The 72089-nt window shown below is 42.4% G+C and overlaps 1 protein-coding gene and 1 pseudogene across 1 annotated transcript; both read right to left on the minus strand.

Annotated features, from left to right (window-relative positions):
• Nucleotides 1-1610: 1610 nt before the first annotated feature.
• On the minus strand, nt 1611-50849 carry LOC135227245 (patr class I histocompatibility antigen, B-2 alpha chain-like; annotated as a pseudogene).
• LOC135230798 (ribonuclease P protein subunit p21-like) lies at nt 30406-32398 on the minus strand. The gene is made up of 5 exons (XM_064282552.1): nt 32342-32398; nt 32167-32267; nt 31994-32076; nt 31060-31185; nt 30406-30942 (listed from the first exon to the last, which is right to left on the minus strand). Exons 1-5 carry the CDS (start codon nt 32396-32398, stop codon nt 30818-30820), a joined length of 492 nt encoding a protein of 163 aa, XP_064138622.1. The 3' UTR covers nt 30406-30817.
• Nucleotides 50850-72089: the final 21240 nt, after the last annotated feature.

Consider the following 72089-nt stretch of genomic DNA (forward strand, 5'->3'; position numbering starts at 1 on the left):
TGAAGTATTAGCAAAAGGACAGAAAATATATGTAATAGAATATAAAGTACAGAAAGTCACATGTATGCATGACATATGGAAAAGATGGCACTTCAAAGCTGTGAGAAATATGAGAAAATATATGACTTGACACCTAATTTGCAAATACACAAAGTAAAATCAATTGCAGATATAATTATGAGAGTTAAAATCAAGCTTCTAGAAGTAACATGGGACAATGTCTTCACAATAAGGATGCTTTCTTAATATAAAAACATACTAACCATAAAAAATATGGATAAAGTTAGACTACATTAACATGAATAGATTCTTTTTATGAAACCACAGAGTGGGAAAAGGTATTTACTACACTTATGATAAAAAGGGGTTTATGTGGAGAATATATAAAGAATTCTTACAAATGAATATAAGAAAAGCCACTCAGTTGAAAAATGGGTAATGGACTCAAACAGGCTCTTTACCAAAAGGGGTATCTAAAAGAACAATAAACCAGAAAAAAAATGTTCAACCTCATTAGCTATTAGAGAAATAAACTTTAAAATCATTATGAGATCCATTACACAGCCACCAGAGTATCTAAAAAAAAAAAAAGCCTAATAATAGGAAATGTTATCAAGTATACAAGACAATGCTTGTGGAACAATGGGTACTCTCCTACACTGGAGGTGTGAAAATAAATTGATACAAGCATTTGAATAATCAAATTCATTACCAGATTCTCATTTTCAACAGAGAAGTGAGAAATTGCAGCTCAGAGCAACAGGAAGTTACATCAGAGAGTCCAGTCTCACTACTGCTGGAACGGGGAGGGACACAGGTCAGTGTGGGGAGGGGTGTCCTAGTGGGCAGGGGTAGATGTCTTAGTTATCTATGCTGCTATAACAGAAATACCACAGGTGGATGGTTTTAACAAAGAGAAATTTATTCTCTCACAGTTTAGGAGGCTACAAGCCCAAATTCAGGGTGCCAGCTCTAGTGGAAGACTTTCTCTCTCTCTTGGTTTTTGGGGAAGGCCTAGGAGCTTCTCAGGGCAAGGAAGCACACTCTTGGCTCTTCTTGCTTGGTGGTAATGAGCCCCCCGCTCAGTCTCTCTGCTCACTTCTCTCTTTTATATCTCAAAAGAGATTGACTCAAGATCAAGCTAATCTTGTAGATTGAGTCTTGCCTCATTAACATAACTGCCTCTAATCCTGCCTCATTAACATTAACATCATAGAGGTAGAATTTACAACACATAGGAAAATCACATCAGATGACAAAATGGTGGATAATCACACAATACTGGGAATCATGGCCTAGCTAAATTGACACAAATCTGGGGCAGATACAATTTAGTCCATAACAGGTGGATTAGTTCCACCACATCCTCACATTATGCTGATAGGAATGCAGACACATCAGACATCAGTTGCAGAAAGAGACGTTAGGGGTTCTTGAATCACAAAGTAGGTTGTGAACAAATCTCGTACCATAGCAGTCTCAGGCTACAGAAGAAAAGAATCATGAACAAGTTAAAGTCAGTCACTATAAGTGTTGACACTCTGAACAGCCCACCACAATTTCAAAATGCCCAAATCCAAAGAGTCCCCATAACCCAGTCTTGTCCCCTCTGCTCCAACCCCTCCAGAGTCTCACCTTTAGAAGCCCTGAGAGACACATTGGAGAGCTTGGCACTGTCCATGCCTGGAGAAGAACAAAAACAACACCTTGTCAGAACCCAGGGAAGATAAGACTAGGAGAATGGGAATTATAGGGTGAGGGGGCTCCCACATAGCCTCCCATCTACACTATCCCAAGAGTCTCAGGATCAGCCTCTCTTCCTTCATACTTACTTGCAGCTTGAGTGTAGCTCCCTCCTTTCCCACCTGTGGGAACAAAGCACTCTGCAAGAGATTGGGGAGTAGACAGGACCATGAGGTCCTAGAAGAGCTCTCTAGTCCTGAATCCCAGAGAAGGTTCCAGAACTGTGACTGGACTAACAACACTCCTGGAAATCTGTCCTCAGCAGAACCTTCCTCTGTGACCTTTGATTATTGTGAATAAAGTCTCCGTCATCAAAGCCTTAAGGCAGAAGATCTGCCATTCATTTCCACATGTGCTTTACAAAAGAGTAATTGTTAGCATACAGGGCCCCAGACTGGGTTAGCACCTGTGTGGATGGTGCCACCCAAAATGAGGTGGCAAATCTACCTGGGACTTGAAACCACCCAGTGGGACAAGAAAACTCACACAACTACCCCTATCCTTCCTGATCTCTTCTTTCTCCAGACCACAGCTCCAGTCACCGCAGCTCTGATGACCACAACTCCAAGGAGAACCAGGCCAGCAATGATTCCCATGATGGAGGTGATGGACTTGGAACAGTTCTGGAAAGAGAAGGGAGGTGAGGAGCTCTGAATCCTTGGAGGTTTCCAGAAGGCCTCCTGCCCTTCTTGCCCCATCTCAAGGTGAGGGGCTGATACACGTGTATCTCTGTTCATCTCCAGAGGGCACCACCATGATTGCCCACTTCTGGAAGGTTCTGTCCCCTGCAGGACTGGTCTCCACAAACTCTGTGTCCTGGTCCTGTTTCACTGCCAGGTCAGGGTGACCTCTACCAGGTAGAAGCCCAGAGCCTACCACCTCACTGTGACCTTATGGTCAGAGAGGTGGTGGTTGGTCACGTGTATCTTTGGAGACACTGAGGGGAAAGTTCAGAAAATTCAAGAACTCTGCATTACCTCCCATGGGTCATATCTTAGTTGTCTAGTGCTGCTATAACAGAGAAAACACAAGTAGATGGCTTTAACAAATGGAAATTAATTTATTTTCTCACAGTTTAGGAGGCCAGAAGTCTGAATTCAGACCGTTGGATCTAGGGGAAGGCGTTCTTTCTCTGTCAGTTCCAGGGGAATGTCCTTGTCTCTTCAGTTTGTTTCCTGGTTCCTTGGAGATCTCTATATGGCTTGGCATCAATCTTCCCCCATCTCTACTGTTCTACTTGCTTGTTTAATCTCTTTATATCTTAAAAGAAATAAAGTCAAGATACATCTTACATTAATTCTGCCTCATTAACATAACAAAGACAACAATTAACATAACAAAGAGGTTAGAATTTTGGGGGGACATAATTCAATTCATAACATTTAGCCACCCAAAATTCAAGCCCTTGTCACATGCAAAACACACTCACCTATCACATCATCCCCAAAATCTTAAATCAACTCCAGGCTCAAAATCTCAAATATAGGTGAGACTTAAGGCGTATTCTATCCTAGGGCATAATTCCTCTTCATCTGTGAACCTGTGAAATCTAGAATACAAGTCATCTGCTTCTATAGTACAATGAAAGAAGAGGCACAAGGTAGACACTTCCATTACAAATGGGAGGAACTGGAGGGAATGAAGGGATAACAGGTACAAGCAAATCCAAAACCCAGCAGAAAAAATTACATTAGATCTCAACGCTTGAAAAAAATCACCTCTTCTGTAAGACCATCTGGGCAATAGCCCTGCTGTCCAGACTCTGGGTGTTGGCCATACCCTCTGAATTCCGGGTGGACATTCCTTGGCCCTATGCTTGTGTCCCATCTTCCAGGCCCACTGGGAAGGCAACTGTGCTCCCTCAGCTTTATGTGGCCTCATTCTCCTCATCCATCTGCATGCCAACCCCACCCCTCAACTCCAGCAGACCCCTTTTTCTGCCCGTTGGGCATGGAAGCCCCACACCCTCAGCTTGGGCAATGGCCCATCCACCTGGCACATCTTAATGACAGCCCCACACTCTGGAAGCAAGTTGGTGAAGATCCAACTCTTTGAAACCCAGGAGGGTGTGGTCCCACACTTTGTGATCCAGGAGACGATTGCCCCACTCTTTGAAACTGAGAAGACACTGCTTCCTGTGTTCCTTCCAATAGTTCTGCTGATCTGCAAGCTGCTCCAGGGATGGTAATTTTCTTTTCTTGGAGAACAACAGATGTAGCTCCTTTGGTCTGTTTCCTACCTGTAGAATTCCAAGAAGCACACAGCGTTCTTTCCTTTCATTCTTTCTCTGACCCCTTAAGTCTAAGTTGATGGGTTCTCTGCTGTTGTAGTTCATTAGATCCTTCAGTCACAGGCATAATCTGCTATCTTTTTCCATAGAGATTACAGCCTTGGAAACCCTATGGAGGAGCTCTACCCTGTCCTATAGGGTCACTGTGAGTTGGAATCAGCACACAAGAACAACAACAGTAAACAATGAACACTGAGCTAACCAAAAGTATAACATAGCTATGTTGGGAGGACGGGGGTATGTGAAGGAGAGATAATCCATTATAGATGATACATAAAACTGGAAAACAACGAATGAGCAGTATAAATACGTTATGTAGAGGCATAGAAATAACACCAAAGAGAATCAACTGAAAGAATTTAAAGCGGTTCCTTCTGGGGCCCTGATGGCACAGCAGTTAAGAACTCAGGCTGTTAACCAAAAGGTCACCAACTCGAGTCCACCAGCCCTTCCTTGGAAACCCTATGGAGTAGTTCTACTCTGTCCTATAGGGTTGTTATGAATCAGAATCAACTCAATAGAAACAGATTTGGTTTTGGTTATTTTCTGGAGTTCAGGAAATGGGGTACATGGAAGATTGAGGATGGCTTCTTCAAAATAAGGCTCATAAAGTTTTTGAACTTTTAAACTGTGGGCCTATATTCATTTGATAAAAATAAAAGCTCAACATTTTTAGAATATCATGGGTGAACGAATAGACTCAGAATTGTTCTATAAGGAGTGCCACGGAAATGAGGCAGTAACTGGAGTGAGACATGGATCAGGTGATGAGGTTTTATAGGATTTTACTTTGACAAAATTTTACATTTTGTCTGTTTAAATGGGAGATTTTACAACATGTGTGCATGCAAGAATGAATGAGCCAGTAGAGTGGGAAACTGATGATGAAGAGGAAGGATATGAGCCCAGCACAGGAACACAGGTCTGTGTGACTCCAAGAATCAGGCCATTTAATGCCGGAGTGTTTTGTCTTTAGAACGAAAGGGAACAGTCAATGTACATCCACCATATTTGAAAACCTGCACTAGGTTCTTCACACTCATGATCTCATATCACCATTACACAGCCCAGCCCAAATCCACAGTGGATGGACAGACATACAACATTAGTGCCTTCCCATTTTGAAGCATGCAGGTGACATAAATGTGGGCTGCAAATCTTTGCAAGAGTCAGTTTTCATCAGGTTCATTCATACCCAGAGAATGTATGTTGGGGCAGGAATAGCTTAAAGTAGGGAAGATCTCCGATTAGATTTCCCATTTAGAGCCGGGGACTCTTGCCGGTCAGGAATGCACTCACATTCCAGAGGATGGTTTAGACATCCCTGTGCTGTTCCCTGCCTTTACTATCAGGAGTGCTTGATGTACCTACCATGGGCACCAAGGACAGAGGTCTCCCCGCCTTTTTCCTCATCTACTCCTAAACCCAAATTTTCATCCCATCTGCTTGGATCTTCATGTTCCTTAGAGTCATTCCCTTCAGGACAAAGTATCCTCTCAGGGTCTGATATGGATCATTAGTCACAGAACAACACTGATTGATTTTGTACAGAAAACCCCATCACCACTGGGTGAGAGGAGCAATAGGAGTTAAAGGGGTAACGAACACCATCTTGTTACAACCTAACAACCTTGTAAATTGGAGGATTATTACCCTCAGTTTATAGATCAAAAAACCAAGTCTTGTTGTTAGGTGCCAGCAAGTTGACTCCAACTCAGAGCGACCTTACATACAACAGAACAAAATGTTGCCCGGTCCTGAGCCATTCTCATGTTCCTTGCTATGTTTGAGCCCATTGTTGCAGACCCCATGTCAATTCATCTCATCGAGAGTCTCCCTCTTTTTCACTGACCCTCTACTTTACCAAGCATTTACCAAGTCTTTGGTCAACGATTGGTTCCTCCTGACAATGTGTCCAAAGTAAGTGAAATGAAGTTTCACCACCCTCACTTCTAAGGAGCATTCTGGCTATACTTCCCCCAAGACTGATTTGTTTGTTCTGGAAGCTCACGGTATATTCAATATTTTTTGCCAATGTCACAATTCAAATGTGTCAGTTCTTTGGTCTTCCTTTTTCATTGTCCAGCTTTGCTACGCATAGGAGGCGATTCAAAATACCATGGCATGAGTCAGGTGCACCTTACACATTGAAGTGGCATCTTTGCTTTTTAAGATATTAAAACATAATTTATTTTCTTTTTGTTGTTGAGAATTTTAAAGAGGTTTTTTTGCCACAAATTTTCTCAGTGCAATATGGTGTTTGATTTCTTGACTGCTGCTTCCACGGGCATTGATTGTTGATTCAAATAGAATGAACTCCTTGATAAATTCAATTTCTTCACTGTTTATCATGACATTGTTTATGGGCCCAGTCATGAATATTTTCATTTCCTTCACATTCAGTTATAATCCATGTTGAAGGCTGTAGTCTTTTGCCTTCATCAGTAAGTGATTCGAATTGTCTTAATTTTCAGCCAGCAAAATTGTTGCATCTGCATATCACAGGTGGTTAATGAGTCTTCCTCCAATTCTGGTGCTGCTTTCTTCTACGTATAGTCTAGCTTCTCAGATTATTTGTTGTGGATACAGATTGAATAAGGTGAAAGGATACAACTCTGCTGTACAACTTCTCCAATTTTAAACCACGTGGTATCCCTTGTTCTGTTTGAACACTGCCTCTTGATCCATGTACACCTTTAAAAAAAAATTTGGTTGCAATATACACGATCATACATCCATTCACAATTTCTCCATGTACAGTTCAATGACATTGGTTAAATACTGCACAATTTGTCACCATTCTTACTATCTCTGCCTATACTGTTACATCACCATTAATTTAGACTCTCTGTGTGCCTTAAAGTTCTCATCTGCACTTTAGATTAACTGTTGTCAGTTTTAATTCATATAGATAATTCTTTATAAGATCATAATGCTCAAAACAAACATTCTTTATTAATTGAGCTAAATGTTGCCCAATGTTAGTTAAACTGTCATGGCTAAGGGGCACCTAAGAGGACATAACAGAGACTAAATGAAATATAATATCCTGGGTGGGCACAGAGAAAGTTGGAACAGAGAAAGAACATTAGGGAAAAACTAATAAAATCCAAATAAGGTATGGAGTTCAGTTAATAATAAGGTATCAATATTGCTTCATTAGCTGGGGTAAGTGTGCTGTGCAATGCTGACAGCAGGGAATACTGAGTTTTGGGTTATATGGGAATTGACCTGAACAGGGGACAGCTTTAAATTAAGCACAGATAAGTGGAATCATTTCCAGCTGATCCAGGTGGTAGTCAAGCATATCAGTCATTTGGCCCTAAGACTTACTGAGATATTTGTGTGTGTGTGTGTGTGAAACAGTTATAGGAGACTTACTCCCCTGTCTCCAGGGTTTTGGAAAAAAGTTATACTCCATAGTCATCCTGTCAGAAATATCTCCCGGCTTTGTAGTGGGTCCTAGTAGATTTTGGAAGTCAAGGTCATGGTACAGCAATGACCAAGTAAGTGATTTGAGATGCCCATCATGATCAGGATTTTATAGGATCCACATTGCTCCCTGGTATTCAATCCTCAAGGGGAAGTAGCATATGTAGCATCAGACTTGAGCAGGTACTGAAAGCACAGGTAAGTTGCATAGACAACACTCCTAGTGTTCTTATTGTTGCTGCAGAGTCCACTCTTCCTTGTCTCATTCTTGTGGTCTATGAGTTCTCCATGGTCAGTCAACTGTAGAGGAAGAAATCTGATCCTAGGTTACATATGGTTTTGAACTTACTTTTAATAGTTGGAAGTGGACTGCTGCAACGTTACAGTTTCATCCGAGGACATTCATAAGGAACAGGGAAAGAATTCTTTGTAGTAAGCAGATTTCAAACAGACCATCTAGAAAAGTCTACTTTTCCAAAAGGAGAAGTATCTTGTGGTTAGATCTTCATCAATGCATAAACCAACCAACCAAACAAAACCAACCCATTGCTGTTGAGTCAATTCCAACTCATGGCAACCCTACAGGACAGAGTAAAACTGGCCCATAGGGTTTTCAAGGAGCAGCTAATGGATCAGAACTGCTGACCTTTTGGTTAGCTGCCAAACTCTTAACCACTCATCAGTGCATAGGCAGTCGCTAACAGTTTGCTCAGATATTCAATGGCTTAGAGGGAATGAGATGGCAAGATTTGTTATAAGAAAATTTGGGGAAGAAATGTGAATCACTAATATGGCACAGTAGGTATTCACACCAACCCTCATATTAACAAAAATAGATTAATAAAATAATTTAAAAACATTGAAGAGCTTGTACTTTAATGGTAATTGACTAGCCAAAATTCAGGAAGCTCTGAATTTACTTTCATCCTGATGTTATTTACTGAGTGTAGAAAACTAAAGCTTTCATTTTCATAGCCTTGTGGATATTTGGAAGAAAACGCAACTCTCAGGGAACACTGAGAGTGGGAAACCTAACAGGATGATCTCTTCCATTAAACTTCAAACCCAAATGGCCAGGTTTTCAGTGTTAGGGAATGTCCACTTCTCAAGGGACTACAGGGATAGTCACCTTGGTGCTGGTAGCATGGGAGAAAAAAAAAATTCTTCCTGAGTTTTCATTACATGTGACCTCTCGGATGAATCTGCAACCCATGTTCACACTAAATGTATGGTCTGAAAATCCTCAGGCCATGAATTTTATTTAAAATTGACCAGACTGTAAGACACCTGGCAAAAGCAAACAGAAATCCTCTCTGGAGGAATGTATTAGCATCTAGGCTTTGAAAATTCCAACAAATCGTTTTAGAAGTAATATGAGCACCTGATAGTAAAAACAAAATGAAAACATTCATTCACAAGAAAACAATACACCATGAAAGAATAAGCAGAAGTAACAGACAGTAGCATCATATAACTCAGATATTAGAATAATAATAAAAGGCTATAATGTAGCTAGCTATGTTTACTATTGTAAAAATGGTGTGGGGGCGGTCTGACCTCTTCTAACTTCACAAGGGGGTGGGAGAATCAAGGCTGATTCCTATGAGGTGAAAGTCATGCCTTCTCTCTTCTCCATCTTTACCAATTCTGATATCAACCATCACCCCCACAGCATTCTCTACTTCTCTGCTGGGTTCAGTAATTGATTACAATGACCACACAGAACTCACAGTTCTCATATTTATGGGGTTTATTAGGGAAATAACAGGTTACAACCCAGCTCAGGAATGCTCAGCATACAGTTCTTCCTTCAGGACAGCCTCTTCCCCACCATGCTAGCGGCACACCTCTCTCTGGTCCCTCAGCCTCTGCCCTGCTCAGGAAAGTGTCACAAAGCTCTCTTAGCTCCTGCCAACAAGTTATAAGAGGCACCCGACTTTGCCAGTAAGCCTAGACCCAAAGGCACTCGGCTTTGTCACTCCATGGGCCAGGAAGCCCACTTTGTGGTCTCCTGCCCTTCTCTTCTGCTGGTCTCTCCTGCTGCCGTTTCTCTGCCACCATTTCTCACCATCTTCAGTGCCACAGCTCTCTCTCTTGGTCTTCTGGCTCTAGGAGCTTCTCAGTGCAGGGATCCTGGGTCCAAAGGACACACTCAGCTCATGGGTGTTCTTTACTGATGGCTGGGGGACCCTCCCTTTCCCACCTCTGGGGTGGCTCATCAAGCCCAGCGGGATGGCAAAACTGATCAATTCCCTTGGTGGGCTACAATTACCTTACTTGCACAGTCTCACCCAATCGCTTGGGTGAGAGCCACAAGACCATGGCAAGAAAGGCCACACGAAAGCGATACATTGCACAACAGGCCACCCCTTGGCTTTTCTTGCCATGGTTTTTTCATACCTGGAGGATAATTTCCCCTTCCCAATCATTTTACTAATCCAAAACACTCATTAACAATTCATCCTACATTAGGGCAAAGAGTCCTAAGGATGAGATTACTCAGGTACTAGCCACTCAGGTCTGTTCCAGGAGTCCATCTGATCTGGTCAGGTTCTCCAAAAGTCATCTCAGCTTCACCTTTCCTGGTATCTGATAAAATTTAAGTTGAGAGAAGACTATTCCTTTGCTCTGAGCCTCACGAGGTATCAGCATAGCAAATTTTTAAGGGATTTTAGGTTTGGACACTGTAATCCAGTCCAGCAATGCCTCCCCCTTAGTCCACACTTACACACATAGCTTCTACAATTATAGTTTTTACAATCACATTTAACGCTGTTAACAGTCAATACTCATGAATGAATCATATAATCCTATCTTCCCTCACCCTCTCTTCCCCAGACCCAACAGGAAAAGAGGAATCTATTCAGTGGGGATCCTCACTTGCCCCCCTCACTTTGAGTGAAAGTGCACCCACAAAAGTATGTAAGCCAGGAACTTCATGCCTTTATCTTCCTCCATTTTAGATAGCCAATTTCTAAAATGCCCATCCCTATCAAACCAGCACTCTGAGGAGACAAGCACATTCCTTGGTCTTTAAGAATCTTCTGTTCAGTTTGGAACTTTGAGCGTCTGCATCCATAAGCAAAGCCAGTCCAGAGCAAGCCATCAAATTGCAGCAATCTACACCAACTGACGGTATCAAACATCTTTCCCTTCATTCATTTGGGTTCTGGTCAGCTCATTCCTAGCCATCTAAACTAGGTCACAATGGGTAGCAGCCTTAGGTTCAAGAGTTCACACACACCTCCCAGCACTTCACACTCTCTCATCCCTAGTACTCTTGTGCTAGGTCAAGTTCTAATGGAACATGTCCAAATTCAGCCTGTCTCTTCATTGCTGCATTTCCCCACTTCCACTCATGAGTGGAACCAGACGGTCTTCACAAGCTAGCATACCAAGGTGTGTACTCGCCAGCTCCCTTTAACTTCTAGTCCTGGAACCAAAAAACCAAACCCACTGTCTTTGAGTCGATTCCGACTTATAGCAACCCTATCGGACAGAACAGAACTGCACCATAGAGTTTCCAAGAAGTGCCTGGTGGATTCAAACTGTTGACCTCTTGGTTAGTAGCTGTAGCACTTAACCACTGCGCCACCAGGGTTTGGGGGTTCCTATTGATGGGAACCTGATTTTTCCTGCCTGGATGCATCAAAAAGCAAAATGATCATTATTTTTTTCTTCAGCTCCTGCCTCCAAATGCAAGTCTCCTATTCTCTCAGCAGTTTTAGGTGGCTCTGCTCGTCTTTGCAAATGCAAATTCTGGGTGGGGCTCAGGTTTTTGACCTAAGCCCCCACTCTAAACACAGGGCTACTGCATTCAAACAGCCTGTGTTTCCCTGGAACAAATCTTAGTTCCCCTTTTAGCATAACCAATATAGTATTGGCTGAAGGTAGAGTTACACGCTCCCTATAATCTCTAATACCCAATGTTCATTTCTATCATACATATAAGTCTGTTTTACAATGCTAGGTAGTAAGAAACATTCAATATCCATAGTACATTCAATTAAATACATAATCCTTAACATATAATTCTTTTTTAAAACATTCTAGTTTCATCTTCTTTTCTCGATATCCTAACCATCTTCCGATTCATATGCGTATAGCCCCGGGCCTCTGGTGAGTGGAACCAGTAGACCCTGGCCTTCCATCCATCCTCCTGCTTATCTGGCCGTCCCAGGCCACTCCAGACGCAGCATAACATTTCTTCCAGCCATTACAAGTAACAACAACCAAAGTAACCATTTAAGAATCAATGAGTGATGGAAAACTGGACTATTAAGGGGATACTTGTGTGGGGCATGGACCTATGGAAAGCACTCTGGGAATTTAGAGGGCACACGGGAGTAGGACACGTTGTTAGCCATCAGAAAAACCCCCTTCCTGGATCGGAAGGTGATTGGAATCAGCAAGTGGACCTGTTGGTACTATTGTAGAGAAAAACTTGAATGCTGTTTTAAGCTAAAACGGAGAGGCTTATTAAGGGTTTAAAACAACTGCAATTGGGGAACTATGTAGCCCACTGAAAATGGAGCCAGGTAGTCCAGGAGCAGTGTCATTATACAAGTATTTTTATGGTTTAAAAGATGAACTGAATCACAGGGAGGACAATTACAAGAAAATCAATGAATATTGTAATAATCACACTCTGGTTACTAATTATTAATAGTATAGTTAGTGATTACAGATAGTTCCACAGGATGATAGATCTTGGTCACAAGATTCTTACTTTTTTTTTTGTCTATCTTGCAAAAATACCCTGTTGGCAACAGCACCTAGATAGCACTCTTCCTGAGTACATGTATTTTGAGGGGTGCACATGGTCACTTGGTCATATGGTTTCACATCCTGGTTTTGACCACCTAGGAAAAATAGTTTTCTCAAAAAACATAGCCGTTAGTCCAGAAATCAGATTAAATTTAGATAACATGGTCAGCATATCATGCCTTTGTCTCACTGACTGCACTGAAATTTGTCTTTTCTTGAGAGAGTACAATCACTTGAGGTGGCCAATTGGGTCCATGAAATGAGCAGGCATGGGGGTACTGTACCAATGCAGAGATGGACTGAATCTAGGCACAGCCCCCTTGCACTCTCTGAGCTCTGAGGCACAAAATGCCAATAAGGATTGCTCTATCCACCAGCAAGAAAGACAGAGGTTGCAGATAGCTATGGAGCAGATCCCCAGTGGGCAGGGGGCAGGAGGAAGGCCATACACATAACTGGCAAGTTGATTATATTGAACCAATGATAGCAGTGGCACCAGGTGGCTATAAATGGGTCCTTGCAGAAATACTTACTTTGGACTGGGCTTTGCATACCCTGTGACATATGCAAATGCCAAAAACACCATTAAGGGATTGGGACAAAAGATACTGTACCAGTTTGGGCCAGTGAGTTATATTTCATCAGACAAAGGAACATACTTTACAGCTTACAGGGTGCAGCAATGGGCCAAGAAACATCATGTTAAATGGACGTCCATGTTGCACACTACCCTCTGAGTAATGGCTTGATAGAGAGTTGGAATGGGCAATTGAAATATTTGTTATCTAAAATGAGAGAAGATAAAGGCATGAAGGGCTGACTCACATGCCTTCACAAATGTGACTCAGAGCCAGGGAATAATCTTCTCTCAGTTAAATTTTATCAGAGGACAGAAAGGGTGAAGATGAGATGAACTATTGGAGAACAAGGCTGTCTTAGTCATCTAGTGCTGCTATAACAGAAATACCACAAGCGGATGGCTTCAACAAAGAGAAATTTATTCCCTCACAGTCTAGTAGGTTACAAGTCCAAATTCAGGGCGTCATCTCCAAGGGAAGGCTTTCTCTGTCAGCTCTGGAGGAAGGTCTGTGTCATCAATCTCCCCTTGGCCTAGGAGCTTCTTGGGCATAGGGACCCTGGGTCCAAAGGAAGCGCTCTGCTTCTGGTGCTTCTTTCTTGGTGGTATGAAGTCCCCCTATCTCTCTGATTGCTTCTCTCCTTTATATCTCAGAAAAGATTGGCTTAAGACACTAATCTCATAGATCTCATTAACATAATTGCCACTAATCCATCCCATTACATCATAGTGATAGGGTTTACAACACATAGGGAAATCACATCAGATGATAGAATGGTAGACATACAATACTGGGAATCAATCCATGACACTGACCAAAACAGACAGATACCTGCAGCAGACCTGAATGGCTGGTACTTGAGTAACCTCACCCTTAGGACTCTTTTACCCTATGGAAGGACTTATTGTTAATGACTGTTTTGGACTGGCAAAATGGTTAGAATGGGGAAGTTAATTCTTCAAGTATGAAAGGGTCAATGTCTAGAAGAGCCAAGAGGTGTCCGGTGGTGCAATGAATTACTTAATATGGCCCTTCTAGCCATTGTCCTTGTGACTCACACACAATGATTGAGTGGGACTATGCAAATAAGATACATGGAACCTGTAATGATTGGGATTATGTGTAAACTTGGCTAGGTCATGATTCTCAGTATTGTATGGTTGTCTTCCATTTTATGTTTTAGAAATCCTAACCTCTACATGTTAATGAGGCAGGGTTGGTGTGGGGTGTCCTGAGTCACAGGCTTGCAGGAAGGTGAATCAAGACCCACCCTTACTCAAGTTACCCCTTTCCCTGGGGTGTTGCCTGCATCCCAGGTATATATGTGGATCCCTAGTAGGGCTTTCTCTCTGTCTCTCCATCTGGATCCTGCGTCTGATTTGTGATTGTCTAACCTCTGGTTCTTGGGACTTGAGCCAGAGGCCAGCTGTCTTACCTGCCGATTCTGGGATTCACAGGCCTCCTCAGCCAGGTGGGCTGGCGGCCTATCACCTGACCTGATTCACCAGCTTCTGCAGCCTTGGGAGCCAGCAGCCTGTAGTCTGACCTGCTGATTTGGGTTCACCACCCCCGCAGCCACAAGGGTCGGGAGAAGCCTACACCTGACTCACAGATTTGGGACTTGCTAGCCTCCACAACCGTATGAGCCATTTCCTTGATATAGTTCGTGAGTTCTGTGAGATGTTGCAGTGAATTACAGAACCCAAAAATGGGAGGGAGAGTACTGAGGAGAGGGGGCGTAGTTGATGTTAGAGATGATAGAGTGGTAAAGCAGTTTGGAAAGGCTGGACATTTGGGACATCATTAACCTCTGCCTCATAGGAACCAGCTGTGTCCTGATTCTTATAAAAGAAATTATTCATTTAACTATCATTAAAAACAAGGTTTAAAATGTGTTCAGGTAATAATAAAACTGTAAAGAATGTCCAAGAAAATATGAAAGTAACAAGATACAACTTTTATAAATGAAAATAAAATGAATAAAATTAAAATCTCAATGGATTTTTCCAGAAAAAAAAGACAATTTGATACGAATAGGCCATTACTAATGCAAGTTCTAAATAATGTACTTTAGGTGAAGGAAAGACGCCAGAATGTATGAGATGAAAGAAAGAATAAATTTTAAAAGTGCAGATATATGGGAAAATTTAAATGAATACTGTTCTGGAAAAATAAAGACGTCTGGTGAGGTAAAAAAGATAATATATAGTTTGGGAGGGGCAAAACAGAGTTAACCGAAATCTAAACTCTCCCTTTTCCCCACCATAATGCTAAAGATACAGATTTCTTTACATTCTGATAAAAATTTTCCAAAATAAACTTCTCACTCAGTATGTGGTCTTTTCTTGTTATTACTGTTCTGTACATTTTAGTGTAGGGCATATAAAGGGGTCACTTTGAGAGTCTTTCTGTATGTTACCTTTCAAAATAATTGCTTAACTGCTCAGTAATTCAGATCCTCAAATCTCAAATTTAACCGTAGAGTTTTCATTACTGGGCAGTTTTCTGCAATAAGAAGGTCATTCATAGAGTAGGTGGAACCTGACGTTTTTTGTCTTTCAGAACCATGGAGAAATCCAAGTAACATGGATATTAGGGATTGAATCTCAGATGAATTCAATGGGATCCCAGGGAGGAAAGTTTTAGATAATCCCAAATGGACATGGAATTATGATTTTAAACATAGTCATTTATCACAATCTCAAGCACTGCACAGCTGCTGCGTGATCTCAGGCAAGTTTTCAGCCTCTCTTAACCTAATTTTCCTTGCCCAAGTTATTACATTTTCTAGACTTCATTTGTTCATTGTAAATAATAATATTGGCCTTCTTATATGACTGTGGTAAATACTGAACAAAATAACCCATGTAGGTACTTAACCCCATGCCTGAAATGTAGCAAGTGCCTTTTAAATGCAGGCATTATTACTATGGTTGTTGTCCTTGTTACTTTCCATATAATAACAAGGAATTTTCATTTACACAGGTTTCCACACAGAATCTCTAAAAACCTGATGGATCAGCACTTATTTTCTAAGATTTGTTGACAATATGAAAATACTCTAGTCACAGTCCAGAAGAAATTTTATAGAATTTCCCGGTATCTTATTCACAGGTTTCCTTTGATTCCAGAATGTTATTGCCTTGGTCTGAGACAATTCTCTTGAATTCTGGGACACTTTTGCCTGGTGTCTTGGAAAAAGAATGATTTCAATACAAACTTTATCTGGTTGAGGTTGAGATTTCAGCAAACTCAGGCCTGAGAAGCAAGGGTAAAGCGGACACTTCAGCAGCAGGAAGAGACTACAACAAGTGCAAGGCAGTTAAAGAAACCTTTGCTTTTGGCTAATGGGTATAGCCAAAACTAAATACAAACTAAAGTTTTTATTAGTCAAACGCCTTATGTAGAACACAATTCCCAAAGTATTTCTCTAAAATTCCCAGCAAGACTAGACCACGGGCCACCATGATCCTCCCAGTCTGCAGGAATAACCCTGTGAGCAGAGAAGAAACCAACCAGCTCATGAAAAGTTTCACCTGGAAGTTTTACAAAATCAACTATAATGTTGGGAAAAGGATTGGACATAGCTTAATTGCGTACAGGTCCCTGGGAATGTTATATCCATGCACTATGTTTTAAAGAGATGTGGTAAGCACAAGTTTGATTTGCTAAATTCTTTTGCAGAGTAGTTTATAATTGGTAGTCTGAAATTACTTGTAAGGAAGACTAGTTATAAAGTCATTCCTAGATGGCTAGGCCAAAATTTAGCATTTGAAAGAAATGCTGGCTAACTTTTCGCACCTGCCGGAAAATCTGGGTGGCTACACCTGGGTAGGCTCAATTTTACAGCTGGAGGGACTCTTCGAACTCATCATAGTCAAATATTTTAATTTTTAGATGAAATGAGGGGGCAAGTAACTCAAGCATACAGCACTAGTATTTTGCAGTGTACAACCCTACCCTTTTTTAGCCTCAAATTATTTCTATTTATAGAAATAATAACTCCACTGTTGTTATTGTTGTTACTTGCCATTGAGTTGGTTCCAACTCATAGCTACCCTATTGTCTTAGTTATCTAGCGCTGTTCTAACAGAAATACCACAAGCGGATGGGTATAACAGAGATGTATCCTCTCACAGTCTAGTAGGCTAGAAGTCCAAATTCAGGGTATCAGCTCCAGGAGAAGGCTTTCTCTGTTGGCTCTGGAGAAAGGAAGGCCCTTGTCATCAATATTCCCCTGGACTAGGAGTTTCTCCTTAAAGGAATCCCAGGTCCAAAGGACATGCGCTGCTCCCAGCGCTGTTTTTTTGGTAGTATAAGTTCCCCCTGTCTCTGTCTCTCTGCTTGCTTCTCTCTTTTATATTTCAAAAGAATTGGCTCAAGACACAATCCGATCATGTAGATTGAGTCCTGGCTCTTTAACATAACTGCCACCTATCCCTCCTCATGAACATCATAGAGGCAGGATTTACAACACATAGGAAAATCACATCAGATGACAAAATGGTGGACAATCACACAATACTGGGAATCATGGCCTAGCCAAATTGATACACATATTTTTTGGGGACACAATTCAATCCAGGACACCTATGTACAACAGAACGATACACTGACAGGTCCTGCGCCATCCTCACAATCGTTGTTATTCCTGAGCCCGTTGTGGCAGCTACTGTGTCAATCCACCTCGTTGAAAGTCTTCATCTTTCTCATTGACCCTCTACTTTACCAAGCATGGTGTCCTTCTCCAGGATTGGTCCCTCCTGATAACATGTCCAAATAGGTGAGACTAAGTCTTTGCTTCAAAGTCTTTGCTTTGAAGTCTTTGCTCTGGCTGTACTTCTTCCAAGACAAATTTGTTCATTCTTCTGGCAGTCCACAGTATATTCAATATTCTTTGCCAATACCATAATTCAAAGGCATCAATTCTTCTTCAGTCTTTCTTATTCATTGTCCAGCTTTCACATGCATAGGAGGTGACTGAAAACACCCTGGCTTGGGTCAGTCACATCTCAGTCATTAAAGTGGTATCTTTGGTTTTTAACACTTTAAAGAGATCTTTTACAGCAGATTTGCCCAATGCAATGGGTCGTTTAATTTTTTTGACTGCTGCTTCCATGGGCTTGCTTGAGGATCCAAATAAAATGAAAACCTCGACAACTTCAATATTTTCTCCATTTATCATGATGTTGCTTATTGGTCCAGTTTACATTCTGTCACATAGGGTTGCTATGAGTTGAAATTGACTCAATGGCACACAACAACAACAAATTTGATATAAAAGAAGCCCAGGTGGCACAACAGTTAAGTGCTTGGCTGTTTGCCTAAACATCCACAGTTCAAACCCACCCTGCAGTTTGAACCCACCTGTCAGCTAGAACCCTCTCAGTTACTGCATGGGAGAAAGACCTGGTGATCTGTTTCTGTAAATATTACAGCATAGAAAACCCTATGGGACAATTCTACTCTGTCACATGGGGCCGCTATGAGTTGGAATCAGCTCACTGGCACCTAACAACAACAAATATTCGATATACGTAATTTCCATGATGGTTTCACATACATTAACTCATTTGACCTTACCACAACCCTGTAAGGCTGTCAGAAAAGAATTTATTATCTTCCTTTTTTCAATAAAAAATCAAGGCCCAAAAATGTTAAATAAATTTCCCAAGGTTAGAGTTGTGAGCTCCTGAAATAAAGATCCTCTGATCTTCCAAGAGCCCTTTTTCCCTCCAGGTAAAAAATATGGAAAAAAATCAGATTGACTGTATCTTCAGATCTTAGAAATTAACTGACTGCACTGCAAGAAAGACTGGGACAGTGTTGTAGATTACCTTTATGTCAGAATTTAAAAACTTTATTTTATCACGTATACCCCAAACTGGGTCTGGGTACCCCAAGCTAGACTTTTTTTTTAAATTTAGATAAGGACATGGAAGGCAGTGCTTTAAGAGATAAAATGCATGGCACCTAATGTAGTTGCTCCAATTAGTAGGCTGTCAACAAGTGTCAAACAAATGTATATATAAAGGTCAAAGTTTGAAAGAGATGGAAGGAAGTGGAAAGGAGGAGAATAAATACTCAAGCTTCTTTATCACTTGGAGGAAGTGATAAAAGGTCTGTAATGGGTGGGAGGACCAGTGGGGTTGGGAATTTAGAGAAAGGGATGGGAAGCTGACAAAATGTGGAGTCTGGCTTGTCATAGTAGGAGAGGGAGAGGAGAAAGATAACTCAAAGGTTAACCAACCGAGGACAAGAAGGAATGAGGGAACCAGAAATTAGCAATACTTCAGTGGTATGGTGGACAGTAAACCCAGATCCATTGACTAGGTGCTTCATGTTCCTCTATGAGTTTTGAAAAGATCTCAGTTCTCTACTTTCAGAGATTTGATTGATTATGTCTGGGAGGGACCCAGTATTTATACAAGACTCTTCATGGGATTTGTCATGAATCTGGACTCTAGAGGCTGGAGTGCAATATCATTCAGGTCAAAGTAGGCACTTGAAGAAGGAGGATTGTACTGTTTAGAATGGCATAGAGAGTTTGAGGAGAATGAAGATGGAGGAAAGGCCATTATGTTTGAAACCAGAGGTCACCACTGACTACTCAGAATTGATAAGAGGGTCAGAATGAGCACAGATGCAGAAACAGTGAGAATTATGGTATGAGCAGAGGATGGTGAGGAGACAAGCCTGGACTGGCCTGGCAGAAGCACTATGTATATGAAACATTTGTTGTTGTTGTACGATGTGAGGAGCCCAGGTTGAAAGGCTTGGAATTTACCCTACCTGAGCAGCAGCATTTAAGACTTTGACTAGGGCTGAGACATGAAGAAAGCTCTGATGGTGTGCACAGTGGCTGGAAAAACTAACGACAAGCATGTTTCAACTGAACCTGCCTAAGCTAGAGATTTGTGTGTGGTGCACAAAGAAGTCCCTTACTTATCCTCTCCAGGTAACATAGCTAGCTAGTGGTAGAACGAGGACTATAAGACAAGAACACTTCTTGGGCTGAAGTATGGGGTGATTTCAGGGATAGAGAAGCTTAGAGGCAGAAAAACTCAGAGATAAGGAAAATATTAAGTGTGGCTGGACCTGTAGAATCTGAGTTCCAAGTGTAGCTAAGACTTTAAAAATCATTCACAGCAGCAATGGGATTGTCAGTTTAGCTAATCAGTAAGATCATCAGTTCAACTAGCAAGGTCTACTGCCATGTGGAAATGGAAGTCTCTGGGAAGTTCGCATAAGGATACATGTGTAAAGATATGCAATGGGTGTTAACTGTAGAGGAAAATAATGGAAATAACTTAAATATTTATTACTAGGGGAGTAGTTGCAATTGTACTATAAAGCAATATTAAAAATTTTTCTATGAAACTGGCAGGATATATATGATTTTTTAATAAATAAAACATAGCAAATAGCAGGGCACAATGAATAGAATAGTCTCATTAAAAAAAAGCTACGATGAGACGAAAACACCCAATATAAGCATTTATGATTGCCTGAGAATGGAGAAAGGAAATACCAAGAACAGGTTAATAATATTGATCACCTCAATAATGTGGTATGTATTTAGATATAGAAGAGTGTGATAGTTAAGGCTGTGTGTCAACTTGGCTGGGCCATGATTCTCAGTGGTTTGGTAGTTATGATGTAGTTTGGCAGTCCTGTGATGTGATCACTTCCATGATGAGATTTGATACAATGTGACCACCTCCATGATGGGATCTGCTGTGAGTAGCCAATCAGCTGAAAGGGAGTTTTCTTAGGCCTGTGGCTTGCATCAAATATAAGTGAATATTCAGCAAGGCTTGTGGGCTTTTGCTTGCTCTGAATCCTGCAGCTGGCTCTTATTTATCTGACCTCTGGTTCTTGGAACTTGAACTAGCAGTTTACCTGCTGTCTTGCCTGCTGTTCTTGGGATCGGTCCATCTTCACAGTTTGTCAGTGAGAGCCCTGCTCTCTAACCTACAGATCTTGAATTCACCAGCCCCCGTGGCTATGTGAATCAGGAGAAGCCTCTATCCTGACTCATGGACTTGGAACATTTCAGCCTCTACAACCATGCAAGCCATGTCCTTGATATAAATCTATATATATTTACATGCTTTACTGGTTTTGCTTCTCTAGAGAACCCAGCCTAAGAGTGGTTCTAGAGAAACAAAATTGTAAGGATGAGTTTTCTAAATTGGTTCTCAAGCCTAGTTAGTCTTAAAGATGTTGATGATCCTGCCTCTTGTAGTAAAGTGGGCATTGCTAATCCATGCCATGAAGTAACAATACAAATATGCAAAATAACACTGAGTCAGCTATTGCTAAAAGATGAGAATCTGGGTGGCTGCATGTGTAATACTTTTCTACAATTTTGTCGGAATTAGAAGTATAAGGAAGCTGGTTGTTGGTCCTACTTTCACTAGACAAACTGATGAAAGAAAGAGATGAGCTCGGGGCTTCAGAGTCAAAGCTCAAGTGCCACACAGACGACCTCAAAGTTTCCACTTGTGCCTTGGGAAAAAACCTTGTTTCTTGTACAGAGCTGATATTGCTGAAAATGAAACCCAGAGTCTTATTGTAAGAGTGGCTGAATTACAATGCCAACTCAATTGGAAAACTCAAGAGGTGTCTGAAGTTAAAGTGAGGGCACTGATTGGGAAGAAATGGAATGCCAAAACTTGGGGTGGGGACATATAGGCAGATAATCAGGAAGCTAGAGACACTAAGACCCTAAATTTCATTGAATCACTCCTGCAAACAGAACCAGCCCTCTCATTTCCATCTGAAGAGATTATGCCATGTTAGTCTGCTAAACCACCCTCCCAGTAAAATCATTAGGCCCTCCACTCCCATCTAATGAGCTTAACCTAGCTGCACATTAAGTACCTTTGTCTGAGTCATTGCCTAGGACATTGCCTGAGGCAGATGCTTTACAAGGTAATGCTGAATGGTCTCAAAACATTACTCCAGTCCCAATTTTGTCTTCTAGAAAGACCTATACCTATACTTAAATCCCAGCAAGCCCCAAAAGGTGAAGTACAAATTATGACCCAGGAGGAGGTATGCTACACTCCAAAAGAACAGCTTGACTTTTCTAATATGTACAGAAACCTGGGGACTATGTATGGGAATGACTATTAAGGGTGTGGGATAACGGTGCAAAGAAGATAAAGATGAATCAGTCTGAGTTTATTGACATGGGTTCGCTAAGTGCAGATTCTTTATTCAAGGTTTCAGCTCTAGAAGTTAGGAAAGGATCTCATAGTTTACCTGGCTAGGTTGCCGAGGCATGGATTATGCAATGGCCTATGCTAAATCAAGCTGAAGTACTAGACCTGCCTTGGTATGCTGTAAAAGAAGTTAGGCAAGGGCTTAGGGAAATTGGCATGCTAGAGTGGATTTATCAGGTTAGGCCTACAGTCCCACACATGGAGTGCTCAGAGGATAAACATTTTACCGTAACTGTGAAGAACAAATTTGTGAAGGGAGCCCCAGAATCTTGAAGACTGCTGTGATTGCTACTTTATGTAAGCCAGATTTGACAGTGGGAACTGCCCTAACTGAATTAAGACTCCTAACTACAATGGGACTAATAGGACCCCCTAGTAAAGAGGCCAAGAGGCTGCACTCAATTGAAAAAGCCAAGGTAGGTGTGGTTAGCATAATGGACAGAATTAAAGCAGTAATCAGATTCGTCAGACTCATATAAACTTATGGCATTGGCTATTTAGTCATGGTGTCCCTAGGAGCAAAATAGATAGGAAATCTACTAAATATTTACTTGATCTGTACAAGTGGTTAAATTCTAGGTCAACTGAATAGGAGTCTTACTCAAATTGCCAGAACAGAAAGTCACAGTCCCAGACTTGAACGAGTTTAAAGACCCAAAACCCCCTGAATGAAGGGGAGGCCATGCCCTCTTGAGGAAGAAGCCCACTACACTGCCAAAAATTTATACTGTTAATCTTTCTCACAGCCTTCCCCAAACGGATCTATGGCCTTTTATAAGAGTGACTATTCACTGGGGAAAAGGAAATAATCAGATTTTTCAGGGATTACTGGATACTGGGCCTGACCTGACACTAATTCTGGGAGACCCAAAATGTCACTGGGCCCACCAGTCAGACTGGGGGGATATGGAGGTCAGGTTATTAATGGAGTCTTAGTTCATGTCAGTCTTGCAGAAGGTCCAGTGTACCCCCGAACTCATCCTGTAGTGATTTCTCCAGTTCAGGAACGCATAATTGGAATAGATATACTCAGCAACTGGCAGAACCCCCACATTGGATCCCTGAAAAATGTAGAAAGGGCTATTATGGTATGAAAAGCCAATTGGAAGCCATTAGAATTGCCCCTAATTAGGAAAATAGTAAACCAAAAGCACTACCACATTCCTGGAGGAATTGCAGAGATTACTGCTGCCATCTATGACTTGAAAGATGCAGGGGTGATGATTCCCACCACATCCCCATTCAACTTGTCTATTAGTCTGTGCAAAATACAGATGGATCTTGGAGAATCACAGTAGATTCTCTAAAACTTAACCAGGTGGTGACTCCAATTGCAGCTGCTGTTCCAGGTGTAGTTTCATTGATTTAGCAAATTAATACATCTCCCGGTATCTGGTATATAGCTATCAATCTGGCTAATGTCTTTTTCTCCACACCTGTTTCAAAGGACCATCAGAAGCAGTTTGCCTTCAGCTGGCAAGGCCAGCAATGCACCTTCAGTTGCTTACCTCAGAGCTACGTCAACTCTCCAGCCTGATGTTATAACTTAGTCCACGACGACCTTGATCGCCTTTCTCTGCCACAAGATGTCACCCTGGTCCATTATATTGATAACGTTATACTGATTGGACCTAGTAAAGAAGCAGTGGCAATGACTCTGGATTTATTGGTAACATATTTAGATGATTGGACTTATTGGTAAAATATTTCATCTCAGTGAAATTTCTACAGATCCAGTGGTGTGTGGCATGTTGAGCTATTCCTTCTAAAGTGAAGGATAAATTATTGCATCTGGCTCCTCCCACAACTAAAAAGGAGCGCAACACCTAGTGGGCCTCTTTGGATTTTAAGGGAACATATTCCTTTTTGTGTGTGCTACTCCAGCCTATTTATCAAGTGACTTGAAAAGCTGCAAGCTTTGAGTGAGTCCCAGAATAAGAGAAAGCTCTGCAACAGGTTCAGGGTGCCATGCAAGCCACTCTGTCACCTGGGTCATATGATCTTGCTGATCCAATGGTGCTTGAAGTGTCAGTGGCAGATACAGATGCTGTTTGGAGTCTTTGGCAGGCCCTTATTCATGAATCACAACAGAGACCCTGAGGATTTTAGAGCAAAGCCCTACCATCCTCTGCAGATAACTACTCTCCTTTTGAGAAACAGCTTTTGGCTTGTTACTGGGCCTTAGGAGTGACTGAATGCTTAACTGTGGGCCACTAAGTCACCAAGTGGCCTGAGCTGCCCATCATGAACTGGGTGTTGTCAGAAACAGAGTCATAAAGTTGGACATGCACAGCAGCACTCCATCATTAAATGGAGATCAGGCCCTAGCAGGATCTGAAGGCACAAGTATGTTGCATGAGGAAGCGGCCTAAATGCCCATAGTCTCCACTTCTGTCACATTATCTTCCATCTCCCAGTCTGCACCTATGGCCCCATGGGGAGTTCCTTATGATCAGTCGACTAAGAGGAAACTTACGCCTGTTTTACAGATGGTTCTGAGCGATATGCAGGCACTACTCAAAAGTATACAATAGCAACTCTACAGCCCCTTTCTGGGGCCTCCCTGAAGGACAGTCGTGAAGGGAAATCCTTCCAATGGGCAGAACATCAAGCAATGCACCTGGCTTCTCACTTTGTTGGAAGAAGAAATGGCCGGATGTGCAACCGTATACTGATTCATGGACTGTGCCCAATGGTTTGGCTGGATCGTTAGGGACTTGGAAGAAACATGATTGGAAAATAGGAAACAAGGACGTATGTGGAGGAGGTATGTGGATAAGCCTCTCTGAATGAGCCAAAGAAATGAAGCTATTTGTGTTTCATGTGAATACTCACCAAAGGGTGACCTCAGCAGAAGATGATTTCAACAACCAAGTGGACAGGATGACGCATTATGTGGAAACCATGCATCCTCTTACCCAGCTATTCCCATCTTTGCTCAATGGGCTTATGAACAAAGTGGCCATGGTGGCAGGGATTGAGGTTATGCATGGCCTTGGCAACATGGAATTCCACTCACCAAGATCAACTTGGCTACAGACTCTGCTGAGTGCCCAATCCGCCAGCAGCAGAGACTAACATTGAGTCCCTGATATGGCACCATCCCTCAAGTTGATCAGCCAGCAGCCCAGCGGCAAGTTGATTACATTGGACCACTTCCATCATTGAAACAGCAGCATTTTGTTCTTACTGGAATAGACACTTACTCTGGACACAGACTTGCCTTCCATGCATGCAATTCTTCTGCCAAAACTACTGCCCGTTGACTTAGAGAATGCCTTATCCACTGTCATGGTATCCCACACGGCACTGCCTTGAATCAAGGGGGAGGGGTCACTTCACAGCAAATGAAGTGGGACAATGGGCCCATGCTCATGGAATTCAGTGGTCTTACCACGTTCTGCATCATCCTGAAGCACCTGGCTTGATAGAACAATGGAAGAGCCTTCTAAAGACACAATTATGGCACCAGCTAGGTGACAATGCCTTGCAGGGCTGAAGCAATGTTCTCCAGGAGGCTGTATATACTCTAAACCAGCATGCACTATATGGTGCTCTTTCCTGCATAGACAGGATCCATGGGTCCAGGAATCAAGGTACGGAAATAGGAGTGGCAGCATTCACTACTACCTCTAGTGACCCACTTGCAAGATTTTTGCTTCCTGTCCCTGCGACCTTATGCTCTGCAGGTCTAGAGGTCTTAGTTCCAAATGGAGGAATGTTCCCACCTGGTGACGCATCACTAATTCCACTGAACTAGAAGGTGAGAATGCCACTTGGCCATTTTGGGCTCCTTGTGCTTCTGGATCAACAGGCAAAGCAAGGAGTTACTATACTGGCTGGTGTGATTGATACTGATTACTAAGAGGAAGTCAGATTGATATTGCATAATGGAGGTAATGAGGGGTATGTCTGGAATGCAGGAGATCTCTTAGGGTGTCTCTTAGTATTACCATGTCATGTGACTAAAGTCAATGGAAAACTACAGCAACCCAATTCCAACATGACTACTGTGATGGTTAAGATTGTGTGTCAACTTTGCTGGGTTATGAGTCTCAGGGTTTTGGCAGTTGTATAATGTGATACTTCTCTGTCGAAATTTGATGTGATCACCTGATGACGTGATCTGCTGTGGTACCATCGGTGGCGGGGCCTGTGGCAGCTCACCAGTCCCATCAGTCTTTATCGCTCTGCCCTCTGCCCTCCACCGCCTAGTTTCTTTCTACTTGCCTTGCCAGGGTTTTTGCTTGTTCTAGATTCTGCAGCTGGCTCCTGTTCATCTGACCTCTGGTTCTTGGGACATGAGGTAGCAGTTTGATTGCCCATCTTGAGATTAGTCAATCTTCACAGCCTGCTACAGCCCTGAACTTTGGCCTGCCGATCTTGGATTCACCACCCCCTGCAGCTACGTCAATCAGCAGAAGTCTGTAACAGCTCTGCTTTCTGGCCTGCTGATCTTGGGTTTGCCAGCCCCTGTGGCTATGTGAAACAGGAGAATCCTTTTTCTTGCCCGGTGGACTTGGGACATTACGGCCTCTAAAAACCACGTGTCAACTTGGCTGGGCCGTGATTCTCAGTGTTTTGGTAGTCATATGTTGTGATCACTTTCCTGTTGAGATTTGATATGTGATCACCCCCAGATGGGATCTGCTGTGAGTAGCCAGTCAGTTGAAAGGGAGTTTCCTTGGGCTTGCGGTCTGCATCCGAATATAAGACATTCTGGCAAGGCTCAGGGGCTTTTGCTCATTCTGGGATCTGCATCTGGCTCCTGTTCATCTGACCTCTGGTTCTTCGGACTTGACCTAGCTGCAGTCTTGCCTGCTGAGCTTGGGATCTGTCAATCTTCACACCCTGTAAGCAAGAGCCCTGGTCTCTGCCCTGCCAATCTTGGGTTCCCAGGCTCCTGTGGCTACAGCTATCCTGATCCACGGACTTAGGACATTTCAGCCTCTACAACCATGTGAGTCATCTCCTTGATATTAATCTCTCTCTACATATATTTATACACTTCACTGGTTTTGCTTCTCTAGAGGGTCTCACATTCTTTTGAGCCAATGTGAACTCAGAAAGAATATTCCTTAGAGAAAGCTTGGGTTCAAGTTCTGGCTTTGCAGTAAACTTGGGTATATCATATAACCTCTGAGTCTTTATATTTATAATGACAGGATACATGCTAAGAACCTTATGCCATTATCATTACAGAGAAAAAATTCTTAGAGCCTTAGAAAATTTTGGAATTCTAAATAATTTCACAGTATAATTTCTGCAGAAGACCTTGGATGGTGCAAATGGTTAACACACTCAACTGCTAAACAAAAGGTTGGAGGTTCGGTTTCACCCAGAGGTGCCTCAGAAAACACTACGGGCCACAGTTCTACTCTGACTCATGTGGGGTTGCCATGAGTCAGAATCAATTTAACAGCCACTAGTATATAATTTCTGCAAGCCCTGGGGTTGAATGCATTGAACTGAAAACCCAGCTTCCACCCCCAATCTCCACATCAGACTGGAGATTCACTGGATTCTCTTAATACTCTGGTCAAATAGGAAGTCATAAAATATTCTTTCTGTTCAAAATACACCCTCAAGGAGCCCTGGTGGTTCAGTGGTTAAAGTGAGTGATTGCTAACCAAAAGGTTGGCGTTTCAAAACCACCAGTGGCTCTGCAGGAGAAATATGATGCAGTCAGCTTCCTAAGAGATTTACAGCCTTGGAAATCCTCTGGGGTTGCTACGAGTCAGAATCGATTCAACGGCAGTGGGTTTAGTTGGGTATACCAAGACCCCCTAAACTTTAGTTCTGTGGAACTCTGTGTATCCTACCTTTTTCCTCAAATTTCACTGCTAGTCCATTAGGAAATCTATGCGTTATCCCTTTAAACTATATAAAAAGTCTGAAAATCTCTCCATTTTCACTGTTAACATCCTAGTCCAAGCCACTATCATCTCTCACCCAGGTGATGAGAACAGCCTCCTAACTGGTTTCCTTTCTTCCACTATTGCTCTCCTAGTCTAGTCTTAAAAAAGTCAGAGTGATCCTTTTACATCACATCATGTCACTGCTTCCTAAAAACTTCCAATGGCCCCCCCTTGAATAAATCAAATTCCTCATGATGGTCTAAAGACCCCTGGCCTCCTATGATCTCTCTGGCCACATTTACCACTCTCCATCTTGCTCCCTCTGTGCCACTCATGCTGGCCTAGCCAGCACAGCTCCCGCTCCCAGATAATACCCTGTAGCAATGCTCTGCTACAGAGTAGGTGCTCAAAAAGTATCTCTGAATGAATTTATCAAAATATCCTAACTTTGTTAGTCTCCAGAGTGGGAAGAAACTATAGGAAAAGAACATAGTTAAACTTCCTGATTTTACAAATGCCTGTTGTAAGGACAGTAACTCAGATTCCCTTATGACCAAACTCTGTCTTTTCTAATATATTTTGCCACTTATTATTACTCTCAGTATTATTATGATCATTACTTATACTCCAGTAAAATAATCTATAATATCTAATTTCAAGGTGCCTTCTCATAAAAAAAAAAAACATTACCTCACTTGATACTTACAAACATATGTGAGGCAAAGAAAACCAGAATCATTATTTCCTTTGTTGGGAATCGAATTTTCAAATTTTATTTTGAATTTAGGACAGTCTCTCAATACAATTAATCAGTATCTCTCTCTTTCTTCCTGACAACGATATTGATTCTTACCAGTTTTGAAAAGTGCTAAACTCACCTAAGGTTTGGAGGATGATTGAGTCTTGGTTTCTGTGGAAACTGGAAGATCTTCTTTCCTTGATTCAGTTCAATGACCTAAGTTTCTTCACTCACTTTTGTTTAATTTTATTTAAAGGGTACTGAAAGGGCACTGATTTTGAATTACTAAATTACTGAGAAAATAAACTCTTACACACTAGGGTTTTTTTTTCCCCATTCTTGGATACGAGAAACCCATTTTTGCATATACTGACAACTATTACATCATAATAACTAAACATGAAAAAGGATAGTTTCAGAAGGAGAAAGAGGGCTATGATCTTTAAATTTGGATGAACCTATATTTACGGAAACATAAAAGGCATGAACAAGCCACACAGACTCACAAGTGAACCACAGTCCAGACTCTTGTTTCTTCTGCCTTCCGACGGGACCTGATTCCCATGGTATCCCATACGAAAGGAATTCCTTAATGATGGAGCTATGAAATCAAAACTCAGTTTCAGTACTGCTGTCCCACTGTGGACATGTTCAATTATGTGCAACTATAATCACACTCAAACTTGACCAAGATGCAGGTTTAGCATACAGGTGCAAAAGAACTCAATCACCAGAAATGAGTCTTAGCAGAGGAGCCAAGAAAGGTGAGTGGAGGACACAAAGGGTCCAGGATCACATGAGGTATATTTTGAGGCTACACATTTCCATTGGTTCCCATAGCTGGCCCAGGCAGCACCGTCTCCAAACATAAGTTGTCAAAGAGTAACTCATTTAGTTACTCGTACAGTAGTTATCTTTCACGCAAATAATTTAGTCAACTGTGAAGGATTCAGGACAAAGACAAAAATCAAGGCCAAAGACAAAAACAAGATGTGACAGGCTGTTACACTGGTGGTCCCCAGAGAACCAATGAACGTTTGTGCAGCTTAGCCATGTGGCTTGCTGTGGCCAAAGGGACATTAGCAAGCATGATGTAGAGGCTTGATAAGCATTTACACATTGGGGCTTGCTCTCTTGGAATGATTTCTGTGGAAGTCAGAGCCATGTAAGAAGTCTAACCACCCTGACAGTCTTGCTGTGAGGATGCCAAAGCTAGCTATGTGGCAAGGCCACATGGAGAAACGATGAGGTGCCAGACATGTAAGTGAGCCTTCTTGGGCATTCCAGACCAGCCAGCAGCTAAACGCAGCTGAGTGGGGGCTCAGCTGATACCACATGAGCAGAACCAACCAGCCCAGCTCTGTCAGAATTCCTAATCCACAAAATCAGAGGAAATAATGAACCGTTGTTTGAAGCAGCATTATGAAGTGATTTTTATGCAGCAACAGATCACTGCAACACAGAATTTATAAGAGAAAGGGAAGAAAGAAAATTGCATACTGGGAATAGTCAGTTATGTTTGTACATGTGTGGGGTTAACTGACTAACTGGAAGCTAGCAAAGTGGTCAGTCTGGGAATTCTGTCCTTGAGTAGGCTCTTGAGGGGTATCAAAGAAAACAATTGTGGTTGTTGAAGGATTCTTCAGATACTCTTGAGAGTTTACCCATGGTGCAGCCTTGTACAATATCTGCCAGTGTCCTTCTGTGAGCTTCTCTGACTTAGTTTACACCATTTCACCCACTAGAACCTAAAAGAAGAAAACTCAGATTGGAAAAGTGGGACTGGATGATCTGAACTGTCTCCCCTCGTACCCCCATATCTGTACCCTCACTTAAAAACAGAGCAGTGGCATCAGCAGTCTGTCCAGCCCTTCACTCGGTAAGACTATCTAAAGATGCAATCTCCTAAAAAGGCTTGAGACCTTGCAGATAGCTCTAGAAACTGAAGTCCAAACGTGGCACTGCACTGAGGAAGCACTGCACCTGGGGTCCTGGAAACGGGAGCTGCTTAGTGGGGCCCCATGGCTGACAGAGGTCGGGACATCCCCACATGGTGGGAGTACAAGGAAGGTAAGGACAAAGGAAAAGTTACACAGTGACAGAGAAATACGGACAGAAACAGAGGAAAATGAAATGAAGACCTGAAATCCCCACAGAACAGAATTAAACAAGGTGAAACTTTATTTCTTTGGCAGATAGGATGAATCCATCACTGAGGATTGGGGCCGAGGCTCTACTTTCTCCTCAGGAAGGTGGGCCGGAATGGGGTGAGCTGTGCTTGGCAGGGGCTGTGGTGGTTTGGGATCTGGGTAGACAAGCAAGCAGAATTAGAGTTGACTGTGGTACCTCTCCCACCACCCAGAGCCCACCTATGTGTCCCTACCTCCTGGGATAGCCCCCATTTTTCTCTACCACCTCTCACCTGCCTGGTTTCCCAGCTGGGCTTCAGGCCGGTCTCCCCAAAGCAGATGCCTGGGATCATTGAGGAATCGTTGGCTGCGCTGGCATGTTAGGCAGGTCTGTACTGTCCAGCGCTGTCCCTTGCGGCCTGGGGTAGATGTGGGAAAAAAGAAAAAGGGTGCCCAGATTTAGCAGGAGAAAATACTTCCTGCACCCAGTTTTGCCTCCACTGTTTTCAGTAATTCTTTTTCTATTTTCCCTCCTTTAAATGCAAATTTGATGGTGTCAGGCCCCTGCATAAACTCCGTCAATTTCTTCATACCTTTTAATATAAAGTTCAAAGTCTATGACAGGACTCTTCAAGATCTGGCCTCAGTTTCCTTCTTCAGCTTCATGTCTTGTGTCTGCCTCCCTCAAACTTCAGCCTCCTAAACTTTCATTTCCTTGCAGCACCCCAAGTTCCCTTGTTTGGAGTCCTCTCACATGCCTAGAATGTCCACCTCCCACTCCCTTTGCTTAACATGAACTTTACCACCCCTGGCATAAGTAGCTCGGCACTCCACTCCACTTCATTTTTCTACTTTATTTCAACTGTTTTCATTGGTCTGTCCCAGCACACTGCAATTTTAATGAAAATAATAAATCTAGCATAATACTTGACACATCTCAGAAAACTAATAATTACTGAATGAACGGTAATGACAATCAAGTACTCCATGACGCCAAATAACATCTATTATTACTCATCTATTATTACTTCTCCACTGCCCAGGCTGGGAATAAAAGTCAAGCCCAAAGTTTAGTTTGTCCAGGTGGGAGCAGTAACGGAATCTGGCGCTGGAGAAAGCGGGCTCCTACAAACCTCACGCCTGACACCCGACTAAAGCGAGGAAGTGGTCGCTGGACCTCCCCCTACTCCCCGCTCCGCAATCATCCCCCTCGCAAGGAACACTCACGTCTCTGGCGCTGGGTGCATGTCAGGCCCGGGATGAGGAGGGAAGAGCAGCCACGACAGAGGGTCCTCTTCACCGATGGGTCCCTGGGGGCAGAGGAGGAAGGTGGTCGGGTGCCCGCGCTCGCTCCCCAGTTTTCCCCGGTCCCGCCCGCCGCCAGCTCCGCGCCCGCTCACCGCCGCAGGACGAGCCGCTTCGCAATGGTCCTCTCCGTGTGGCAGTAAAACCTCGCTAGCGCCTGGTTCTCAGGGTTCTGCGCGAGGACGCAGTGGGCGGCCTGAGGAGCGGAACAGTCACTCCGGGCCGGCCGCACCGGGTACCCTTCCCGATGCGCCCCCGACCCGGGCTCACCTGGTACAGGAAGCTGAGCCTCTGGAAGGCCTCGCCGTCCTTCACCTGCCCCGCCATCCGCACGGCGACCGCCCCGCGCCCGTGCGCCCGCAGGCTCCGCCTCTCGGCGCGCCCCGTCCCGGGCGTCCGCGCAACGCCTCCTGGGAACTGTAGTTCCCTGGTCAGAGAGCCGTTTCCTTGCGCCCCTCTTCCGAGGCGCGTAGTCTGGCCCCACCTCGTGGTCTCTCAGATCCATTTGTTTGTAAATTCTATCCCACCTGTCCAAAGGTCCCTCTGAGTTGCTGCAGTGGTTAGAGAGGTTGGCTGGTAACAGAAAGGTCGGCAGTTGGAATCCACCAGCGGCTCCTTGAAAATCCGATGGGGCAGTTCTGCACTGTCCTATAGGGTCGCTATGAGTCGGAATGGACTTGTTGGGCAAAGGGTTTTTTTTTCTGATAAAGAGCATTCTAAAATTCAAGGCATTTGGCTTGGCTGAGGATTTCTGGCTAAACATAGTCCCAACTCCATTTTGTCAGTTTGACTATTTCATAGAAGTTACTTCTTTCCTGTTCTCAGAAAGTTTGTTAACTAGTTCAAGCGTTGTCAAGTAGGTCAGTGTTGTAATAAAGATCTTATGGCTCGCACAGATGTTCCAGGAAATATGTGTCTTTTGTGGTTAATACGACTGTCAGAAGATGTGCCTCAACTCCCTTCAAAGATGTTTTTTCCGACTTCCTTACAACGCATTATACTTTTCCGTAACCTTGTTTTAACTAACCCATATGTCAACCGGTCAGAAATGTTTAAGCTAGCTCCTCAAGTTTATGTTTTTTTGCCTTTTTAAACCCCTGTGATTGAATAGTTTGGGGGCACACTCGGGAAATTGCTTTCACTTTGTGTTTTCCCACAGTTTCAACTGTGTTTGAATTTTCAATAAATATCTTTACTTTTACTTTAGCAGAGTCAGAGAGTTTCTCTCTACAATACTTCCAAAGTCTTCCTCAAATCCCAAACCGGTTACACCAAGTAGAGACTAGAAAGGCTGGTAAAGCAGAAGATCTTAAACTTCTAAACATTTACAGGACAGAAGACTTGTCTCTCCATGCAGGTAGGCTTGGGAGATGGTTATGCCAATTAAAACCAGCTAGACCCACAGTCCTGAAGCCAAAGGCAGGTGCCTGAAGATCTACAGACAGAAGAACAGTGACTATACATCAGAAGAACAGTGACTATACATTCAAAAAGCCACTTGTGCCAGTGGGAGTCAAAGTGGGAAGGACCATGAGAGTGATGGAGAGAAGAGAGCTCCTGGCCCAGGAAAGCACAGGTTAGTCCCACTCCTGTCTGCTTATCAAAGAAACATACTTCCTGTTAGACAGTTCTGAACACATAGCAGGGGATCCTCACTTGGTGAGTCAATGGTCCCTAATCCTAGTCTTAGACACTGGGTCACAGAGACCTATCGATAGCATTCCCTACCTGTGAAATGACACCCCACTCCCCACACAGACATACACTTTACACCCCTACTTCTGACTTCTGTTTCCCATTAGTTCTGCTTGGCATCCCGTTTACCTCCTCTTCATAGTTACTGCCTGCAAGCTCTTGAGGTCAGAAGCAGAAGGATGGAAGGGGCAGAATGGAAATGAACCCTGAGACAGGGAGAGGGCAACGTAGGTCAGGAGAGGTTGCAACCTCTCTTCCTTAAGATTCTGCCATGCAGGTGAAGGGAACTGGTTTTCCAGCTCAGACAGAGAAGGGAAATGTTTGAAACCTCCTCCAGGACGAGTTTCACAAGGATCCCCAGACTCAGCCAGAAGGATTGTGTTTAAAATGCAGATGCCCAGCCCCCACGCCCCAAACCTTGATCATTCACTGAGGGTGTGACCCAGAAACATGGATTTTTAATACCCCAGTGGTTCTTACAGACATCAACAACATGCCATTGCCAAATTACCACACAACACAGATCAGTTCAGTAGGTCCTTCGCTCCGTATTATTTCAAGCAAACTGAAGCATCTTGCCACAAATAACCACAGTCAAGGCACAAAGGTAAGAGAAGAAGAGTCTGGACAAAGTCCTTTTGAGGTAGAAGGAGGAGTTGAAATGCCCTCAATAAATTGCAGTCTTTTTTCCCAATCTTCTGTCAACTCCTGATTACCCAAGCAGAGATAATCCAAGTTGTTTTAGTTTGGTTTGGCATGCATCATGTTACCTTTATTTGACAACCTATGTACCCTGCAGTGGTTTATTTTGGCCTAATGGTAAAATAATTTGCATTCTCCGAAAAGGAGAATGGCAAAGGATGAAGGAATGCAACAAACAAGCAAAAGGCTGGCTCTTCTGAACATGAGTTCCAGGCCAGGTGCACATACATGACAGGAAGTTGCCTATCTGGCCTCCCCTACAGATACCATCTTTTCTACCCATTCTCAGGATGAGAAAGACTCCATTACCTTTCTTCCTTTCTGGCTTGGATACCTCAACTACGTAACAAGGCTGACACCTTGAGGGCAACTACTTAATAGCCTTCTTTAAGCCAGGGCTTTGGACAGAGACACTTTCTCTTTCCTCTGATACCTGACCCTCTCTCTTACCAGTTCTTTCGGGAAAGCAGTGAAAGTGTACATGTGTCTGCAGGGCTTCTTCCGTCTTGTCTTTGGAGAGGAGCAAGGTGATCAGCTTTCTTGGAGACAACCAACTATATGGAGGCAGGCAATAAGTCAGCTCTGCAGGGAAGTAGGTTCTTCTGTTCTTTCCTTCCACCCTGATTCCATGAGCACGTGCCTACTTCTGGCCAATCCTACTCATAATGGTAACCTTAGCCTGGGAATGGAAGACCAAAGAAACTCGCTCTCTAATCTTCTTCTGACCTTCTTAATGCCCAATCTCTGCCCCAGAAGTACTCCCCCACTTCCAGAATAATGAGAGCAACTGTCATTCATATTTATTAACCCTAGAGGTACACAGACCTCTGCCATCTTCCTCAAGAAACAAGACTATTCTGGACCAAAGAAGCCCCTGAAAGATGTATTGGGGTTTCTGTTTCCTCCTCCAGCTTGAGGAAGACAGATTCCCTCCTATGGACTTTTTGTTTCTGGAGAAGCCTCTCCTTCCTTCCCAAATCATCCTTGTGCAATAGAAAACTTGATGGACTTCAGAGGAGGCAATTCCCTGGGAACCGGCAACTCACCGCTACAGTTAAGAGAGGGATGCAGTTGTGCTCTCATCCCAGCTCAGTCCCATGCCTCCAAGCAAACCAGCCTAGAAACCAAGGTGTTTCTCGTAGGCAAATCAGGACTGGAACCAGGCAGACAGGAGGACGTTCCTGAAGGGTATAGGAAGGAAGGCCCACAGCTCTTGACTCTTTCTTACCCCAATTATTTCCACATCCCTATCTATCTGTTGGAAACCCTGGTGGCATAGTGGTTAAAAGCTATGGCGACTAACCAAAAGGTTGGTAGTTCAAATCCACCAGGTGCTCCTTGGAAATCCTGTGGGGCAGTTTTACTCTGTCCTATAGGATCACCATGAGTCACGATTGACTCGATGGCAATTTTTTTTTTTTAATCTACCTGTAACATCCAATCTGTAGGGGGCCTAATGGTAAGTGGCCCAGCATTCTTCTGACCAGCCCAGATGCCTGGGTAGAACAGGGACCAAAGTTTCTCAGTGAAAGTACTAGTGAAGGTGTAGATATGGGAGCAGTCAGTAACATTGTAAAAAGGCTGTGCCAGCTTCATAGTGTAGGAATATGCCCACCCTCTTGGGTTTCACCTTGATGTGCAAAGGGGTAAAAGGCATGGTGGTGTCTGCATATTTGCCCCCATTCCACATTCACACCCACCAGTAGCCAGTATCGGGGAGTGGAGTCAGCTTATCCTTTCTTTTCACAGAGTCTTAGCACACACTCACTGCCCAGTGGGTCTTGTCGCCCACCTCCACCTCTCAGTAGTGTTTACCTGAGGTGAAATCCTCAGTAGTCAGGAGGCAAAGGTAGAAGGTGAAATGACACGGTATATCAGGGAGATCCTGGAGCCCTGTCTCCATGACCTTGACACTCATACACAATTCCGACAGGACTAGGCCAAGTTGAGCAGTCTCAGGGTCATGTCCACTGGTGGAAGAAGCCAGAGTGGGGAGCTGGATGAGAATGGAAATAGCTAATCTCCCCTGCCTTGCTCTACTAGCCTGCCTTTACAGAGCCTGTTCTCTTAAAGGTCCCCTGAACAACATAGTTTGGTTAACTTTCTCAATCCAGAATGTTACCTAAGAGAAGGGAGGGGACAATGGCTTCACTTTTCACCTTGATCCTAATATAAACAGATAATGATCTCTCGACTCTGTAAGGGAAGGTGGTCTAGGTTCCAGCCTTGTCCTCTCACCGTTCCCCTCTGACATCATCTATTTCACTGTGTGGAGAAGAGCTAGGCACAGTCAAGGGCCAGAAAGAATGGAATGTGTTAAGAAGGATACAGAGCAAGGTAGCATTAAGGTCTAGGGGTACAGTGACCCTGTGTCTGCTTCCCTAGGAACAGTCTCGTTTATACCTATTTTCCCTGCATAAATATCAATAGCACTACCTTTTACCCTTAAGAGTGTTCCAGTTTAGATGCTACATTATATAGTCACTCTACCTGATAACTTGGGCAAATTATTTAACTTCTCTGGGTGCCTATTTAGAAAAATACAGACATAAGACTAGATGACATCTAAGGCTTCCTCTCCCTTGATTTCTATGACTCAACTGAGAGTGACATTGAAAGCCAAGTAAAGGGGTGGGATGAGTATGAGCATGGAAAGTGACAGAGGAGTAACCGAAGTCCAGCTGAGATATGACCTAAGGATTTTCTTTCATCTGGTGAATCCCTCTTCTAGTTTTCTTTTGGGAGAAACTCACTGATGAGCTGTTTAAGGACCTTTCTCAGGGCAAGGTACCGTCAAGGGAAATTGCTGAAGTTCTTCTCCAGCTCTATGGATACGAAACTCACCTTCATGGTCTTCACTTTCTCACATCTAGGAGTGGTAGGGAGATAAGAGAAGAGAGGGCAGGGTCGGGGGAAGCTCTAGCCAAGTATTCAGATGCTGTTTTCTTTCAATAGAAACTAAAATTTTCCATCTTTCCACTTTCTCCCCTGTGATTGTTAAGGTTGTGTGTCAACTTGGCTGGGCCATGATTCTCAGTAGTTTGGCAGTTATGATGTAGTTTGCCGGTTGTATAATAATGTAATTGGCTCTGTGATCCCATGAGGGGATCTGCTGTAAGTATCCTATCAGCTGAAAGGGAGCTTCCTTGGGGTTGTGGCCTGCATCCAATACAGGTAGACTTTCTGGCAAAGCTTAAGGGCTTTTCCTCACTCTGACTCCTGTAGCTAGCTCCTGCTCATCTGACCTCTGATTCTTGGAACTTGAGCTAGCAGCTTACCTGCCATCTTACCTGCCAATATTGGGATTAATCAGCCTCTACAGCCCATAAGCGAGAGGCCTGCTGTCTGATCATCCACTCTTGGATTCACCAGCTCCTATGGCTACGTCCGTCAGGAGAAGCTTCCGGCCTGACCCATGAACTTGAGACTTTCCAGCATCTACAACTGTGTGAGCCATTTCCTTGATATAAATCTGTCTCTATATTATATATATATCTATATGCTGCACTGGTTTTGCTTCTCAAGACAACTCAACCTAAGACATCCCCCTTCCCTGAAGACAAGTACTTATCTACTGCTTTCTTTACCAATCTATGGAGAGCCATGTGGTCCCCTGGATAGAGCCTTACCTTAAGAATGAGTCTCAGAACATTCTAGGAGTGTGTAATAGATTGAATTCTGTCCCCTCAAAATATGTGCCATGATTCCCAGTGTTGTGTGATTGTCCACCATTTTGTCATCTGATGTGATTTTCCTATGTGCTGTAAATCTTACCTCTATGATGTTAATGAGGTAAGATTATAGGCAGTTATGTTAATGAAGCAGGACTCAATCTACAACATTAAGTTAGGTCTTAAGTTAATCTCTTTTGAGATATAAAAGATAAATGAGCAGAGAGACAAGGGGGACCTCATACAACCATGATAGTAGTGCCAGGAGCAGAGCCAGTCCTTTGGACTCAGGGTCCCATGCAGAGAAGCTCCTAGACCAGGGGAAGACTGATGATAAGGATCTTCCCCCCAAAGCCAACGGAGAGAGAAAAGCTTCCCCTGGAACTGGCTGAATTTGGACTTCTTGCAGACTAGACTGTGAGAGAATAAACTTCTGTTTATTAAAGCCATCCACTTGTGGTATTTCTGTTATAGCAACACTAGATAATGAAGACAGAATTTGGTACTGGGAGCAGGGTGCTGCTCTAACAGATACCTAAAATGTGCAAGCAGTTTTGAAAATGTACATTTGTAGGGGGTGAGTTTTAAAGTGCCTAATAGTAAAAGACTAGAATGCCTTGAAGAGACTTGGTGGAATCATAAACATCAAAGACAATTCTGGTGAGGACTCAGAAGGAAGTGAGAAAGACATTAGAGACAGCATAGATGGCAAGAAACAGAAATGGCAGGAGCAGAACCCAGAGACAAGTACAAGATGACTCTGGAGCTGACCCATGGAGTGAGAGAGCTGAGTGACTTTGAACAGGAGGCTTCCTGGTGGAGTGGGGTACCTTCAGGCAATTATTGATAGAACTAAAGAGCTTTGGAACACTTGCCCCAGCAGGGCAGATGTGGCCAGAGAGCCCCAAGGGGCTGAGAAGCCAAGGAACCAGGAAGCAGAAACTGAAGAGACAAGCAACACAGGAAGCAGAGCTGCCTCAGTCTCAAAGGGTAGGGCCACTGCCTCTGAGGTCTCAAACATTGGAGCCATGGACTCTGGGGCCACCCAAGTTCGAGGGAGCAGAGTTGCCATTCCAGTGAGCCTGAAAGGTGGAGCTGAAGTCCAGGGCCAAGGAGACTCCACTCAGAATCCGGGGAGTATGGCCAACACCCAGTGTCTGGAGATAGGGCCGTTGCCTAAATTGTCTCAGAGAACTGAGGGTTATTTTCAAGCCTTGAGAGCTAAAGTAATGTGTTCTGCTGATTTGATTTGTGCCTGTTAACCTTTCTTTCCCTCCAATTTCTCCAAATTTGTAATGAAAATGTCTAGCTTGTGTCTGTTTCATCATTGTACTTCAGGAGCAGATAACTTGTATTCTAAGGTTTCATAGATGAAGAGGAATTTTTGGATTTTGGAGTTGGAGTTTATTTAAGACTTTTGCTATGATATGATGGGGTATGTTTTACATGTGGCAAGGACATGAATTTTGGGAGACCAAAGGGTAGAGAATACCATGGATTGAATTATGTCCCCCCAAAAAATATATGTCAACAGTATTGTGTGATTGTCCACCATTTTGTCATCCGATGTGATTTTCCTGTGTTGTAAATCCTACCTCTATGATGTTAATGAGGCAGGATTTGAGGCAGTTATATGAATGAGGCGGGGCTCAATCTACAACATTAGGTTAGGCCTTAAGTCAATCTCTTTTGAGATATAAAAAAGAAATGAGACAAGGGGGACCTTATACCACCAATAAAGTAGTGCCAGGAGCAGAGCGTGTCCTTTGGACACGGGGTTCCTGTGCAGAGAAGCTCCTAGACCAGGGAAAGATTGATGACAAGGGCCTTCCCCCAGAGCCGACGGGGAGAGAAAGCCTTCCCTGGGAGCTGGTACCCTGAATTTGGACTTCTAGCAGACTAGACTGCATGAGAATAAACTTCTGTTTGGTATTTGTTATAGCAGTGCTCGATAACTAAGACAGATATTTTTATATTTCAAGCATAATGATAAACATCCTTTCCAGTCCCCCAACCCCTTCCTCCTTACATCCTGTTTGGACAAAATTATACCCTACAGGACAGAATGGAATCTAGTTCTATATTATCATTCTCTTTACCAAGGAAGTTCCAATGATTTAGCCTCTAATTGCCATCATGGGTCAAGGAAACTACTGCCATATCCTACCCAAATACTGCATGAATTTTCCACCCTTACTCCCTTGATTCTACTGTACCCTTACTCTTTAAAAAAAAAAAAACAAACGAAACCCAGTGCTATCGAGTCGATTCTGACTCATAGCCACCCTGTGGGACAGAGCAGAGCTGCCTCATAGAGTTTCCAAGGGGCATCTGGTGGATTCAAACTGCTGACCCTTTGGTTAGCAGCCATAGCACTTAACCGCTATGCCACCAGGGTTTCCCCTTAGTCTCTAAGCCAAGACCAACTCACTCAAAGAAATGCAGGAAATCACCTACTTTTCCAGGGTACTTTTGACATCCTAGAGGGAAGGAGAAGAGAAAGCAATGTAGCTCCTGGTATTCAAGGGTCCTGAAGGCAAAAGGTTCAGCCCCCCCCCCCATAAAGTTCTATATCTATAAAATAGGCATGGGGAAAACTAAGGGTCAGGATCCAAGGGGAAGAGCACCAGAGGGACCCGAGTGCATCTTTCCCAACTGAATCCCCACTTTCAACTCTGGTCATCATGGAGCTTGGTAATTTATATCACTTCCAAGTGGTTTCTTCTGTGTTCCTCAATGACAATGGGCGCTCACTGCAAGAGACAGGGATTGTGTGCCTGATCTTTACTGTGTCCCTGAGGTACCAATCACATGTAGTTTGGTCCTCTTGAGGATCAGTAGACAATTCCAAATAGTTGGCACAGGAATGAGTCACAGCTTCCTGTTGTGGTTTGGTATCCCTCCTCTGGTATTGGTAAATAAGCATTTACAACTGTGTGTCAGCCCGAGTTGAGAATACTTGGGGTCAAGAACACAAAGAATTCACCATAGGACCTGTAAAACTATGTTCACAGTAGCTTCATTAGCAAAAGGCTGATGTCTTAATTACTTTAGTGATGCTGCAACAAACGCTACCACAAATGGGTGGCCTTAAAGAACATAAACTTATTTTCTCACAATTCAGGAGGCTAGAAATCTGAATTCAGGGCATGGCTCTAGGGTGGAAGCCCATCTTTCTCTATAACAGCTGCCAGCAATCCTTGGAATTCCTGGGCTTGTAGATGCATCTTCCGTGTGCATTTGTCTTTACATGGCATCTTCACCGTGTGTGATGTTTAAATTGTGTCAAATTGGCTGGTCAGTGATTCTCAGTGTTTTGGCAGTTATGTAATATTGTAATTTGGCAGTTCTGTAAGGATGTGTTTTGGCAGTTATGTAATAATGTATTCATATTCCATAATGTGATCCGATGTGATCAGCCAATCAGTTGTAAAGGGAGTTTCCTTGGGGGTGTGGCCTGCATCCAACATATATATGGATGTTCTGGCAAAACTCACTTACTACCTTTGGATCCTGTGTTTGGCTCGTCATCACCTGCCCTCCAGTTCTTAGAACTTGAGCCTGTTGTTTGCTGTATTGCCTGCCAATCTTGGATTCCTCAGCATCCACAACCAGTGAGCCAACAGCCTGCCATCTGACTGCTGATCTTGGGTTCCTCAGCTCTTGTAGCTATGTGAGTCAGAAGTCTCCAGCCTGACACCTGACCCATGGACTTGGGCCTTGCCAGCCTCTACAACTATGTAAGCCATTTATTTAGATAAACCTCTCTCTCTCTATTTCCCTTCCTCACTCTCTCCATATATATGTATATATAATATATATATATATATATACATACATACCATTACTTTTGCTTCTCTAGAGAAACAAGCCTTAGACATTTGATAACAAGAGTAGTTCTACAGAAACAAAATCGTAAGGATGAGTTTTCTAATTGATTCTCAATTCTGACTGGTCTTAAAGGATTTTTTTCTTACCTTATTGCTAGGACTTCCAGCACAATGTTAAACAGGAATGGTGATAAAGGGCATCCTTATCTTTTTCCTGTTCTAAGGCGAATGCTTTCAGTCTCTCTCCATTGAGAATGATGCTGGCTGTTGGTTTTGTATAGGTGACCTTATCATGTTGAGGAATTTCCCTTCTATTCCTTTTTTATTGAAAGTATTTATCAGGAATGGGTGTTGGGCTTTATCAAATGCCTTTCTTCATTGATTGAGATTTTTTAAATTTTGTTTTATTTATGTGGTGGATTACATTGATTTTGTGATACTGAACCATCCTTACACACCTTACACACCTGGTATGACTCTCACTTGGTCGTGGTGTATTATCATTTTTTTTTTAATTTGATGCTAAATTCTATTGGCTAGAATTTTGTTCAGGATTTCTGTGTCTATATTTCTGAGAGATATTTGTCCATAATTTTCTTTTTTTGTGATGTCTTTGCCTGCCTTTGATATCAGGGTGATGCTGGCTTCATAAATGAATTTGAGAGTATTCCTTCCTTTTCTATGCTCTGAAATAGTTTGAATAGTACTGGTGTGAGCTCTTCCATGAATGATACAATTTTCCAGTGAAGCCATCTGTGTCAGTGCTTTTTTTTGTTGGGAGTTCTTTTTGTTACTTCTTCAATCTCTTCTCCTGTCATGGATCTGTTGAGATTTTCTGTCTCAGTTTGTGTTAGTTTAGGTAGGTAGTGTGTTTCTAGAAATTTGTCTATTTCCTCTAGGTTCTCTAATTTGTAGGAGTATAATTTTTCATAGTATTCTGTCATGATCCTTTTTATTTCAGTTGGGTCTGTTGTAATGTCCTCTGTCTCATTTCTTATTTGGGTTATTTGCTTCCTCTCCTCTTTTTCTTTTGTCAGATTGGCCAATGGTTTGTTGATTTTGTTGACCTTTTCAAAGAACCAACTTTTGGCCTTGCTGGTTCTTTCTTTTGCTTTTCTGTTCTCTATTCCATTTATTTCTGTCCCAATCTTTATTAGTTCCTTTCTTCTGGTGCCTAAGGGTTTCTTTTGCTGTTCTCTATTTGTTCAAGTTGTAGGGCTAGTGTTTTGATTTTGGCCCATTCTTCTTTTTTGATGTGTGTGTTTACTGCTACAAAATTGACCTCCGAGCACTGCCTTTGCTGTGTCCCAAAGGTTTTGGTATGATGTGTTTTCATTCTCATTTGATTCTAGGAATATTTTTATTCCCTCTTTGATCTCTTCTATTAAAAATAAAAAATAAAAAAAAATTTTTTTATTTTTTATTACCTATTTGGAAACCCTGGTGGTGTAGTGGTTAAGTGCTACAGCTGCTAACCAAAGGATCGGCAGTTTGAATCTTCCAGGTGCTCCTTGGAAACTCTATGGGGGCAGTTCTACTCTGTCCTATAGGGTTGCTATGAGTTGGAATCAACTCGACGGCACTGGGTTTCGTTTTTTTGGTTTATTACCTATTTGTTTTTAAGCAAGGTGTTATTTATATCCATGTATTTGATCTTTTTTCCCTTGATGTTCCAGTTTTGATTTCTACTTTTATGGCATTGTGATCAGAGAAAATGTTTTGTATTATCTCAATGTTTTGGATTTTATTGAGGGTTGCTTTGTAGCCTAAAATGTGATCTATTCTGTAGAATGTTCCCTGTGCTTTGGAAAAGAATGTATTCTGTGATGCTGTCGGGTTGAATGTTCTGTATATGTCTATGAAGTCAAGTTGATTGATCTGGCTTTTAGGTCTTCCATGTCTTTGTTGATTTTCTTTCTAGATGTCCTGTCCTTTACCAACAGTGGTGTGTTTTAATCTCCTACTATTATTGTGGAACCGTCTATTTCTTTTTTCAGTGCTGTTAGAGTTTGTTTTATGTATTTTGGAGCCCTGTGGATGGATGCGTAGGTATTTATTAAGGTTATGTCTTCTTGGTGGATTGTCTTTATAATGATTATATAAATTTCCTTGTCTTTTATGATGGATTTTGCCTTAAAATCTATATTATCTGAGATTAGTATCACCAGTGTGGCTGGTGAGGTATGTGGGCAGCAGAATGCTGACAGAGAAAAGGGAGTTTGGACTTGCATTGTGGAGATGGTCAGGCTTAGTAAGGAGTTTGGGTTTTGTTCTAAGTGTGATGAGAAACATATGAAGCCATTGACAGGCTTTAAGTAGCAGGATGATAGAATCTGATCTGTGTTTTTCAAAACCACACTGGCTGATGGTTGGAAAGTAGGCAGGCAAGAATTGAAACTAGAGTTCTAGTTAGGAGATCATCATAGTAGTCCCTAAGACAGGAGGTTGTGGTGTGAACCAGGGAGCACGCAGTAAAGATGTAAAGAAGTGGAAAAATTCAGGCAATATTTATAAGATAGTTTGTCAGTTTACTAAATATAGATTAGTAAATGTATTTTATCCGAGATAAATAAAATCTATTTTATCTGCCCTTTTTTGGTTACTGTTTCCTTGATAAATTTTTTTCTATTCTTTGATTTTTAATGTATTTATGTCTTTGTATCTAAAGTATGTTTCTTGTGGACAACATATTGACGGGTAGTGTTTTCTTTATCCATTCCATCACTTTCTGTCTCTTTAGGGGGTGTCATGGATTGAACTGTGTCCCCCCAAAATATGTGTCAACTTAGGTAGGCCATGATTCCCAGTATTGTGCGATTATACACCATTTTGTCATCTCATGTGATTTTCCTATGTGTTGTAAATCCTACCTTTATGATGTTAAGGAAGCAAGATTAGAGGCAGTTATGTTAACGGCGCAGGACTTAATCTGCAAGATTAGGTTTTGTCTTAAGTCAATTTCTTTTGAGATATAAAAGAGAAGTGAGTAGAAAGACAGGGGGTCCTCATACCACCAAGAAAGCAGTGCCAGGAGTACAGCTCGTCCTACTTCTTCGATACACATGGCATTCCCATGAGTCAGAATTAACTCAACTGCAACTGGTACTGATACACTTTTTGCTACAGTGACTTAGTGAAAACACTAATTTGCATATAGCATACTCAGTAATGAAGCCAAGACTCTAACCTAGGATTAAAGACTACTCTTTTATACTGCACTTCCCCCTAAATATACAGATTACACATCAAGATCAACTACATACAATACGACAGTGGCTATAAAGTAAAATGGGAACAACACCCAAAAATCAAATAGTCAACTTGATTTTCTTCAGTCTGTGAAAGCTATCAGTTATTTACTTATATGACTTAAGTACACCTAAATTTCTTCAGTCCACTTTGAATGTTTACATGCAGTATCATTGAGATGACTTACACCATTTGAATTTGGGAGAATTTAAAAGGTTAAAAGCAGCGTTGTTAGACTTAAAAAGACAAAATAAGGATTAGCACAACTTACCCCAGAGTGAGATAATTTTTCCAGAGTGAGAAACAGATATATGAAATATAATCTAACAATGGCATGTCTACATGAGAATGAATAGAGATGGCTCTTAAGGTTTTTGACTTCTTTAATTACATGTGGTTTTAATTTTGGCTTTTTAGCTACCCACCCAATGCCTACAGACGTACATTATTTCATGGCAAATAACAGTGATACTTTCAGTTGAAAAATGTAAGAGGATGTGAGATTTGACTTTTTTGAATGACTGTTATGTGCCCAGAACATAAAGGAACAGGTGAAAATTGAGGACAGAGGCCTCACATTCCTCCAGAATTGGGGGTAGGAAGCCCTCTCATGCTGAGACTGTGATTAAGTCACACAGAGGAGACAGAGGGCTGAACCCTGAGCCATGCAGGTGAGGGAGTGCTGAAATTGCACAGGGGACCTACTCAGGACAGAAGCCTGGGCCCTATGTAAGTGGGAGAAAACCAAATAATGACACTGACACTGAACTAGAAGGTTTTATTTACTTCTTTACATTTAATTTAGATGTTTACTATATTGTTACATATTTGTAGAAGAGACTTTATTTCTCCTCAAACCATCTGTAGAAAAATATTCTTTGTTTATTTTCTTAGTTATCCAGTGCTGCTATAACGGAAATATCCTAAGTGCGTGGCTTTAACAAACAGAAATTTATTTTTTCACAGTCTAGGAGGCTAGAAGTCTGAATTCAGAGTGCTGGCTCTAGGAGAAAGCTTTCTCTCTGTGTCAGCTTTGGAGGAAGGTCCTTGTCTCTTCAGCTTCTGCTCCCTGGTTCCTTGGAGATCTCCACGTGCCTTGGCACCTATCTTACCCCATCTCTGCTCGCTTTTTTATATTTCAAAAGAGACTTAGTCAAGGTACACCTTACACTAATCTTCATTAATATAACGTAGACAACCTATCTCCAAATGGGACTACAACCACATGCACAGAGACTAGGATTTACAACACATATTTTTTGGGGACATAATTCAGTCTACTACAAAGACATTCCAGAGCCACCTCTGCTGCAATGGAGACTGTCAAGCAGGGAAGGGACAGAGGTCAGTGCAGGGTGGGAGTCCTGGTGGGCAGGGGTGGGTTGGTCCCCACATGCTCACTTTATGCTGATAGGAATGCAGACACATTCAGACAGCCATTGTAGAAAGAGAAGTCAGGGGTTCTTCAATCACAAAGTGGGGTGTAAACAAATCGTGTAGTGAGGGCAAGGAGCACCCAGGAGTAATCTCTAAATTGTGCCCCCCATCATTCAAGTACTCAGGGGCAATCTCTAAGTTGTAACCCCCTGTCCTCCGTCCACCCCCATGTCAAGATGAATAGGAGAAGTCAAGCATGCCTGCAGCCCGCAGGCGATTTCCCACTGTGCTTGCTTCTTGGGCAGCAGGCAGGCTGACAGATGGGCTCTGGGGATTCCCAAGTTGGGGTGGGTAGCAGCATGGCAGGAGCGGTGCCACCAGGCCCGTCAATCATCCCAGCAGACACTGAGAACTGTGGCAGCAGACAGCAGTGCAGAAACATGGCTTAAGCTGGCACAGGGTTTCTGGAGCAGCTCAAGTCCTGCATAGTTCGGTCTTGGATGAATCTCTGGACCATGTGGTGTCACCCCCTCTGACGTGTCACCTGGTGCAGTCCACACCCCTGCATTTCCCTACCAACACTCTTGAACTTGCGCCCAGGGGGCAAATGCCCTCCTTTACCCCCACCTCACTATGCTTCGGCTCAGGCCCACTCAAGGCAGTGCTCTCATGGTACAGAAGAAAAGAATCATAAACAAATTAAGGTTGGTCATGTAAGTATTGACACTCTGAATAGCCTGCTGCAATCTCAAAATGCCCAAATCCAAAGAATCCCCATAACCCAGTTGTGTTCCCTCTGCCCCAACACGTCTCCATGTCAGGCTCCCCAGCGTCTCACCTTTATACATCAGAGCCCTGGACACTGTCACCATCTGGAGAACAAAAACAGGCTCTGGTCAGAACCCACAGGAGATGAGACTAGGAGAACAGGAATTACGGGGTGAGGTGGCATCCCCATGGGCTCCCATCTGTACTATTCCAAGGGTCTCAGGATTAGCCTCCCTTCCTTCATACTTAACTTGAAGCTTGAGTGTAGCTCCCTTCTCTTTCACCTGCAGGAAGAAAGAATTCTGTGAGAGATTGCATTGGGGAGGAGGCAGGCCTATGAGGTCCTAGAAGAGCCCACTAGTCCTAGGCCCCAGGCAAGTTTCCAGAACTGTCATTGCAGTACCAGGGCAGGACAAGGAAACACAATGTGCAGTGTCTATACCAACCACACTCCTGGAAATCTGTCCTCAGGAGGAACCTTCCCCAGTGACCTGCCACTACTGGGAATCAGGTCTCCACTGCGAGAACCATTAAGGTGAAAGATTTGCCCTTCATTCTCACATGTGCTTTACAAAAGAGTAATTGTTAGCACACAGGGCCGCAGACTGGGTTAGCTTGTTTTTGGATGGTGCCGCCCGTAATGAGGTAGGACACAGAAAATCTCCTACCTGGGACTTGAAACTCCCCAGTGGAATGAGAAAACTCAGACCCTACCCCCATCTCTACCTGAGCTCTTCTTCCTGTAGATCACAGCTCTAGCCACAACTCCAACATAGCTCCAAGGAGAACCAGGACAGCAACAATTCCCAGAACAAGGACAGCAACAATTTCCATGTTGGGGGTGATGGGCCGGGAAGACAGTTCTGGAACGAGAAAGGAGATGAGGAGCCCTGACTCTTTAAGGGTCTTCAGAAGGGCTCCTGCTGCTCCAAGGAAGAGGCTCCACCCTCATTTCCCTCTATCTTAGTTATCTAGTGCTCCTATAACAGAAATAACACAAGTGGACGGCTTTAACAAATAGAAATATATTTTCGCACAGTTTAGGAGGCTAGAAGTCTGAATTTAGAGCGCCGGGTCTAGGGGAAGAAGTTCTGTCAGTGCTGGAGGAAGGTCCTTGTCTCTTCAGCTTCTCTTCCTGGTTCCTCGGAGATCTCCATGTGTCTTGGCACCTCTCTTACCCCATCTCTGCTTACTCACTTATTTAAATTTCTTTTATATCTCAAAAGAGATTGACTCAAGACACGTGTTACACTAATCCTGCCCCCCTAACATAACAAAGACAACCCATTCCCAAATGGGATTGTAAACATAGGCATAGAGGTTAGGATTATCAAGACATATTTTTGGGGACATGATTCAATCCATAACATCCTCCCTACCCCATCTCAGGGTGATGGGCTCAGGCAGCCCATCATGCTGCACATGGCACAAGTATCTCTGCTCCTCTCCAGAGGGCACCACCACGGCCACCCACTTCTGGAAGGTCCCGTCCCCTGCAGGACTAGTTTCCAGGTCTCTGTATCCTAAGTCTGGTCCTCACCGTCCCTTTGTCAGGTCAGGGTGATTTCGGCTGGGTAGAAGCCCAGGGCCCAGCACCTCAGTGTGACCTCACGGTCAGAGATGTGGTGATCAGTCACATGTGTCTTTGGAGTCACTGAAGGAAGGGTCAGAAAATTCAGGAACTCTGCATTACCTCCCATGGGCTACCTGAGCAGTGCTCATGTGATCATACTGAGAATGGACAGGGCAATTGGGCTGAGGGAGGGGGTGGGAAATTCAGACTTCGGCCTGGACCAGCGATCTGGGATAATCTCCTATTTCTTGGAGAGTTCTAGAATCAGGGTGAGGCAGCCCAAAGTAGGAGGTTCCAGGTGTCTGAGGGGGAGAGCAGGGATTTCTAGTTCTGACTTGGGTGCAGGCTGAGAAAGTCAGAAAAGCTGGAATCAGACCTTCAGACTCATTGGATGTGGGGCAGAGAACAAATGTTGAGGGAGAAAAGTTTCTGGTGGCTCCCATAGTCAATTTCAGGATCGAAGAGAACTGCTGATTAGTCAGGAATCATCTCCCCTACTACCTGCCTCCAGAGAAAGTGGATGCCTTAACTGTCTCTGACAGAAAAGAGGCCTCCTCTAGGCAAGTCATTCTATGTTACAAAAAAACAGTATGTGGAAATTCCACACCTATGGGAGGGGGTATTGTGGCGTCTACCTCATCCTCCTCCCCTCCTTTTGAGACATAGCAAGGGTGACACAAGCCCAGCTCAAAGGGAGTAGGGGAGGCGTCCTGTGGCTCCTAGTACCTGCGCACTGCAGTCTCTTTCCCTTTCTCCAGGTACCTACGGAGCCACTCCAGGCACTCTCCCTTAAAGTGGACCCTCAAGTGCTGTTGCTCTTTGGCCTCCTCCCACTTGCGATGGGTGATCCGAGCGGCCATGTCCGCTGCTGTCCAGGAGCCCATGTCCTCATTCAGGGCGATGTAATCGGCACCCTCGTAGGCCAGTTGATAGAATCCACGGAGGAGGCGTCCATCTGACCCCAATTCACAGCCATACATTCTCTGTGTGAGACCCTGGCCCCGCCCCACAGTCAACCACACCCCGAGGTCAGCCCCGCCCCCGAGGTCAGCCCCGCGCCAAAGGTCAGCCATGCCCTCACAATGGGCGGTGATGCATCAGAGTCAATTTGGTTCTGAACTGTAAAGGAAATCAGAACAGAGCCTGTCTACCTTTCTTGGTCCAAGGGCCTAGCGGGTCACAGGGACTCAGGGTGAGGCTCAGACCAGAGACTCGGGGCGACCCCTGGTCGTCCGTGGGGGCGAAGGGACTCGTGACCTACGACCCTGGCCCGGCACCACTCACCAGACTCCTTAAGGTTGTAGTAGCCGCGCAGGTTCCGCTGACCCACACCAAAGGATTGCGCAGAAACCTTGCAGACCCGCGCGTTAAGGTCCCAATACTCCGGCCCCTCCTGCTCCATCCACGGCGCCCGTGGCTCCTCCCTCGGATTCGCGGCGTCGCCGTCGAACCCCACGAACTGCGTGTCGTCCACGTAGCCGACGGAGATGTACCGGGGCTCCTCGTGGTTGGGCCGGGACACGGCTGTGTCGAAATACCTCAGGGAGTGGGAGCCTGGGGGCGGGGGGGGGCGGTGCTGAGACCACCGACCACCACCTCCCCGCGCGGCGCCCGGGTCCGGGTCGGTCGGGGCGGGGAGGTGCGAGGGGCTCCTGGGCAAAAAAGGGGCTGCAGGAGCAGGGCCCGTACGTAGGGGCGTGAGAGGAAGGGGTAGGGGCGAGGGGAGGACAGTCAGGACGGGGATGGGGCAGGAGAACGAGGCTTCTCCAAGGTTCCTGCGTCCCCGCTGGGCGGTCCCTTCGCTGCTCCCTCCGCAGAGCTCGTTTCACTCTCGACCTCGCACTCACCCCATCCCCGCCCCGGGTCTGGGCCAGGGTCCCTGAGAGCAGCAGGAGGAGGGTCCGGGGTGCCATGACCTGACTACTGGGGTCTAGGGAGAATCTGCGTCCTGGCCAGACGGAGCGGACCCCCGATTATGGGAAAACGCGGTGATTGGCTTCTCCAGAAATCGGAGACCCAATTGGAGTGAGGACTGGGGCCGCTTCGTGTGTGTCCAGGGCTGAAGGAACTGACACAGGTTTTGAGAGGGAAAAGTAAAACTGGGAGACTGAGAAACCACAATGCTAGGCCTCTCAACCCCTAACGCCGCCATCCGGGCCTCAGAGGCAAGTCCAGGTACTGGGACTGCCCTGACCCCGCTCCTCCTGTTCTGAGCCTTTGCTACACTGTGTCCTTGAGTCCTGGGCCGGGGCCGCTTAAGTCAGAGGTCCTTTTTAGTGTCAGGATCTCTATGTTATTGTTGCGTGCTCTGGCGTGGATTCATAGAGGCCCTACATGACAATAGAACTGCCCCATAGGGTCTCCTAGGCTGTAATCTTTGTAGGAGCAGATCGCCAGGCCTTCTCTCTTGTGGAGCAGCAGGTGGGTTCCAACCACTGACCTTTGGGTTAGCAGCCAGGAGCTCAACCATTGTGCCACTAGGGCTCCTTAGAATTTCTATTTGCTCTTTTTTTTTTTTTTCTTACAAATTAGTGAAGAACCCAAAGTGGTTTTGTTTATGTGTGTTATATCTGTCGATATTAACCATATGAGAAATTAAAACAGAGTTAAAAATATTAAATTACTTTAGAATGACAATAACGCATTAAACATTAAGGGACATAATATATTTTCATGAAAAATATTTTCCAAAATAAAACAACGTAATGAGAAGAGTGGGTCATTTTACATTTTTGCATGGCTGTTTTTAATGTGTCAATAGAAGGCTTCTGGTTTTTCATATCTGCTCCAATCTGTTGGAATCCCTGGTGGCTTAGTGATTAAGTGCTAAGGCTGCTAACCAAAAGATTGGCAGTTCAAATGCACCAAGTGCTTCTTGGAAACTCTATGGGGCAGTTCCACTCTGTCCTATAGGATCGCTATGAGTCAGAATCAACTGGACAGCAATGGGTTTGGTTTTGGTCAGTCTATTGCTTTGTTGAGGTATATACAGAAAAATCCAGTGTCGCACAAATATGAAGTTGGAAAAGGGAGGAGCATTATTAATACCTTTCCAAGTAATTGTGACTGTTCATCTTTGATACTTCACTAAAGCTATGGAAGTGGTAGTTTCTTAAAGGTTAGCTGCAATTGGAAAACCTACTATTGAATATTTCATATTCTGTTCATTAAAACCCATAGGTCCATTTTACACATTGAATGAGTCTTGTACTAAGGCAAGAGTTTTTTAAAGGCATGGATTAGTTCACTGAGTATGCATGTCTTCTCATATTGACACATTTCATTACAAAATATCAAAAGGCCACATTTTCTTAGTATTATCACTCATCCCAGCTGAGAAGTTTGTAAATTTTGGAAAGCTGTCAAATTTGTGGTGGATACAAGTTTTCAAATATTCTAATCTCTTGAGAGATTACACTTTACCATTACCAACAATACTGTCAGTTGGTTTCCCTTAAATGACAAGCTTACCAATTGTTCATTTTTGAGAAAGTGTCAAATATCCAAAATAGTTTCTGCCATTCCTTCTTTCAAATAAAAATGATATTCCATTAAAAAAAGGCAAGTTCAGCTCACACAAATTATTTTCCTTGAGACAAACATCATACTTTGGAATGTAGGAGAAGTGCTTTCTATACAAATGTCTTAGGCTGGGCTCTCTAGGGAAGCAAAACCAGTGAAGCATTTCTCTCTCTTTCACGAGAGATTTATATCAAGGAAATGGCTCACATGGTTGTAGAAGCTGCAAAGTTCCAAGTCTGTGGGTCAGACTGGAGGCCTCTCTGGATAAACATAGCTGCAGGGACCGGTGAACCCAAGATCCAGACCATGGGGACTGACAAATCCCAAGATTGGCAGGCAAGCTGCTAGCTCAAGTTCCCAGAATCAGAGGCCAGACAAACAGAAGCCAGCTGCAAGATCCAGAGTGAGCAAAAGCCTGAGAGCCTTGCCAGAAATTCCACCTTCATTGGATGCAGGTCACACACCCAAGGATATTTCCATTCTACTGATAGCCTACTCACAGCATTTCCCATCATAAAGCTAATCGCATTATATCAGATCTCATCATGGAGGTGATCACATCATTATATGACTGCCAAACTACATCGTAACTGCCAAACCACCGAGAATCATGACCCAGCCTAGTTGACACACAACCTTAGTGATCATATTCCATCCTTTGTCAACTTGGCACCTGTATACATCTTAACCCATAAGTAATCTCTGAATAAAGATAATTATAAAGTCACACTAGCCCCTAACATGATACAACTAACATGTGTACAACCAGAATTGCACTAGCCCAGTTTCCGTCTTATATTTTACAAGAAAACAAAAATGCTTGATGCACACATATAAGGTGGAATACCGGTAACAATTACAGTCCTTGTTTCAGCAACTGGTCACATGGTCATAACTGGTATCTTGAACTACCTTCTTCTACCACTCACTCTGTATTCCCTTTGCCCTCAGCAAGCACCTTAGCTGGTTGTGGTTCTTTGCTTGGTTGTGGTTCTTAGCATTCCTGAAGGGTCTGGGCAATTAGTAGTCATGTTGGAACTGGGTTGCTGTAGTCTTCTATTGTCTTTTATCACAGGGCATGGTAGTACTAAGAGACGCCCTAAAGGATCTCTTGCATTCCAGAAATACTCTTCTTTGCCTCTATTATGTAATATCAATCTGATTTCCTCTTGGTAATCAGGATCAATCACACCAGCCAGTAGGGTAACTCCCTTTTTTGCCTTTTGATCCAGAGACTTATGGGGCCCAAAGTGGCCAGGTGGCATTCTTAACTTCCAGTTCCATGGAATCAGTGATGTGTCTCCAGGTGGGAACATTCCTTCCTTTGGAACTAAGACCTCTAGACTTGCAGAGCATAGGGCTGCCGGAACAGGAAGCAAAAATTTTGCAAATGGGTCAGTAGGGGTAATAGTGAGTGGTGCCACTTCCGTTCCCACCCCTTGATTCCTGCACCCATGAATTCTGGCTATGGGAGAAACAACAGCATATATTGGACACTTGTTTAGAGCATATATAGCCTCCTGGAGAAGATTGCCCAAACAGTGCAAGGTACTGCCTCCTAGCTGGTGCTGTAATTATGTCTTTAAAAGGCCATTCCATTGTTCTATCAAGCCAGCTGTTTCAGGACGAGAGGAAATATGGTAAGACCAGTGAATTCCATGAGTGTAGGCTCATTGCTGCACTTCATTTGCTGTGAAGAGAGCCCCTTTATCTGGGAGGAGGCTATGTGTGATACCATGATGGTGGATAAAGCATTCTGTAAGTCCACAGATGGTAGTTTTGGTAGAAACATTGCTTACAGGAAAGGCAAATCCATATCCAGGCAAGTGTCTATTACAGTAAGAACAAAATGCTGCCCTTTTCATAATGGAAGCAGTCCAAAGTGATCAACCTGCCACCAGGTTGCTGGCTGATCACCTCAAGGAATAATGCCATATCAGGGACTCAGTGTTGGTCTCTGCTGCTGGCAGATAGGGCACTCAGCAGTGGCTGTAGTCAACTCAGCCTTGGTACATGGAAGTTCATGTTGCTGATCCCATGAGTAACCTGTATCCCTGCCACCATGGCCACTTTGTTCATGAGCCCATTGGACAATGACAGGAGTAGTTGGGGAAAGATGATGATTGGTTTCCATAGAACACATCATCCTATCCACTTGAATGCTAAAATCTTCCTCTGCTGAGGTCACCCTTTGGTGAGCATTCACATGAGACACAAATATCTTCACTTCTTTGGCCCATTTGGAGAGGTCTATCCACGTATCTCTTCCCCATACATTCTTGTCTCCAATTTTCCAATTCTGTTCTTTTGAAGTCCCTGGCCATCCAGCCAAATGATTGGTCACAGCCCATGAATCAATATACAACCACATACCTGGCCATTTCTCCTTCCAAGCAAAGTGAACAACTAGGTGTACTGCTTGAAATTCTGCCCATTGGGAAGATTTCCCTTCACCACTGTCCTTCAGGGAGGTCCCAGAAAGGGCCTGTAGTGCTGCCACTGTCCACTTCCAAGTGGTGCCTGCATATCGTTTAAAACCATCTGAAAACCAGCCAACTGATCATAAGTAACTCCCCATGAGGCCATAGGTGTAGACTGGAAGATGGAAGGTAAAGTGACAGGGGTGGAGACCATGGACATCTGAACCAGATTCTCATGCAACTTACGTGTGCTTTCAGGTCCTGTTAAGACCTGATCTCGTATACACCACTTCCATTTAATGATGGAGTGCTGCTCCGCACGTCCAACTTCATGGCTCTGTGGGTCAGACACCAAATTCATGACGGGCAGCTCAGGGTGCATGGTGACTTGATGGCTCGTGGTTAAGTGTTCAGTCTCTACTAAGGCCCAGTAATAAGTCAAAAGCTGTTTCTCAAAGGAGAGTAGTTATCAGCGGAGGATGGCAGGGCATTGCTCCAAAACCCTCAGGTTCTGCACTGTGATTCACTAATAAGGGCTTCCAAAGACTCCAAACAGCATCTCTATCGCCACTGACACTTCAAGCACCATTGGATCAGTCAGATCACGTGGCCAAAGTGGCAGAGTCACTGAAATGGTAGTCTGAACCTGTTCCAGAGCCTTCTCTTGTTCTGCCCCACTCAAAACTAGCAGTTTTTCAAGTCACTTGATAAATAGGCTGAAGTAGCACACACAAATGACGCATATGTTGCCTCCAAAATCCAGAGGCCCACTATGTGTTGCACATCCTTTTTAATTGTGGGAGGGGCCAGAGGCAATAACTTCTCCTTCACTTTTTAAGGACTATCTTGACATGGCCCACGCCACTGGACCCCTAGAAATTTTACTAGGAAACTCCATTGGCATTAAGCAGATTCCAACTCATAGCGACTCTGTAGGGCAGAGTAGAACTGCCCCATAGGGTTTCAAGGAGTGCCTGGTGTATTCAAACTGCCAATCTTTTTGTTAGCAGCTGTGGCTCTTAACCACTACACCACCAGAGTTTCCACCAAGGTGGAAGTCACCTGAATTTTTGTGGGATTAATTTTCTACCCTCTAGTGTGCAAATGTTCTTCCAATAAGTCCACAGTCATTGACATTTCTTCCTTATGTGGCCCAGTCAGCATAATGTCATCAATGTAATGGATCAGTGTGACATCTTGTGGAGGGGAAAGGTGATCAAGGTCCCTGCAGGCTAAATTATGACACAGGTCTGGAGAGTTGGTACATCTTTGAGGTAGGGCACAGAATATGTATTGCTGTCGTTGCCAGCTGGAGGCAAACTGCTTCTTGTTTGAAACAGGTATGGAGAAAAAGTCATTAGTGAGATCAATACCTGCATACCAGGTTCCAGGAAGTGTATTAATTTTCTCAGTGAAACTATATCTGAAACAGCAGCCACACTTGTAGTCACCACCTGGTTAAGTTTTCAATAATCCATTGTCATTCTTCAAGATCCATTTGTTTTTTGCACAGGCTAAATAGGCAAGTTGAATGGGGATCTGGTAGGAATCACCACTCTTGCATTCTTCAAATCCTTGATGGTGGCAGTAATCTCTCCAATACCTCCAGAAATGTGGTATTGCTTTGGATTTACTATTTTCCTAAGTAGGGGTAGTTCTAAGGTTTTCACTTGGCTTTTCCTACCATAATAGCCCATACTCCACTTGTCAGGGACCCAATATGGGTGTTCTGCCAGTTACTAAGTATATCTATTCAATTATGCATTTTGGAACTGAGGAAATCACTACAGGATGGGTTTAGGGACCCACTAGGCCTACTGTGAGATGGACATGAGCTAAGACTCTATCAATAATCTAACCTCCATATGCCCCCATTCTGACTGGTGGGCAACAGTGACTTTTTGGGTCCCTTGAATTTAGTGTCATTTCAGAGCCAGTATCCAGTAATCTCCAAAAAGTCTGATTATTTCTTTTTCCCCAGTGAACTGTCACTCTTGTAAAACGCCGTAGATCCCTTTAGGGAAGACTGGGAGAAAGATTAACAGTATAAATTTTTGGTAGTGTAGTGGGGTTGTTCCTCAAGGGATGTGGCCTCCCCTTCATTTAAGGGGTTGTGAGTCTTTAATCTCACTCAAGTCTGGGAATTGATTGAGGGGCCATGACTCTCTATTTAAGTGCTATGAGTTAGACTGCTGGTCACTTGACCTAGAAATCTTCACTTGTACAGATCAAGTAAATATTTAGTAGATTTCCTATGTATTTCCCTCCTAGGGACACCATGACTAAGTAGCTAACACCATAAGCCTGTATGAGTCAGATTATTCTGATTAGTGCTTAGACTCCACTGTCTATTATGTTAACCACGCTCACCTTGTCTTTGTCCACTGAGTTCCGCCACTTGGTCCCAAACACCATGGAGTCTAATCAGCCCCATTGTAGTTAGGTGTCTTCATTCAGTTAGGGTGGTTCCCACTGTCATATCTGATTTACATAAAATAGTCATCACAGCAGTCTTTAAGGATACTGGGGCTCCCTTCACAAATTCGTTCCTCACCATTGCTGTAAAACATGTGTCCATTGAGCTGTCCATGTATGGATCTGTGAGTCTAATCTGGTAAATCCACTCTAACATGCCAATTTCCATAAGCATTTGGATACCTTCTTCTATAGTATATGAAGGCAGGTCTAGTACTTCAGCTTGATTTAGTGTAGACCACTGTGTAATCCATGCTTCAGTTACCCAACCAAATCAATTATTAGATTCTTTCCAAACTCTCAAGCTGCAACATTGAATGTGGGCCTATATCAATAAACTCAGACTAATCCATCTTTATCTTCATTGCACCATTGTCCCACACCCTAAATAACCATTTCCACACATATTCCCCAAGTTTCTGCTTGTATGTATTAGAAAAGTCAAGCTGTTCTTTTGGAGTGTAGTGTACCTCCTCCTGCGTCTTCAATTCTGTGTCCTCCTTTGAACTTCACCTTTGGGAGCTCGCTGGGACTTAAGTCTAGTTATAGGCCTAGACTACCATGGGTCTGTCAGTTTGTTGTACTGTGGTGGCTTGTGTGTTGCTGTGATACTGGATGCATTGCCACTGGTATTTCAAACATCAGCAGAGTCACCACTGATGGAAAGGATTCAGTGGTGCTTCCAGACTAAGACAGACTAGAAAAAAAGGACTTGGTAGCCTACTTCTGAAAAAAACGGGTAGAGAAAAACCTTAGGAATAAAAAAAAAAATTTACAAAGGAAAATTGTTTGATATAGTTCTGAAAGATGAGCCCTTCGGGTTGGAAGACACTTGAAATATAACTGGAGAAGAATTGCCTCCTCAAAGTAGAATCAATCTTAATGACATTGATGGAGTCAAGCTTCCAGGGCTTTTGTTTGCTGATGTGGCATGAATCGAAATGAAAAGAAACAGCTGCAAACATCCATTAATAATTGGAACATAGAATGTATGAAGTATGAATCTAGGAAAATTGGAAGCCATCAAAAATGAAATGGAACACATAAAGATCAGTATTCTAGGCATTAGTGAGCTGAAATGGATTGGTACTGGCCATTTTGAACCAGATAATCATATTGTCTGCTATATTGGGAGTGACAAAATGAACAGGGGTGACATTATGTTCATCCTCAAAAACAACATTTCAAAATCTATCCTGAAGTACAATGCTGTCAGTGATAGGATAATATGCATATTCCTACAAGGAAGCCCAGTTAATATGACTAATATTGAAATTTATGTACCAACCACTAATGTGAAAGATGAAGAAACTGAAGGTTTTTACCATCTTCTGGTGTCTGAAATTGATTAAACATGCAATCAAGATGCATTGATAATTATTGGTGATTGGAATGTGAACGCTGGAAATAAAGAAGTATTGGTAGCTGGAAAATATAGCGTTGGTGGTAGAAACGACGTCGGAGATCACATGACGGAATTTTGAAAGATCAACGACTTCTTCATGGCAAATACCTTTTTTCAACAACATTTTGTGGGTACCGTACACGTGGACCTCACCAAATGGAAAACACAAGAATCAAATTGACTATGTCTGTGGAAAGAATGTATGGAAAAGCTTAATATCATCAGTCAGAACAGGGCCAGGGATCGACTGTGGAACAGACAATCTATTGATCATACACAAGTTCAAGCTGAAGAAAATTAGAACAAGTCTACAAGAGCCAATATATGCCCTTGAGTATATCCCACCTGAATTTAGAGACCATCTCAAATTCACTGAACACTAATGGCCGAAGACCAGATGAGTTGTGGGAAGACATCGAGGACATCATACACGAAGAAAGCAAAAAGTCATTAAAAAGACAGGAAAGAAAGAAAAGGCAAAAATGGATGTCAGAAGAGACTGAAATTTGCTCTTGAACATAGAGTAGCTAAAATGAATGGAAGGAATGATGAAGTGAAATTGCTGAAACAGAAGATTTCAAAGGGCAGCTCTAGAAGACAAAGTATTGAAATGTGCAAAGACCTGGAGTTAGAAAACCAAAAGTCTAGAACACACTTGGCCTTTCTCAAGCTGAAAGAATTGAAGAAAAATTTCAAGCTTCAATTTGCAATTTTGAAGGATTTTATGGGCAAAATATTGAATGATGCAGGATGCATCAAAAGAAGATGGACAGAACACAGAGTCACTGTACAGAAAAGAATTGGCCAATGTTCAACTATTTCAGGAAGTAACATATGATCAAGAACCAAGAGTATTGAAGGAAGATGTCCAAGCTGCACTGAAGGCATTGGCAAAAAACAAGGCTCCAGGAACTGATGAAATACCAATTGATATGTTTCAACAAATGGATGCAGCACTGGAAGTGCTCACTTGTCTATGCCAGGAAATTTGGAAGATAGCTACCTGGCCAATCAGCTAGAAAAGATCTGTATTTGTACACATCCCAAAGAAAGGTGATCCAACAGAATGCAGAAATTATCAAACAATATCATTAAGATTATTCAAAAGCAGTTGCAGCAATACATCAGAACAACTCAAGCCGGATTCAGAAGATGACATGGAACAAGGAATATCATTGCTGATGTCAGATGGATCTTGGTTGAAAGCATAGAATACCAGGAAGATGTTTATCTGTGTTTTATTGACTATGCAAATACATTCTACGGTGCGGATCATAACAAATTATGGATAACGTTGTGAAGAATGGGAACTCCAGAACACTTAATTATGCTCATTCAGAACCTGTACATAGACCAAGAACATAGACCTGAAGGACGAGCAAATCTGTATTGGAAGAAGTACAAATGGAACGCTCATTAGAAAAGAGGATGGCGAGACTTCATGTCGTGTTCTTTGGACATGTTATCAGGAAGGACCTATCCCTGGAGGACATCATGCTTGGTAAAGTAGAGGGTAAGCAAAAGAGAGGAAGACCCTCACCTAGATGGATTGATACAGTAGCTGCAACAATGGGCTCAAACACAACAGGCAGTATTTTGTTATGTTGTACATAGGATCGGTGTCTTAGTCATCTAGTGCCACTATAACAGAAATACCACAAGTGGATGGCTTCAACAAAGAGAAGTTTTTTCCCTGACAGTCCAGTTGGCTAGAAGCCTGAATTCAGCATGCCAGGTCCAGGGGAAAGCTTTATTTCTCTGTAGGCTCTGAAGGAAGGTCCTTGTGATTCATCAGTCTTCCCTTAGTCTGGGAGTATCTCAGCACAGGAACCTCAGGTCCAAAGAACACTCTCTGCTCCCAGTGCTGCTTTCTTGGTGGTATGAGGTCCCCATGTCTCTCAGCTCTCTTCTCTCTTTTATATCTCAAAAGAGATTGGCTTAAGACACTCTCTAATCTTGTAGAGCTCATCAGTATAACTGCCACTAATCCACTTTATTACAGCATAGTGATAGGATTTACAACACGTAGGGAAATCACATCAGAAGATAAAATGGTAGACAATCATACAAGGGAATCATGACCTAGGCAAATTGACAAATATTTTGGAGGGACACAGTTCAATCCATAACAGTTGCTATGAGTCAGAACTGACTCAGCTGCACCTAGCAAAAACTGCAAGGCTTCTGACTTGAGGTTCATAAACCACCAAGAGCAGTGCTGTCTACAGAACTTTCTGTGATGAAGGAAATATGTATCTGTGCTGTCCAACACAGTAGCCACTAGCCATGTGTGGCTATCGGGCACTTGAAATGTGGCTAGTGCAACTGAGCAGTTGAATTTTAATTTTACTTTATTAATTTAAATAGGTACACCTAGCTTGTAGCTACCATATTTGACAGTACTTATTGAGAGTGTTCTGAATTTTCAGTTTCTCCCTCAAATATTCTGTGCGATGTATAGATTGAAATATATTAAAATTCATGTTTAAAGCCATGGATTTGTCTATGTGGGTTTAAAATAGACATATTCTTAGAATAAAGAGGGCCCAGAAGAGTTTTCTTTTTTTTTTTAATTTTTAATGTGCTTTAAATGAAAGTTTACAAATCAAGTAAGTCTCTCACACAAAAACTTATATACACCTTGCTATACTCCCAATTGGTCTTCCCCTAATGACACAGCCTGCATCCTCCCTCCACTCTCTTTTTTCGTGTCCATTTCTCCAGCTTCTAACCCCTCTGCCCTCTCATCTCCCCTCCAGGCAGAAGATGCCAACACAGCCTCAAGTGTCCACCTGATCCAAGAAGCTCACTCCTCACCAGCATCCCTCTCCATCCCATAGTCCAGACCAATCCCTGTCTGAATAGTTGGCTTTGGGAATGGTTCCTCTCCTGGGCCAACAGAAGGTCTGGGGGCCATGTCCACCGGGATCCTTCTAGTCTCAGTCAGACCATTAAATCTGGTCTTTTTACAAGGATTTGGGGTCTGCATCCCACTGCTATCATGTTCCCTTGGGGGTTCTCTGTTGTGTTCCCTGTCAGGGCAGTCATCCATTGTAGTCTGACACCATCTAGTTCTTCTGGTCTCAGGTTGATGTAGTCTCTGGTTTATGTGGCCCTTTCCGTCTCTTGGGCTCCTAATTACCTTTCGTCCTTGGTGGTCTTCATTCTCCTTTGGTCCATGTTGATCGAGACCAATTGATGCATCTTAGATGGCCGCTTGCTAGCATTTAACACCCCAGACACCACTCTCCAAAGTGGGATGCAGAATGTTCTCTTCATAGATTTTATTATGCCGATTGACTTAGATGTCCCCTGAAACCATGGTCCCCAGACCCCTGCCCCTGCTACACTGGCCTTCGAAGCATTCAGTTTATTCAGGAAACTTCTTTGCTTTTAGTTTAGTCCCGTTGTGCTGACATCTCCTGTATTGTGTGCTATCTTTCCCATCACCTAAGTTAGTTCTTATCTACTGTCTAATAAGTGAATACCCCCTCCTACCCTGCCTCCCTCTCCCCCCTCCCCCCTCGTAACCATCAAAGAATATTTTCTTTTCTGTTTAAACTATTTCTCGAGTTCTTATAATAGTGGTCTTCTACAATATTTGTCTTTTGGTAACTGACTAATTTCACTCAACATAATGCCTTCCAGATTCCTCCATGTTATGAAATGTTTCACATATTCATCACTGTTCTTTATCGATGCATAGTATTCCATTGTGAGACTATACCACAATTTATTTAACCATTCATCCGTTGATGGACACCTTGGTTGCTTCCAGCTTTTTGCTATTGTAAACAGTGCTGCAATAAACATGGGTATGCATATATCTGTTCATGTAAAGTCTCTTATTTCTCTAGGATATATTCCAAGGAGTGGGATTGCTAGATCGTATGGTAGTTCTATTTCTAGCTTTTTAAGGAAGTGCCAGATCGATTTCCAAAGTGGTTGTACCATTTTACTTTCCCACCAGCAGTGTATAAGTGTTCCAATCTCTCCACAACCTTCCCAACATTTTTTTTTCTTTTTCTGGATTAATGCCAGCCTTGTTGGAGTGAGACGGAATCTCATTGTAGTTTTGATTTGCGTTTCTCTAATGGCTAATAATTGTGAGCATTTCCTCTTGTGTCTGTTACAGCTACCTGAATGTCTTCTTTAGTGATGAGTCTGTTTGGATCTTTTACCCATTTCTTAATTGGATTGTCTTTTTGCAGTATCACGTAGATTTTAGAGATCAGGTGCTAATCAGAAATGTCATAGCTAAAAACTTTTTCCCAGTCTGTAGGTAATCTTTTTAATCTTTTGGTGAAGTCTTTGGATGAGCATAGGAGTTTGATTTTTAGGAGCCCCCAGTTGCCTAGTTTGTCTTCTGCATTGTTAGTAATGTTTTGTATACTGTTTATGCCATGTATTAGGGCTCCTAAAGTTGTCCCTAGTTTTTCTTCCAAGATCTTTATCATTTTAGATTTTATATTTAGGTCTTTGATGCATTTTGAACTTGTTTTTGTGCATGGTGTAAGGTATGGGTCTTGTTTCATTTTTTTGCAGATGGATATCCAGTTATGTCAGCACCATTTGTAAAAAACACTGCCTTTTCCGCATTTAACTGTTTTGGGGCATTATGTCAAATATCAGCTGCTTGTATGTGGATGGATTTATGTCTGGATTCTCAATTCTGTTCCATTAGTCTATGTACCTATTGTTGTACCAGTACCAGGCTGTTTTGACTACTGTGGAGGTATAACAGGTTCTAAAATCAGGTAGAATGAGGCCTCCCACTTTGTTCTTCTTTTTCAGTGATAATTTACTTATCCAGGGCCTCTTTCCCTTCCATGTGAAGTTGGTGATATGTTTCTCCATCTCATTTAAAAATGCTGTTGGCTGCAAGATACATAAAACAAACTTTAACAGAACTGAAAAGTGAGATAGACACCTCCACAATTATAGTAGGAGACTTCTACACACCACTTTCGGAGAAGGACAGGACATCCAGTAAGAAGCTCAATAGAGACACGGAAGACCTAATTGCTACTATCAACCAACTTGACCTCATTGGCTTATACAGAACACTCCACCCAACTGCTTCAAAGTATACTTTTTTTTCTAGTGCATATGGAACATTCTCTAGAATAGATCACATATTAGGTCATAAAACAAACGTTTGCAGAATCCAAAACATCGAAATAGTACAAAGTATCTTCTCAGACCATAAGGCCATAAAAGTGGAAATGAATAACAGAAAAACTAGGGAAAAGAAATCAAATACTTGGAAAGTGAACAATACCCTCCTGAAAAAAGACTGGGTTATAGAAGACATCAAGGAGGGAATAAGGAAATTCATAGAAAGCAACGAGAATGAAAATACTTCCTATCAAAACCTCTGGGACACAGCAAAAGCAGTGCTCAGAGGCCAATTTATATCGATAAATGCACACATACAAAAAGAAGGACGAGCCAAAAGCAGAGAACTGTCCCTACAACTTGAACAAAAAGAAAGTGAGCAACAAAAGAATCCATCAGGCACCAGAAGAAAACAAATAATAAAAATTAGAGCTGAACTAAATGAATTAGAACAGAAAAACAACTGAAAGAATTAACAAAGCCAAAAGCTGGTTCTTTGAAAAAAATTAACAAAATTGATAAACCATTGGCCAGACTGACAAGAAATACAGGAAAGGAAACAAATAACCCAAATAAGAAACGAGATGGGCCACATCACAACAGACCCAAATGAAATTAAAAGAATCATATCAGATTATTACAAAAAATTATACTCTAACAAATTTGCAAACCTAGAAGAAATGAAGGAATTCCTAGAAAAACCCTACCTACCAAAACTAACACAATCAGAAGTAGAACAACTAAATAGACCCAGAACAAAAAAAGAGATTGAAAGGGTAATCAAAAAACTCCCAACAAAAAAAAAGCCCTGGCCTGGACAGCTTTACTGCAGAGTTCTACCAAACTTTCAGAGAAGAGTTAACACTACTACTACTAAAGGTATTTCAAAGCATAGAAAATGACGGAATACTACCTAACTCATTCTGTGAAGCCACCATCTCCCTGATACCAAAACCAGGTAAAGACATCACAAAAAAAGAAAATTACACACCTATATCCCTCATGAACATAGATGCTAAAATCCTCAACAAAATTCTAGGCAAGAGAATTCAACAACATATCAAAAAAATAATCCACCATGACCAAGTGGGATTTATACCAGGTATGCAAGCTGGTTTAATATTAGAAAAACCATTAATGTAATCCACCATATAAGTAAAACAAAAGACAAAAACCACATGATCTTATTAATTGATCCAGAAAAGGCATTTGACAAAGTCCAACACCCATTTATGATAAAAACTCTCACCAAAATAGGAATTGAAGGAAAATTCCTCAATATAATAAAGGGCACCAATACAAAGCCAACAGCCAACATCACGCTAAATGGAAAGAGCCTGAAAGCATTTCCCTTGAGAACGGGAACCAGACAAGGATGCCCTTTATCACCGCTCTTATCCAACATTGTGCGAGAGGTCCTAGCCAGAGCAATTAGGCTAGACAAAGAAATAAAGGGCATCCGGATTGGCAAGGAGGAAGTAAAATTATCTCTATTTGCAGATGACATGATCTTATACACAGAAAACCCTAAGGAATCCTCAAGAAAACTACTGAAACTAACAGAAGAGTTTGGCAGAGTCTCAGGTTATAAGATAAACATACAAAAATCACTTGGATTCCTCTACATCAACAAAAAGAACATCGAAGAGGAAATCACCAGATCAATACCATTCACGGTAGCCCCCAAGAAGATAAAATACTTAGGAATAAATTTTACCAAAGATGTAAAAGACCTATATAAAGAAAACTACAAAGTACTACTGCAAGAAACTAAAAAGGACATACTTAAGTGGAAAAACATACCTTGCTCATGGATAGGAAGACTTAACATAGTAAAAATGTCTATTCTACCAAAAGCCATCTATACATACAATGCACTTCCGATCCAAATTCCAATGACATTTTTTAATGTGATGGAGAAACAAATCACCAACTTCATATGGAAAGGAAAGAAACCTCGGATAAGTAAAGCATTACTGAAAAAGAAGAAGATAGTGGGAGACCTCACTCTACCTGATTTTAGAACATATTATACAGCCACAGTAGTCAAAACAGCCTGGTACTGGTACAACAACAGGCACATAGACCAATGGAACAGTATTGAGAACCCAGATATAAATCCATCCACATATGAGCAGCTGATATTTGACAAAGGACCAGTGTCAGTTAATTGGGGAAAAGATAGTCTTTTTAAGAAATGGTGCTGGCATAACTGGATATCCCTTTGCAAAAACATGAAACAGGACCCATACCTCACACCATGCACAAAAACTAACTCCAAGAGGATCAAAGACCTAATCCTAAAGACTAAAACGATAAAGATCATGGAAGAAAAAATAGGGACAACGTTAGGAGCCCTAATACAAGGCATAAACAGAATACAAAATATTACCAAAAATGACGAAGAGAAACCAGATAACTGGGAGCTCCTAAAAATGAAACACCTATGCTCATCTAAAAAAAAAAAGACTTCACCAAAAGAGTAAAAAGACCACCTACAGATTGGGAAAGAATTTTCAGCTATGACATCTCTGACTAGCGCCTGATCTCTAAAATCTATGATTCTGTCAAAACTCAACCACAAAAAGACAAACAACCCAATGAAGAAGTGGGCAAAGGATATGAACACGCACTTCACTAAAGAAGCTATTCTGGCAGCTAACAGATACATGAGAAAATGCTCTCGATCATTAGCCATTAGAGAAATGCAAATTAAAATTACGATGAGATTCTATCTCACTCCAACAAGGCTGGCATTAATCCAAAAAACACAAAAGAATAAATGTTGGAGAGGCTGCGGAGAGATTGGAAGTCTTATACACTGCTGGTGGGAATGTAAAATGGTACAACCACTTTGGAAATCTATCTGGCGTTTTCTTAAAAAGTTAGAAATTGAACTACCATACAACCCAGAAATCCCACTCCTCAGAATGTACCCTAGAGAAATAAGAGCCTTTACATGAACAGATATATGCATAACCATGTTTATTGCAGCTCTGTTTACAATAGCAAAAAGGTGGAAGCAAGCAAGGTGTCCATCAACGGATGAATGGGTAAATAAATTGTGGTATATTCACACAATGGAATACTACGCTTTGATAAAGAACAGTGACGAATCTGTGAAACATTTCATAACATGGAGGAACCTGGAAGACATTATGCTGAGTGAAATTAGTCAGAGGCAAAAGGAAAAATATCGTATAAGACCACTATTATAAGATCTTTAGATAGTATAAACTGAGAAGAACATATACTTTTGTGGTTAAGAGGCGGGGAGGGAGGGAAGGTGGGAGACGGTTATTTACTGATTAATTAGTAGATAAGAACTACATTAGGTGAAGGGAAGGACAATACTCAATACACGGAAGGTCAGCTCAACTGGACTGGACCAAAAGCACAGAAGTTTCCAGGATAAACTGAATGCTTCAAAGGTCAGCGGAGCAAGGGCGGGGGTTTGGGGACTATGGCTTAAGGGGACTTGTAAGTCAATTGGCAAAATAATACTATTATGAAAACATTCTGCATCCCACTTTGAAATATGGCATCTGGGGTCTTAAATGCTAACAAGCGGCCATCTAAGATGCATCAATTGGTCTCAACCCACCTGGATCAAAGAGAATGAAGAACACCAAGGTCACGCGATAACTATGAGCCCAAGAGACAGAAAGGGCCTCATGAACCAGAGACTTACATCTTCCTGAGACCAGAAGAACTAGATGGTGCCCGGCCCCAACCTATGACTGCCCTGAAGGGGAGCATAACAGAGAACCCCTGAGAGAGCAGGAGATCAGTGGGATGCAGACCCCCAATTCTCACAAAAAGACCAGACTTAATGGTCTGACTGAGACTAGAGGAATCCCGGCCGTCATGGTCCCCAAACCTGTTGGCCCAGGACAGGAACCATTCCCGAAGACAACTGATCAGACATGGAAGGGACTGGACAATGGGTTGGAGAGAGATGCTGATGAAGAGTGAGCTAAGTGTATCAGGTGGACACTTGAGACTGTGTTGGCATCTCCTGTCTGGAGGGGAGATAGGAGGGTAGAGAGGGTTAGAAACTGGCAAAGTTGTCTCGAAAGGAGAGACTGGAAGGGTTGACTCATTAGGGGGAGAGTAAGTGGGAGTATGGAGTAAGGTGTATATAAGCTTATATGTGACAGAGTGAGTTGATTTGTAAACATTCACTTAAAGCTGAATAAAAATTATTTAAAAAAATGCCATTGGAATTTGGATCAGAATTGCATTAAATCTGTAGATTGCTTTTGGTAGGATAGACATTTCTGTAATGTTAATTCTTCCCATCCATGAGCAAGGAATGTTTTTCCACTTATGTAGGTCTCTTTTGGTTTCTTGCAGAAGTGTTTTGTAGTTTTCTTTGTATAAGTCTTTTACATCTCTGGTAAGATTTATTCCTAAGTATTTTATCTTCTTGGGGGTACTGTAAATGGTATTGATTTTGTGGTTTCCTCTTCAATGTTCTTTTTGTTGATGTAGAGAAATCCCATTGATTTTTGTATGTTTATCTTGCAACCTGATACTCTACTGAACTCTTCTATTAGTTTTAGTAGTTTTCTTGAGGATTCCTTAGGGTTTTCTGTGTCTAAGATCATGTCATCTGCAAATAGAGATACTTTTACTTCTTCCTTGCTAATCTGGATGCCCTTTATTTGTTTATCTAGCCTCATTGCACTGGCTAGGACCTCCAGCACAATGCTGAACAAGAGTGGTGGTAAAGGGCATCCTTGCCTGGTTCTCAATCTCAAGGGAAATGTTTTCAGGCTCTGTCCATTTAGAATGATGTTGGCTACTTGCTTTATGGTGTTAAGGAATTTTCCTTCTATTCCTATTTTGCTGAGAGCTTTTATCATGAATGGGTATTGAACTTTGTCAAATGCCTTTTCTGCAGTAATTGATAAATCATGTGATTCTTGTCTTTTGTTCTATTTATTTGATAGATTACATTAATTGTTTTTCTAATGTCGAACCATCCCTGCATACTGGTATGAATCCCACTTGGTCATGGTGAATTATTTTGGGGATATGCTGTTGAATTGTATTGGCTAGAATTTTGTTGAGGATTTTTGCATCTAAGTTCATGAGGGATAAAAAAAGGTCTATAATTTTCTTTTTTTGTGGTGTCTTTACCTGATTTTGGTATCAGGGACTTGGTGGCTTCAGGGAATGAATTTGGGAGTATTCTGTCCTTTTCTATGCTCTGAAATACCTTTAGTAGTCGTGGTGTTAACCCTTCTCTGAAAGTTTGGTAGAACTCTGCAGTAAAGCCGTGGGGGCCAGGGTTTTTTTTTTGTTGAGAGTTTTTTGATTACATTTTCAATCTCTTCTTTCGTTATGTGTCTATTTAGTTGTTCTACCTCTGTTTGTGTTAGTTTAGGTAGGTAGTGTGTTTCTAGGAATTCATCCATTTTTTCTAGGTTTTCAAATTTGTTAGAGTACGGTTTTTCATAGTAATTGGTAGGATTCTTTTAATTTCATTTGGGTCTGTTGTAATATCACCCATCTCATTTCTTATTTGGGTTATTTGCTTCGTATCCTGTTTTTCTTTTGTCAGTTTGGCCAATGGTTTATCAATTGATTTTTTTAGAGAACCAGCTTTTAGTCTTGTTAATTCTTTCAATTGTTTTTCTGTTTCATTTAGTTCTGCTCTAATATTTATTATTTGTTTTCTTCTGGTGCCTGAGGGTTTCTTTTGTTGCTCTCTTCCTATTTGTTCAAGTCGTAGGGATAATTCTTTGATTTTGGCCCTTTCTTCTTTTTGCATGTGTGGATTTATTGATGTAAATTGACCTCTGAGCACTGCTTTTGCTGTGTCCCAAAGGTTCTGATAGGAAGTGTTTTCATTCTCACCGGATTCTCTGAATTTCTTTATTCCATCCTTAATGTCTTCTATAATCCAGTCTTTTTTGAGCAGGGTCTTCTTCAGTTTCCAAGTGTTTGATTTCCTTTCCGTTTATTGATTTCCATTTTTACGGCCTTATGGTCAGAGAAGGTGCTTTGTAATATTTCAATGTTTTGGATTCTGCTAAGGCTTGCTTTATCACCTAATATGTGGTCTATTCTAGAGAATGTTCCATGTGCACTAGAAAAGAAAGTATGCTTGGCTGCTGTTGGGTGGCGTGTTCTGTATATGTCTATGAGGTCAAGTTGATTTATGGTGGCATTTAGATCTTCTGTGTCTTTACTGAGCTTCTTTGTGGATGTCCTGTCCTTCACCGAAAGTGTTGTGTTGAAGTCTCCTGCTCTTCTTGTGGAGCTGTCTATCTTGCTTTTCAATACTGTTTGAGTTTTTTTTTAATGTATCCTGCAGCCCTGTCTTTGGGTACATAAATATTTAATATGTTTATATCTTCTTGGTATATTGTCCCTTTAATCGTTATGTAGTGTTCTTTATGATGGATTTAAGTTTAAAATCTATTTTGTCAAAAATTAATATTGTCACTCCTCTTTTCTGATTGTTTTTTGCTTGATTTTTTTTTCATGCTTTGAATTTTAGTTTGTTTTTGTCTCTAAGTCCAAGGTGTGTCTCTTGTAGGCAGCATATAGATGGATCCTATTTTTTAATCCATTCTGCCACTCTCTGTCTATTGGTGCATTTAGTCCTTTTATATTCAGTGTAATTATGGATAGGTATGAATTTAGTGCTATCATTTTGATATCTTTTTTTGTGTGTTGTTGACAGTTTCTTTTCCCACTTAATTTTTTGTGCTGAGTAGTTTATCTTTATATGTTGTCCTTTCCTCATATTCATTGTTGTTGATTTTGTTTCTGCTGAGTCTCTATTTTTTTCTTGTATTTTATTTTAATGTGTAGGATAGTTCGTCTCTTTTGTGGTTAACTTATTATTTACCCCTATTTTTCTAAATTAAAACCTAACTTTTATTTCTTTGTATTGCCTTGTCTTCCTCTCCATATGGAAGATCTATGACTACATTTCTTAGTCCCTCTTTAGTGTTTTAATATTATCTTCTTTTACATGTTAATGTCACTGTTACCCTGTTTTGAGCTTTTTTTTCAATCTTGATTTATTTTTTTGATTTCTCTGTCTGGATTGACTTCTAAGCACTCTGCCCAGTGTTCTAGTCTTGTGTTGATACCTGATATTATTGATTTTCTAATCAAAGAGCTCCCTTTAGTATTTCTTGTAGTTTTGGTTTGTTTTTACGAATTCCCTAAACTTCCGTTTATCTGGAAATGTCCCAATTTCACCTTCATATTTGAGATACAGTTTTGCTGGATACATGATTCTTGGCTGGCAATTTTTTTCCTTTAGTTTTTCATATAAGTCATCCCATTGCCTTCTTGCCTGCATGGTTTCTGCTGAGTAACCCAAGCTTATTCTTATTGGTTCTCCTTTGTAGGTGACTTTATGTTTATCCCTAGCTGCTCCTAAAATTCTGTCTTTATCATTGGTTTTGGGAAGTTTGATTATGTCTTTGTGACTTTGTTTTATCATCTACCTTATGTAGGGTTTGATGAGCATCTTGGATAGATATCTTCTCATGCTACACACTATCAGGGAAGTTTTCTGCTATCAAATCTTAAACAATTTTCTCTTATCCCTCCCTGGTCTGGTACTCTAATCACTCATAGGTTATTGCTCTTGATAGAGTCCCACAGGACTCTTAAGGTTTCTTCATTTTTTTTAATTCTTTTATCTGATTTTTCTTCAAATATATTAGTGCCAATTGCTTTATCTTCAAGTTCAGAAATTCTGCCTTGCACTTGCTCAATTCTCCTCCTCTGACTTTCTATTGAGTTGTCTACTTCTGTAATTTTATTGTTAATCTTCTGAATTTCTGATTGCTGTCTAAGGATTTTTCCAGCTTATGAAATTTTTCATTATGTTCCTGGATCATCTTTTTAATTTCTTCAGTTGCTTTATCTGTGCGTTCCTTGGCTTGTTCTGCATATTGCCTCATTCCCTTCCTGATGTCTTGAAAGGTTCTGTATGTTAATCTTTTGTATTCTGCCTCTGGCAATTTCCAGAAGGCACTTTCATCTAGAGCTGATAATGACTGTTGTCTCTGATCCATCCATAAGTTATTTTATTAGTTTATTTTATGTTTGCTTGCTGTGTCATAGTTTCTTGCTTTGTTTCTTTTTGATATGCCCAAATGGGTTGCTTGAGTGAGCTAGATTGTTTATTTTCGCCTTTGGAGTGCTGATGTCCTGTCACCTGATGGCTGGAGCTGTTA

Source organism: Loxodonta africana, chromosome 1 (genome assembly GCF_030014295.1).
Source record: "Loxodonta africana isolate mLoxAfr1 chromosome 1, mLoxAfr1.hap2, whole genome shotgun sequence".
Taxonomy (NCBI): domain Eukaryota; kingdom Metazoa; phylum Chordata; class Mammalia; order Proboscidea; family Elephantidae; genus Loxodonta; species Loxodonta africana.

Excerpts from the sequence above, each read along its gene's own strand:
- LOC135230798 (XM_064282552.1), bottom strand. The coding sequence starts at position 32,398 with ATGGCGGGGCAGGTGAAGGACGGCGAGGCCTTCCAGAGGCTCAGCTTC. Across the intron at positions 32,268-32,341 it reads GGCTCAGCTTCCTGTACCAG|GCCGCCCACTGCGTCCTCGC; the intron begins GTGAGCCCGGGT and ends TCCGCTCCTCAG. Across the intron at positions 32,077-32,166 it reads AAGCGGCTCGTCCTGCGGCG|GGACCCATCGGTGAAGAGGA; the intron begins GTGAGCGGGCGC and ends CTCTGCCCCCAG.